At 46.8% G+C, this 72,089-nt stretch overlaps 1 protein-coding gene across 4 annotated transcripts; it reads right to left on the bottom strand.

Annotated features, from left to right (window-relative positions):
* Positions 1-12,724: 12,724 nt before the first annotated feature.
* LOC149367437 (tRNA:m(4)X modification enzyme TRM13 homolog) lies at positions 12,725-68,799 on the bottom strand. 4 transcript variants are annotated; one of them, XM_089555561.1, is made up of 13 exons: positions 68,638-68,799; positions 68,532-68,569; positions 68,007-68,073; positions 65,969-66,043; positions 64,543-64,612; positions 60,130-60,324; positions 52,085-52,170; positions 48,057-48,138; positions 45,745-45,819; positions 42,878-42,938; positions 40,173-40,360; positions 33,681-33,753; positions 12,725-12,970 (listed from the first exon to the last, which is right to left on the bottom strand). In XM_089555561.1, the coding sequence occupies exons 1-13, from the start codon at positions 68,752-68,754 to the stop codon at positions 12,784-12,786; spliced, it is 1,314 nt and encodes a 437-aa protein (XP_089411687.1). In that variant the 5' UTR covers positions 68,755-68,799; the 3' UTR covers positions 12,725-12,783. The 4 variants fall into 4 exon arrangements, with proteins under 4 accessions (XP_089411687.1, XP_089411700.1, XP_089411693.1 ...); XM_089555574.1 differs by having other exon boundaries at positions 40,173-40,330; positions 68,638-68,795; XM_089555567.1 differs by having other exon boundaries at positions 40,179-40,360; positions 68,638-68,794.
* Between the last annotated feature and the right edge of the window lie 3,290 nt (positions 68,800-72,089).

The following is a 72,089-nucleotide window of genomic DNA, read 5'->3' as shown; positions in this document are numbered from 1 at the left end:
CGCTACCAATTGCGAACTGTTTTTCCCTTGCTAGTCTGTTCAACATTACTTTGTTTTTCTGCATGTTAATCTTTAGAGCCACCGTTCTGCTCTGTCTGCCTAACTCATTGCTCATGTTTTGCAGTTCAAGTCCTGAGTGACTGAGTAAGGTAATATCATCAGCCCCGATGTAAAATTTTAACGATGGCTGTTACGTGCAAAAGCAAAATATTTGTACCGGTCTTTGCAGTGTGCTTGTTTTAAGTGACTTGTTTTTAGCTGCTACTGAGAAAAATTTCTTCGCACCTTGACAAGACTGTCGTCGGAGATTTTTAGATTTTATTTTATTTATTTATAGAAGACTGCAGACCCTAAAATGGGGCCAAGCTGGGTGGATGAATATCTAGCTTTGTTGAAAGGAGTGGCGCCTGAGGGAAGAGACGGCATTGTAGAGAGCGTTTTTGTAGAGTGTGAAAAGGCTTTGAAATTTACCCGCATGGTTCTTGTTGAGGGTTGCGTGCAATATCTTGATCTTAGCATGAGTTTTAATAATAGTTCGCTATGCTGAACATATTTTGCTCACTCAAACAAGACAAATTTAAACTACAATTCGGCCTATTGCAAAGTAGTCAAGAGAGGAATAGCTTTGAGTTGCTTAAAAGCCGCACCCCAAAAATCCTGTGTTCACAAGGTCAGGTTGCGTGTTCACCAGCAGGTTCTTCGCCGGAGCGGCGCTGGATTCTCAGACAGCACGCTCACGTCTGTCGTCGAGATCCTGGTCAGGCATGGGCGCAAAACAACATGCCGTGACATAAGGGAAACAGCGCGAAAGAAGAAGCCCGAAGGCGAAACAAAGAAGGGACAAGAAAGAGCGCTGAACTGGCAACTGAATTTTTATTGACCGAAACTCGTACAATATATAGGAAGGCAGTGGCAAAGATAATCAGATGCAGTCAACGTCACATGGTGTAAATAGCCACAAAAGCGAAAACTCGACGAGTGTTTGCTCGCCTAAAAGCAATCTGGGATAGAATAGAATGTGTTCCTTGCAAAATATAGTAAAAAAAAAATTTCTGGAACATCTTGCTGACCGCACTGCGGACATCTTGACTTCGAAGGGCAAGGGCAAACATCCGCCCGGTGTCCAAGTTTCCCGCGCAGTGCGCAGGCTGGCGTTGTTTTCTTGTATAGGTGTATAGGGTGCAGCGATGGCGCAGAGGTAGAGCATCCGCCTCGCGTGCAAGAGGACCGGGGTTCGAATCCCGGTGCCACGCAATTCTCTGCCGGATAAAAAAAAATCTCCACGTGTCGATGGAATTGCATAACCAGGCTTGAAGTGTGGCCTGATTTCGGTGACCAGAACCGACAACGCACTTCCTCACCAGAACAGGATTTGGCCACCCTGGTGTAGTACTTGGCCACAACCTTGAAGAAAGTTAGGCTTTATTGGTCCCAAAAAATATACAAAACAACATAAATGTACAGACGAGGGTCCCAAAGTCAAAGACTGCACCGGGACCCTCGATAAATCATTAGTACAAGAAATCGTTACAGCATAGTTAGCGGATAAATACAAAATATAGAAAATATAAAATCAATACTTCACAAAAACAAGGTCAAAAATCACAATAACGCAGGTAATATAACACATCAGCAAAAAGAGAATAACACATCAGCATTCCAAAAAAATACTTTAAGTTTGTTTTTGAATTCAGGCAAAGAAATTGATGTTTTTACATTGGGTGGCAATGTGTTCCAAATTGAAATGGCTTGAAAAGACGACGTCGATTTACCATAATTGGTATGGACTTTGGGGAGTAGAAAATTGTTTCTGTGAACAAACCAATTAACCCTCGGCCCTCAGTCCCCAGCGGCTGCGGAGCAACTGACCAAGGCGGCGGTCAGACCTGTGACGCAGCGGAGGGTGCCGAGAATCCCTGGCTCCGGGCAGGCCGCCATTGCAGACTGAACCTGGCAACGTTCAACGCAAGAACCTTATAGAGTGAGGCTAGCTTAGCAGTGCTATTGGAGGAATTAGCAGGTATTAAATGGGATGTCATAGGGCTTAGTGAGGTTAGGAGGACAGATGAGGCGTATACAGTACTAAAGGGCGGGCATGTACTGTGCTATCATGGATTAGCAGATAGGCGAGAACTAGGTGTGGGATTCCTCATTAATCAGGATATAGCTGGCAACATCGAGCAGTTTTACAGTATTAACGACAGAGTGGCAGCTATCGTAATTAGGCTTAATAAGAGCTGCAAGCTGAAGGTGGTGCAGGCCTACGTGCCTACATCAAGCCATGATGACCAGATAGTTGAAAGCTTCTATGAGGATGTGGAATCGGCAATGACCAAGGTAAAATCACAGTACACTGTACTGATGTGCGACTTTAATGCAAAGGTAGGTAAAAATCAGGCTGGAGACAAGGCGGTAGGTGACTATGGCATAGGTTCTAGGAACAGTAGGGGAGAGTTATTAGTAGAGTTCGCAGATAGAAATAATTTACGGATTATGAATACCTTCTTCCGCAAACAAGCAAACAGGAAGTGGACGTGGAAGAGCCCCAACGGTGAGACTAAAAATGAAAACTTCATACTGTGTGCACACACTGGCATCGTAGGGGATGTGGAGGTCCTCCGTAAGGTCCTTTGTAGCGACCACGTAATGGTAAGGTCTCGTGTTAGCTGAGATTTGAAGAGGGAACGGAGGAAACTGGTGAAGCGAAGGGCTATTAACGAGTTAGCATTAAGAGGGAAGGTAGAGGAATTCAGAATGTGGCTGCAAAACAGATTTTCCGCTTTAACTGAAGAAGACGACCGTAGTGTTGAAACAATGAATGATAATCTTACAGCTATCGTTACAGAGTGCGCCGCAGAAGTAGGTGGTAGGATGGTTCGACAGGATACCAGCAAGCTATCTCAGGAGACTAAAGATCTGATTAAGAAACGCCAATGCATGAGGACGTCTAACTCCACAGACAGGATAGAACTAGCAGAGCTATCGAAGTTAATAAATAAGCGCAAGGTAGCCGACATAAGAAAGTTTAAAATGGAGAAAATCGAGCATGCTCTAAGGAACGGAGGTAGCCTAAAATCAGTGAGGAGAGAACTGGGCATAGGTAAAAACCAGATGTATGCGCTAAAAGACAAACAGGGCAATGCCATCAGCAATATGGATAAGATAGTTGAATTAGCCGAAGAGTTCTACACAAATCTATACAGTAGCGAATGTAATCATCAAGTTACTGAGGGAGGCAGTCGAGCACAGCAGTGGGACATCCTGCCAGTAACGAAGGAGGAAGTAAAGAAAGCCTTAGGAGCAATGCAAAGAGGGAAAGCAGCTGGTGGGGATCAGGTAACAGCAGATTTGTTGAAGGACGGAGGAGAGATTGTGCTACAAAAACTAGCCACCCTGTATACGCAATGCCTTGAGACCTCGAGAGTACCAGAAGCTTGGAAGAACGCTAACATTATCTTAATTCATAAGAAAGGAGACGTCAAGGACTTGAAGAATTACAGACCAATCAGCTTATTGTCCGTTGCCTACAAGGTATTTACTAAGGTAATCGCTAATAGAGTCAGGACAACCTTCGACTTTAGTCAATCAAATGATCAGGCAGGCTTCCGTAAAGGATACTCGACAATAGACCACATTCACACTATCAATCAGGTGATAGAGAAATGCGCAGAATATAACCAAGCCCTACATATAGCCTTCATTGATTACGAGAAAGCATTTGACTCAGTGGAAAGTGGAAACCTCAGCTGTCAAGCAGGCATTGCGGAATCAGGGTGTAGAAGAGTGTTATGTGTTATGCCGACATGGACCAGACGGGGCGCGACACCGCTCAACGCCCTTCTCACGTTTCAGGCGCTGTCATGCTGGCTACCTGTCAGCACATGCCCTTCCCGGAACCTATCACACCTTGAATCAATTAACTTCTTCTATCCACAACAGCATGGTTTCAGGAAACTATATTCATGTGAAACGCAACTAGCCGAATTTACTCATGATCTATTGCAGTACATGGATGACCATTACCAGATCGATTCCATCTTTTTAGATTTTTCGAAGGCGTTTGATCGTGTCCCTCATAATCACTTGTTGCTAAAATTGTCCGCCCTTGGTTTAACACAAAAACTGTTATCATGGATAGAACACTGCTTGAAAGGACGTGTTCAGTGCACATGCGCTAACAATTACACATCTCCTCTCTCGAGCGTAACATCCGGTGTTCCTCAGGGCGCCGTGTTGTCCCCATTACTGTTCCTAATTTACATCAATGATCTGCCCTCCAACATTAAATCTAAACTGAGATTGTTCGCCGATGATTGCATCGTATACCACGCCATAACTAACCAAGACGACACGTGCACCCTACAACAAGACCTAAACGCTATCTCACTTTGGTGTGAAACATGGCTCATGCCTTTAAACACGACTAAATGTAAAGTCATGACATTTTCCCGCCTTCGCAACCAGATTAAGACTACCTACTACCTCAACTCTACACCCGTTGCCTACACATCATCATACAAATATCTTGGCCTGCACATGACACTATCGCTATCATGGATAACACATATTGAAACCATTTGCTCCGAAGCCTCACGCGTTCTCGGCTACATGCGGCGTAGTCTCTCCGACTCATCCTCAGACATTAAAAAGCTAGCATATCTCACATTCGTCAGACCAAAGCTTGAATACGCATCAGCCATCTGGAACCCGTCACAATCATACCTAGCCACTAACCTCGAAGCCATTCAAAACCGTGCAGCACGATTTATCACCTCGGAACTACTCAAGAAATTCCAGCGTCACCTCAATGAAGAGAGACCTCGACTTGTCCCTCGCATCACGCCGCATCATATCTCGTTTGTGCCTTCTTCACGCATTCTATTATCACCCACGGTCCAGACATGAGCTACTAACAACACCACTACGAAGATCTTCCCGTTTAAGCCACAGCCAGTCTCTAGCACGAATTTCCACCCGCACCCTTGCAATGAGTAGCTCATTTTTCCCTCATGCAATAGTCTTATGGAATTCCTTACCCGAAAACATAGCCGAATGCACAGACAGAAAACAATTCCGTAATAAGCTAAAACTTCAGCCATCCTGAATAGACTGTCCCCTTTGTACTCTTTTGTTACTTAGTTTAGTTGTATTTCTGCGCCTTAGCGTAATTTTGTTTCTCTTCCGCTTGCTTGGTTGCTGTTATTTGACTTAGATGTATGTCTGCATTTTTTACTGTATTTTTTCTTGCTTTTTGTTTTTGCTTGCCTTCATTGTATTTTGTATTTTGCTTTTCACATTTTTCCACGTTCAAGATTTTTTTACATCATGTTAATTCGCCTCCCCTTATGTAATGCCCTCGGGCCCTTAAGGAGAAAATAAATGAAATGAAATGAAAATATTGGAAGATATTTATAACGATTGCACAGCTACTGTAGTTCTCCATAAAGTCAGCAATAAAATTCCAATACGGAAAGGTGTCAGGCAGGGAGACACGATCTCGCCAATGCTCTTCACTGCCCGCTTACGGGAGGTATTCCGGGGACTGGAACGGGAACAGTTGGGGATAAGAGTTAATGGAGAATACCTAAGTAATTTCCGATTCGGTGATGACATTGCCTTGCTAAGCCACTCAGGACAAGAACTGCAAAGCATGATCAATCAGTTAGACAGGCAGAGCAGAATGGTGGGGCTAAGAATTAACATGCAGAAAACCAAAGTAATGTTCAACAGCCTAGCAAGGGAACAGCAGTTCGCATTTGGTAGCGAGGTGCTGGAAGTAGTAAGAGAATATGTCTACTTAGGGCAGGTAGTGACCGCAGATCCAGATCATGAGAAGGAAATAACTAGAAGAATAAGAATGGGGTGCAGCGCATATGGCAGGTTCTCTCAGATCATGAATGGTAGCTTACCAATATCCCTGAAGAGAAAGGTATACAACAGCTGTATCCTACCGGTACTCACCTATGGGGCAGAAACGTGGAGGCTAACAAAGAGGGTTCAGCTTAAGTTAAGAACAACGCAGCGAGCTATGGAAAGGAAAATGATAGGTGTAACGTTAAGAGATCAGGAGAGGGCGGAGTGGGTGAGGGAACAAACGCGGGTTAATGACATCTTAGTTGAAATCAAGAGGAAGAAATGGGCTTGGGCAGGGCATGTAATGCGAAGGCAAGATAACCCGCTGGTCCTTAAAGGGTCAGTCTACTCACCGAGATGAGTTTATAAATAATGGCATATTCTGGTAGTTGGCATCCTATAACATCAATAACGAGGGATCTGCTCCCGGTTTAGGCAGGAATTTATATTCTACTTCGGCGTTAAAAGTCGCGTAAAAATGCATAGCGGCGACCTCGAACGTTCATTTTGTTGGTGCATTTGGTAGTCTTTTTTTTGTAGAAGCATAAGTGAGTATACTACGTACCGTTAGTATGCCTCAATGTCACAGAAACGTAAGTTTTGTTCTAGTAAACTGTAGAAGGCGTACCACTCGCTTTTTCTGTAAATCACATGAACATTTATGAAACATTTATAGTTATACGTACGCTAAACGCAGGCACATTCCCACTTTTAGTTCAGCGTATGCTAGCAGAGACGCAAAAATAAACTCAGCCTATAGTGGCGCCATCTGGTTGTCAGGACGGGAACCATTGCTGTAAACAAACCGACTCTCCACTTAAGCCTAGAAGCGGCAGAATTCACTCTAATTATTAAAATAAAGCAAATTTATCACTTATACGCTTTCTTATAGGCAAGATGAGAAGAAGCGAAAGACCGGCGCCCCATTTATGGCCAGTGAACGCACTGAAAAAGGCAGCAACAACGAGAATTAAGTCCGAAGCGAGAGGTCCGGCTTCAACGAGCGCCGCCATGTTTGTCGCCGCGCGGCGGAAATCCAGATGGTTGCCAGCTGAGACTACCATCTCATACAGATGGGTTCCCACATCAATAAATTCTATTTTAAAATGTTCTACCGCACTTCTTGGCACCACACCTGGCTAAACGGTAATTTGAGTAATGAGCTATCGGTTGCCGCAAAGAAAATATGGCCGATAAAATTCAGTAGACTGACCTTTTAAGGGTAACGGAGTGGATTCCAAGAGGAGGCAAGCGTAGCAGGGGGCGGCAGAAAGTTAGGTGGGCGGATGAGATTAAGAAGTTTGCGGGGATACAGTGGCGGCAATTGACAAAGGACAGGGTTAATTGGAGAGACATGGGAGAGGCCTTTGCCCTGCAGTGGGTGTAGTCAGGCTGATGATGATGATAGGTGTACGGGGACCGCTTCACCGTAGTATAAGACGTGAAACGGGACCTCTTTTCCTCCAACCGTAATGGCCGCCACGTTGGAGGAACCTAATTTCCTCACGCTCACCACTGTTGCGTCAGGGGAGGGAAGCGCTTTCGTGATGTCTTCGTCGGAAACCCTAAGGTCCACCTGTATTACTCCTTTGCACGTGTTGTCGGAGAGGCAGAGGTAGGAGTACACTGCATGTGCCTTGTCCCCAAGCTGAATTTCTTAAATTGCCAGGATCTTTCTAATTATTTGGGCGTCTCGCCCCTCGACCACGATGATGTTTTGTTCCCATATGGGCCAAGCGCTGAGCTCAGCTGAACCATAGTCCACGCCAGCTGCCATGTGCAAGGCTTTTCCGACCGCGTTGCTTCCCCTGAATTTGCTGAGATCCAGCGTTCCTCTAGGTTTGATTATGATGACTGCATCTTGCTTGTCCAGACGCGGCTGCAGAAGAGGCTTCCAACGCTTGGCTCGCGTGCGGGGCGTCTGCTGCAGCGGCGTATCCACTGCCGCGGTGACGCGGCCATCTGGCGTTCGACGTTTCTGCCGTGCCGAGTGGTTGTTGCGCGCTCCCACTCTTCTATCTTGCGTTGGATGATCGCCTCCGTAACCTTGTCAAAAACTGGTGTTGTCGCCTGTGGCATGGTGACAATCTGCACCCCCTCCGAGTCGCATCCTGTTAGGGTCGTCATGGTTTTCGGCAGAGTTTGCCCGCGGAGCCGCGGCGAGCAGCTGAGTCGTGGCCTAACTGTTAGGCTTAGCTGCTCAGGCGATCCGCTTAGTCTTCAAATTCCAGAAAACTTTGAGGAGAATGACACAAGACGGAGGGAGAAACACGTACACACACACGATGTCGCTACACCAACTGGCCCAACGTACTGCTCTACTTAGTCTTCAAATTCTCGTAGGATTTGAGAAAGCGGCCCCACCTGAACAAGAGCGGGTGGTATCCTCGTTGTTCTGGAAGTGTAGCCAGATGGTGTTGTAGCGCTTCGGCAGATGCTTCGGGAAAGGATCATAAATTCGGCGGTGCCGACGTGAGACACGTCCGCTCTTCCTGACTGCTGAGGCGCGTCCGCCGCGCTAGTTAACATGTCTCAGACAGTGTCCCTGCCCTAGCTATCCCAACTTTCTTGTTTAATCGCGATCCCTTATGTGCACGGCGTGGGTCATTCTCTGAAGAAAGCTTCGGGGCAGTCCGACGTAAGTGTGGTTTTTTTCTGCGCCTAACAAACTGGAAAAACTGAAAAATGGTCAATCTAGAACAAAAGCCGCCAAGACACTGTGAAAGGGCTTTCACCGAATGTAAAAAAGAAATGGTCTAAGATGTACAGGGTCCGTCAAAAGTTCCAAGGCCAACGGGTTTGCTTTTGAGCAGCATAGTCGGGCTGTTGAGATACCCTCGAAGCTCAAAATATCTGTAGAGAATAGAAGAAGGATCGTTCTATCATCTGAGAACCTCGATAGCTCTATCGGAATCTTAAGTGCCAGGATATACCGATGAAAAGCGGACCATGTGGCCTGGGAACTTTTGACGGACCCTGTACGTTTGTCCTGTGCACGGGTTACCTTACAAAGAAGAGACTGCCTAATTGATAGGCTCAGAGAACACAGCAGCGGTATTAAAGAGAGCACGAGAAAGGATTTGCCTGAACACGTGGCCACTTGCAAGTGCACCGCAAAGCTTGAAAAAAAGCAACAGCTTGTGCGCGAATTATCTGAAGCTCTTAAAAGAGCAGCAAAGTGCGTCATCATACCTTCTCAAAATAAATAACTTTGATTGATTGCGAAGAATTTTGCTGCTTGGTTTTTAGTTTATGCTTTTATATCTTTATGCTGTAGGCATGGCCCGCGGGTATATATTGCCGTCGCTACAATAAAAACTTTCAGTTGCTAGTCAGTGCTCGTGTCTCTTCCTTACTGTCCCGTCGGGATCGCGCTAAGCAGTGATTTTATACTAAAAATATTGCTCCCGAAGTTCGGTCCTCATTCCAGGAATCCCGAGGCCTTCACTGCCTAGCTAATTCGGATACAACTTAGGTCTGCATTGAAGCTCCGCCCACATTACACCTTCGCGCACAGAATTCCTCCACGACGAAAAAGTAGTCCAATGCTTCAACGCTTCTTGTTACTAAACAAGAAGCTTATGAGAAGAAAAAATTATGAGCTCTAGAATTTTTTATGCCAGGATTGTTTGATATAGTGAAACATTTAAAAAATTGGTTTTGTTTACAGTTGCGATTGGCCAGCGGAGTAATACAGGACGCCGCGGACCGCGGCCCAGTGTTAGCAACTGCTGTTTTTTTAAGTTGCATCCTACAACAAGCCAAAGCCCGTCTTTCAGTTCCCAACTGGACAGCGCAGCTTCCCACAGCTCCGGCGTGTTGCGTTGCGGGTACTGATTCTATTTTCTGACCCGCCCATGTCATGTGCTCCGCACCAGGTACACGCATTGGGTGTTGCATAGAGAGTGACATGAATTTGCAGCTGTCGCCATGACACTGTCTTATGACGCGGTGGATACCCGCATATGGTCCTCCGAAACGTCTCTGTACCCCCAGCCTCTGAGCTAACTCGGCTACGAGATTCCCGGTGATGCCTTCGTGCCCGAAGCCCAAATTTGCTTGCCTTTAAGATGTCTTTCAGGTCAGTCCTAACCCCCGGACATGCTGCCCCCGGTTGAGCAACGGCTGCGTCCTCAGTATTCCTTAGTGATGCGCTCACCTTTTCCTTCAGCTGGCACCATTTTCATACACTGCCGCACCTACATAGACGATGTTCCTGTTTTGGCTACGGCCTCACTTGATAAGGATCCTTAGGCACTACCATAAACGTAGACCTAATCTCATCCAGGGTGGCTGCTGTCCGTCCTGTTTGCTGTCGTGATAGCCCCAGTATCCGAAGGAGAGCTTGTGCCATCTTCTGAGAGGCAAGTTGCTTTTCCCTGCGCTCTTCGTGCATGTTTGTTAAGCTGGGGTCCATCACTTTTGCGGCTGCCGTTCTAACTGGCAACCCCAGCGCAGTCTTATGCGCCTTCCTGAGGATCGCCTCTACTTTCTCCCTCAGCTGCTGAGAGCAAAGATTGCAGGCAGCTCTGCACGCCACTAGCGCCATCGCTAACTTCAACGCGTCTTCCTTCTTCACTCGCCTAATCATTCTTGTTGTCCGGGCCGCAGATCCAGCCTGATCGCGTGATCCGGCCTCTGATTGGACTGAGTCCACAGCACTTTGAGTGGTTCAGACTTTTCGGGCGAACACAACAGCACCCTTGCCCTTCCGTAGCAGTCGACACAGTCTGCGGCTGCTTGGAGCCTCTCCTCCTTGGGACTCAGCAAGCCCTCTGTCATCCGAGTCGTTGTATTGTCAGTATACGTTGTGTGTAGTCTATGGCGCCCAACTTCTTCACCAAGCTGACCATAGCGACATTAAAGGTTCTCCAAACTCGGCTCCTTGCCTGGCTTGGGGATGGTGATGATATCTGCGTACCACCACTTCTCCGGCACAACCTCCGCCTCCCAGTGGTAATTCAAAAATTTCATCATACTTTCAATGTGTTCCACCCCTAAATTTCTTATACTGTAATGGCGTTGCCGATCTTGTCTCCTCCCGCCGCCGTGTATCTGCAGCCTTCCGACTCTCAACTCTGCTTTCGTGGAGGGACAGTCCAATTTCTCATTTCTGATGCCTAGACACACTTCCGAAGAGCCGGCGATGTGCATGGTCCCCCACGACGACCGTTTTCTTTATCTTGTCCAATAACTCCGCATCTTCACCCAGGTAAAGCGTCTTGCTGTTTTGCACTTTATATTTGGTCCAGTCGATGAAATTCATCAGCAACGCCAAAGTCTTGACCGTCCTTAGCATTCTCCTGAGCGAGAATGCATTATGATGTATGCACTGATAGACGGAGAGCAATATGGACAAGATTGTTAAAGTACCCACTGACATGTGGAAAAACTTACATCGGCCAAACAGGGCGATGTATTAATGACCGTTTGAGAGAACACAGTCTGTCATTAAAGAATGGGACTGGGCCAAATCTACCGCTTCACTGTAAGGATTGCTGGAAAGAAGAAGGAAAAAAGAAGGCACGTGGAGCAAAACTTCTGGAAACAAGTGTAATCTATAAAAGTAACGACACGATTGCACGCGAATTGATAGAAGCGCACCGAATATGTAAAACTGGGAGTGCATGTGCTAGCACCCCGTCGATCATGCTATATAATAAAGAATGTCAGTTTTTAGATATGGCACAGTATCTGCGGAATCACCTGTTCTTGTTTTGCCGCATTCGAGTTTCTATGCACGTGCTTTCAACTGTGTTCTCCCCTATCTGTCTTTACACCCCCCCCGTGTTTGATATATACGCGGCAGTTTAGGAAGACAGTAAAGTGTTGCAAGTTAGCGCCTGTCCTGTCGTTTTTCCTCCTTCTTTGTGCCGTCTTGTTGCGCTTTCTTTCTTGCCAGCAAAGTACCCAAACAGTTCTACATAAATCTATACAGATTTGTTTTATTTCGTTATGTCTACATCCTATCTTACTACTGATTGCAGGGTCACATCGATCTATAAAAGCCATGATGTTTTTCTATAAATTTTCAGCTGCAATTACCACCCTGTGTTGTCACCTGCCTCCATCCAGTGTCTGTTGCGGTTTTTAGTCGTCTCACCAACTGGCTTACAATTTACAGTTTCACAGCGGTACTTACTTGCTTCAGCCACGAATGATACAAGTGCGTGATTGTCTGCATCGAGCTCAACGAAATCGCTGAGCTAGTTGGTACAGCATATTGGGAACAACAGACACCACAACCGCAGCCAGCGCCGGGTTGCCACCGAAGGGCGGCAGTGGCGCCATCAAAGGACCACCACACCTTGCAACGCTCACCTTGGCACATTTCGCATAGTGGCGCCTCCCCCAGCAGACAACAGATGGCGTCACCATCTCCCTTCCGCGAAAACTCGGCATCAGCGGCTTTCAGTTTGACGATAACGGGTTGCAAAATGCACGGCTGAACCGGGTAAGTACCGTTACCAAACATGCTACCAGACAAATGTTACCGCAACAGCAAAGCTTTGTAACCAATTTCACCTTAAACGACTCAGTAGTTGAGGCGGCAAAATTTTTAAAAGGCTTCACCATAAAGATGCACAGTACTGTATATATATACCCACACCAGGACATATTGCTCCCAAGGCTTCTGGCTGCACCATGGGTTTTTCGCTGAGTGCGGGATTAAGTGTTAGCACAGTAAAACGCTGCGCCAATCTATTGCACTACGGGAACAACAGTGAATGTTTTCCACCACCCCATCTATCCAGCTCGTGGGAGACTTCCCGCAGAGACCATCTTAGTTTCCGCCACCATGTCTTCACTCAACCTGCCGTTTTCACAGGCTTTCCTTTTTCCAGTCTGGCCAAACTCGACTCTATGGAGCTTAACTGTGGCAATGTTTATTTGGCTCGAATCAGGCGGTGGAATGAAAAACGAAGCATCCTAGCTAGAAGTGGCGAGGATGGCGACGTTCTCGGGCGTCACGTCCCGCGCGACGAAGTGCACCAGCCTGGCGGTGCTGAGCGTGGTCGCAGAGCGCAGGTAGCGCACCCTGGCCTCGTCCAGCAGAAGCTTGCAGCGGCGACCCACCTCTTCACGCCGTCCCACAGAGAGGCCCATGCGCACATACCTGCAAGGACATTGGCTCACTCTCGACACGCACTCACAGAGTGGACGACGCCAAAAAAACATGCGGTTCAACCTGGCTCAACATGGCAAGACAACTGCAAAGCTCAGCTACGCCTGGGTAAGCACAGTTTTGCTTCAGTTTCACCTCAGCTTCACTGTAAGCGAAACGGAGGTCTCCTTACGCTCATCCACTTTTTAATGACTTTTCTCCAGCCGTCTCTGTATCGTATGCCACACGTTTTTGCTGTAACACAGCCTGAGCTACATCAGCCGGATGATTCGACTCTGCTTGCTTTCGATTGCAAATTGTTTGTCTCAAAGGCCCGACACGCTCTTCAGCCATGATGTCTAGCGAGGCTTTGCCAGACAGCCACTGGGCATATTCGATTTTCAGTCCCGGACTGCTAGGGACTAATTGCGGACTCGAGCCTGTCGTACGATTTTCTCGGGCAGCCTGAAAGCTCTGCCCACCAGTCAGAAAGCTACCGACACTGCCATAGCCACTGCCGGTCCGTGGGCTGCGAGGAAGGCAGCGGACGATAGATGCCCAGAAAGAGATGCGCCGCGCTGGCACATCATACTGAGTCAAACTCTGTGTGCATTCTGAGTACTTTTTGTGTTCGTGGAGGACGATATCGTGCATCGAATTTTCACACGAGCTCCGTAGCTACTTTCAGAGCCATAGTAAGACTTCGTTTATTTTATTTATTTATCTATTCACGGTACCTACAGTGCCCTGAGAGGCATTATTGTACAGGGGGTATGTACATTAACAGCAAAATAGAACAAAACAGAAAAAAACAGTAACAGAAAAATTTTAAGAACTACCAATAAAGACAACAGCATTCTGATTACACCTGAGACGCAGAACCAACACTGAGAACAGCATAATCAGATTATTGCATTGTCAATTGCGGCCTGGAAATTCTCCCTCTCAAACACTTCATTAGGCAGCAGGTTCCAGTCACTTATTGTGTTGGGAAAAAAGGAATATTTAAGTGTAATAATCCGGCAGTTACACCCTCTAATTTTCATGGTATTGTCCCTTCTACTCGAAACCTAGTGAGGCTAGCTTAAATAGACGCTTTTATTAATTCCTGTTTTATTATTGTATATGTCGCACAAAAACTTGATTCTGAAAACTTTTCTTCTGTGGGATAATAACTTCCAACCAAGAGCTTCCTGAAGTTCAGAACTTCTAGCCTTAAAATTATAATTCCCAGTTACAAGCCTTGCTGCCCGCTTCTGAACTTGCTCTAGCTTGTCTTTTAAAATATTTGTGAATGGGTCCCAACAAACGCATCCATATTCGAGAGTTGGCCTGACACTCGTAATGTACCAGTGTAGTCATGGAGGTGCATGTTTAAAATTTCTTTGAAGAAGGTTGAGAACGCGGAAAGCTTTGGCAGTTATCGCGTCGACGTGTGCGACTTGTTCTTGCATGTTTGTTAATCCACTACACACGGACGCACGTTCGGAGCTGCGAGAGTGTACTGTTTCCTTGTGTCGTCAAGAGGTTCTTGTTCGCTTGTTTTGCGACATGCTCTCTGTGCGCATAGTTAAAAGCATCGCAGGTGAACCACTCGTACACTGGAGTAGCTATGTAAACCTTTTTGTGAGTGCTTTCCTCTGTCTGCTTATGTGCAACGATTTGGGCTACATTGTGTGAAATTCACCTCGAGCATTGCGAGCATTGTCATTATCATGCATTGCTGGCTTCAGTGATCATTGCACCTTATTGTTCAACTTATCTGTGCCGGTCTCTACTCGCCAACCATCAGTCAAGTATATTCGTGACTATAACAAGGCCAACATTGCAAGTATTATCTCAGAGTTAGGCAACTTCCTCAATCATTTCCGTATGTGCTCCGCAGCAAGAACAGTTAATGATAATTGGTTGCTATTCAAAAGAAAGTTATGATCACTTATCGATATACACGTTCCCCTTGTATGCATTCGAGGTGACGCAAGCAGACCATGGTTTTCTAATGCACTCAGAAAACTTTCAAGGAAAAAGAAACGCCTCGTCCGTGTAGCAAAGCACTCGGGCTGCCCACAACAGTGGAAAAGGTATTTCTCGGGTCTTCGCGAATACACTAAACTTCTTCGACAATCAAAAAAGAAATTTTATCATCAAGATCTGCTAAGCATCATTCACTCCAACCCAAAAAAATTCTTGCACCTTCTAACTCTGGGTGACAGGTCATCACGCAATATCTCATTAGTTGATAATGATGGATCTGAGGTTCCATCAGACCAACGCAGTGTGGTTATGAACTCATACTTTTCTTCTGTTTTTACCAATGAACCTTCCTTAAATATCCCCCCCTTACAAAAGCTTCCATTTTCTCAGATGCCGCCTGTTACTATCACTGCCAACGGTATTGAAAATCTCATAGATAAGCTTAAAGGGGCCCAGAAACACAATCTTAGTTAACTGTTCTGCCTGTTGATTGCATACAGTGAGTTACAATGGTGCTATTAGCGTCGGTAATACCACGCATATTCCGTTTTTTAATATTTTAATGTCCTCCCAAAAACAACTTCATGGCTCTGATGGTGTCGCCACACAGTGGCGGGTTTTTAGCAGCGGATATGACATCACCTGGCGCGAGCTTGATGATCGGACAAACAGTAAATATACTGCAAATTGTGTGAATAAATAAAGAAACATTTTGTCACCTGTCTACGTTTTATATTGGATCAACAAAAACAACTTGTTGGTCTTAGATAAAAGCCCTGCAAAGCAAGTAAAATAAAAATACACCACCAGGGGCGCTCTGGCATGGAAACAACGCTGCCAGTCTCAGCAAGAACGAGTTACAGAGAGCAGGCAACCATGGAGTACAAACTTCTGCGACGTGCTCTGGCTGGCTGTTCTGATTGGTTGTGCCAGGTGCCGTCATTGGGAGAGCGAAATAGGAGTGGGAAGCCCCGCCAAAATCGAGTTGAGGGCAGCGTTTTGTTTGCTTGTATTTTCAAATTTCTTCACTGAATAACTCCTGTTCCTGTGCATCGATTCCTGTAATTCTTTTTAAGTCAGCACCTGTGTGACATAAAGAACCCACCTGAAGTATAGCCGGTATCCCCCCAAGCAGTGTTTCGCAGCCCCTATAAGGTTTCAAGCGCCCCAGGACCTGATAATATACCTTCAGATACTGAAATGCACTAAGGATATCTCAAGCCAGTTTTTGCAATTAATATTCGAGCAATCGATTGCTACAGGTTCCATTCCAGATGACTGGAAGATGAGTCGAGTAGTTCCGGTTTTTAAAGCAGGTAAGCGGTCCGATCCTTCTAACTACCGTCCAATTTCTCTAACATGCACTGCCTGCAAGCTACTAGAGCACATTATATATTCGCATGTGGCCTCTCATCTAGATTACAACTGCTTCTTTTCCCCCTATCAGCATGGTTTCAGATCCGGTTATTCATGCAAAACCCAACTTTTTCATTTCACTACCGATCTCAGCCTAAATTTAGATTCGTCATTTCAGACTGATGTCATATACCTGGACTTCTCGAAAGCTTTTGATCGTGTACCCCATCAGCGCCTTCTAGCCAAACTTTCATGCTTATGCCTCGATCCTCTGGTTTTAACATGGCTGCGTTGTTTTCTAACTGCTCGTTGTCAATATACCATTATCGATGATGATCAGTCGACTGCAACTGAGGTTTTGTCCGGTGTCCCCCAGGGCTCGGTGCTCGGTCCACAGCCATTTTTAACTTTCATAAATGACCTTCCTGCAGGCATCTCATCGACCATTCGTCTTTTCACAGACGACTGCGTCCTGTACCGTCGCTTAACCACTAAAAAAAGACCAGCTAATCCTTCAAAGTGACTTAGGCAGAATTGAAGATTGGTGTTCCACATCGCTAATGCAGCTCAACGTTTCCAAGTGTAAGCACATGCAGGTAACACGTAAGCGCACCACTGACAACTACGCATATTCACTGAACTCAACCACCCTTTCCAAAGTCGTTTCATACCGGTATCTAGGAATTCACATCACCAACAACCTCACGTGGTCCGAGCACATTACGAAACTGGCAGCTGATGCTTCGAAATCACTCGGGTTTATCAGACGGCACCTCGGTTCTTCCCCTCCTTCTATCCGAAAACTAGCCTACAACACTTTCGTCCGCACTAAACTAGAATATGCCTCTCCTATTTGGAACCCACACAAAGCTTACTTAATCGACACCCTAGAAGCTATTCAAAACCGTGCAGCCCGCTTTATTTCATCTGACTATCCCATCCACTCTAGCGTTACAAATATAAAATTGTCTCTCGACATAGAGCCTCTGGTGCACAGGCGGAAAATTGTCCGTTTGTCATTGTTCCACAAACTTTACCATTGTTTTCCATCACTTCGGGACTCCATTTTGCTTCCGCCCCTCAGAACTTCGCGCCGTCTCTTCAACTCCATGAGCATTCTACGCGTGCATGGCTCCACTAACTCATTTAACAAGTCATTTCTACCTGTTGCCATCGAAGAATGGAATTCATTACCCGAGTGCATTGTCATCGAACGAGATCCGTGTAAGTTCCGCCAATTGCTGCTGTCACACTTAAAGGGTCAGTCGACTTACCGAGATGAGTGTATAAATAATGGCATATTCTGGTAGTTGGCACCCTATAGCATCAATAACGAGGGGTCTGCGCCCGGTTTAGGCAGGAATTTATATTTTATTTCGCATGGTGGCGACCCCAAACGTTCATTTTGTTCAAGAAAGTGGTAGTCTTTTTTTGTAGAAGCATAAGTGAATATACTACGTACCATTTGTATGCCCCAATGTCAGAGAAACGCACGTTTTGTTCTAGTAAACTGTAGAAGGCGTACCGCTCGCTTTTTCTGTAAATCACATGAATATTTATAGTTACACGTATGCAAAACGCAGGCACATTCCCACTTTTAGTTCAGCGTATGCTAGCAGAGACACAAAAATAAACTCAGCCTATAGTGGCGCCATCTGGTTGTCAGGACGGGAACCATTGCTGTAAACAAACCGACTCTCCACTTAAGCCTAGGAGCGGCAGAATTCACTCTAATTATTAAAATAAAGCAAATTTATCTCTTATATGTTTTCTTATAGGCGAGATGAGACGGAGCGAAAGACAGGCGCCCCATTTATGGCCAGTGAACGCACTGAAAAAGGCAGCAACAACGAGAATTCAGTCCGAAGCGAGAGGTCCGGCTTCGACGGGCGCCGCCATGTTTGTCGCCGCGCGGCGGAAATCGAGATGGTTGCCAGATGAGACTACCATCTCATACAGATGTGTTCCCACATTAATAAATTCTATTTTAAAATGTTCTACCGCACTTCTTGGCACCACAGCTGGCTAAAGGGTAATTTGAGCAAAGGGCTATCGGTTGCCGCAAAGAAAATATGGTCAATAAAATTCAGTAGACTGACCCTTTAAAAACCTGATGTTGATTATTCTTTTTGTGTTTACATACCATTTCATAAATGTTTGGCCACTCTCTGTGATGGGTTCATGTACATTTTTTTTCTTTATATCCTGCCAGTACATGTGTATGGCACTGATTGTGACCTGGCGTATTTTTGTTATGTAACGCCTCCCCCTTATGTAATACCCCACCACCCAGGGGCCTTTAAGGGTCAATAAATGATGATGATGATGATGAGCAGTAGTGGCAAGCATACCACCGAAGCTCAGTTCAGCAATCACCTACAGCAAGCCAACAGTTCAAATCGACTCTGTGATTGTCATCGAACACACGGCGTTCGTTGTGCCAAATTTTGCGTCAGGGTTTATAGGGAAAGCAGAGAATAAAAACAAAAAAGACAAACAGGAAAAAAAAAACTGTCAAATAAATCATGACTTAAGGTTTGTCCCTTGTGCCAAGGGTGTGGGGTATAGTGTTCCCTTCACGAGTGGCAAGAACTATGTAGGCCAGATGGGAAGGTGCCTGAATACCCACTTACGTGAACACAACACCTCTGTGACCCCAAACATAGCATTGCACTGCAAAGAATGTCGTTGTAACACCTCAATGCCTGCTGCAGAACCATGTACTCACTTTTTAACGATACTAAGGTTTTGTACAATCACAAAGGTAGACTAACTAGAGAAATGAGCGAAGCATTTCATATTCACAAAAACTGAGACACAAGCGTCAGCACCGCATCCGTCCTCGTTGATGACTGTGAACTATTTATTGTGTCTTGACCACCCCGACTGAAGTTGACATCTTACCAGTGTTGTTGGTGTTGCTCCTGGTTGTTAAGAGAGTATATTTTTTGCGTTCCTTTGCAATAAACCTTCAGTCGGTAGTCAGCGCCTGTCCCGTCTTTTCTCTTGTCCCTGTTGCTGCACTGTTTTCCTCATGCAAAAAGCTGACGGCCCATGCAGGAGCTCTTCCCATCCCCAAGAATGCTTCCTGCAATTCTAAAGAAAGTATCTTTCCGTGGTGTATGCGAAGGGAGTGGAGACTGCCATTCGATAGCCGGGTAGTGGGAACTATGATGATGATGATGAGGATGTTTATTTAAAACCACAATAACTTAGATTAAGGGAAGGCTGATCGGGCCCCTAGTCTGTTGGTAGAAGCCGCTGGACAGGGCCGCCTCCCATGTTGGCCAATTTATTATGCCAATACTGTTATTTTTCTGACATACCACATGGCTTGGCAACTACAGATGCCTGAAATGCACTGTTGCTTAGCTTTCCACCTTTTCTGAAAAGAACGGTGCTTGCCATTCTGTTCCAAGAGCTGCTCAACAACTCTGTAAAGCCTCATTACAATGTCTCAGCTAGGCTTGGCATCGTCTATGCGTCCTGTCCTGGTTTTGTCACGGTGCCCAGTCTTTTGAATGGGCGGAGTGTGCTGTGTGAGAGTCAGCCATTCGTTAGTCACAGGTCAAGAGATCGGAAGCGGGCAGAGAGGGAACAAATGCGGATTTATGACATCCCAGTCGAAATCAAGAGGAAGAAATGGAGCAGGGTTGGTTGAGCATATCTTCAAAAACCAGCCCTAAAAACAAGGACTGAAAGAACGAGACACACTGCGCTGAACTGACAACTAAATTTCTTTTTGTACACAAGAGGTGATAAAAAGTCGACAACCTTCTCCCCTCTAGAAATGCCCTTTCCTTCGCTAAAAATGAAAGGGACGCATGCATCTTTGCTATTGGCGATGATCTTATCCTAGATGACTTCCCGTGCCACAGTCTCGGCCTATTCCCTTGATAGCAGGGTTCGCATTCCTGACAATAGATTACCATCGATCCAAGTTCCTTGGATGCTCGAGAAGCCGCTCATTTAAACACCGCTCGGTTGGGCCCACATATGCTTTGCCGCATGTTAAACTACTCCTTCTGTGCATGCGACCATGGGAACTTTGTGTCTTGTCCTATACCCTTTGGCTTTTTTTTTGTCTGGGTATGTTATTATTTTATACAATTTTTCCAACTTGTCCGGCGGCGAAAAACCACCTTTGTTTTTACCCTAGAGGCTTATGGGATATTATTCACATTATGGGATACCTTATGAATGTATTATGGCATCACAGCTGTCTTATGCTTTTGTCTCACCAAATCCTGGCTGGTCACCGCACCCTTACTGCGAAAATTCTTCAGTAGGTCTTCTGCCACCGAGATCAATACCTGACCGGGATATCCTTTAAGCCCTGCTGCTCAAAACTTTCCTTGAACAATTCTGGACAGGATTTATTCAGAGCATCCTGAAATCGCCCTCTTCACTAGTTTTGAATGAGCCGAGCTGTATGGCCTCTGTTTCCTCTCGGCTGCTACAGCTTGATATCCAGGAACCAAAGGACGCCATCAATCATTGTTTCCTATGTTATTGTTGAGGGAATCGCTAAAAACTGCAAGTAGCTGTAGTACAGTACACTTGGAGTTACATTCACGACGGTTAGAAAGCACTGAAAAGTCATCCACCTTTACGTCCTCCACTTTGTTTAGGTTTTGCAAACAGCTTGCCACCAGATGGTCACAATGAGCAAGAAAAATATTACTTAGGAGAGCCACAATGTACAAAGAAGTGGGCTTGGGGGCTTGGGCAGGGCATGTAATGTAGTAAGGCAAGATAACCGCTGGTCTTAATTAAGGGTAACCGAGTGGATTGCAGGAGAAGGCAAGCGTAGCAGGGACAGCAGAAAGTTGGGTGGACGGATGAGATCAACAAGTTTGCGAGGACACGTGGCAAAGGACAGGGTCAGCCTGACAGGGCGTAGTCAGGCTGATGATGATGTACCACAATGCTTCAAGGCTGCAGGGATTTCAAGTTGCCTGCATGTCCCTGTCTCTTCGGCAACTCGCCACTGTGGCTCCCATGCACTTGTACTTTTTTGAAGTGCTCGCTCATGTTCTTGCTTACTGGAGAGCAATCAAACAGCTTGTGGACGGCAAAGCTAAAGGTGAAAAGCTCGACAAGGTGCGGGCAGTAGTCGCTAACCATGAAGACATGAGTAACTTTTCGCAAAGTGTAATTACTTGGCCAATAATCACAGCAGTGAAACCCCTGCAGTCTGAGGAGCTGCTTGTCTACGACGCTTGCTCAAGCCATGGCTCCCTGCTCAATGCGTTCCTGAATTGCAAGCATTTGTGAAGCCCAACCCACGTTTCAGTTTACTTCCCACAACAAGGACAGGGCATGAACAAGGTGTGGCGAGGGTGATGGGATGAAAGCTGCGTCAGGGGCAGCTTGACTGGCCCCGTCTCCCCGGACAAACACGATGAACTGTGACGTCTCAGACAGATGTGTGGGAAGCAGAGACAGATGGCAGTGAGATGGGTAAAGAAGCCACAGCTGCGGCATTCTGGTGGCACAATTCGGCCTGTACTGGTTGAGGAGGTTTTCCGACAGTTGCACCACACACTGGGCTGGGCAAGGGAACTCGGCAATCTCAGCTGCTCCTGCGGTGGGCCCTGACACTCAGTGTCGTCTATCAGCTGACCTGGTAGCCGTTGGGAATGGTAAACAAGTGGCAGCCGCTGAAGCATCTCTGCCAGATTATCCAGCCTTGGCAGGTTTCAAGGGAGGCACACGGGGAAGGTCGAGTTGCAAGGCGACTGCAGGAGGTGGGGTTGTCACACCAGCATCGCATCCGGGAATGGATTAAGATGGTCGCGAGTCAACGTTTATAGATACTTTTTTAGTTCCATAACTCCTCGCAGCGCCCGTAGGGAGCAGGCGGCCTGTCGCCATCCCCGCCACCGCGGCGCTGCAATCGCGGGTTGAGCTGGGAGAGCGAGAGTCGTCTGCTAGCTTGCAGCGTTTTGCACGAGCACTCGCATTCGAATCATCGCTGCGTGACTGCTGTTTTTTGTTTCCGGCTCTTGCCCGGAGGTATTTCATAACATATGTGTGCTTAGCGCGTTTGCGAACTTAAGAGCGGTATTCTGAGCCGTGTCACAAGCGGCCGTTTTGTACGGGCAATGACGAAATGCATGCTTCGATTCTGCTTCTCGTGAGATGAACCTAACCTTGTTACTTCAATAGATTCGTATTATCCGCCGAACCAGTTTTTCGCGACTGGCTGTTGTGTCTCGCATTTCGCGCAAAATTACTTTTACGTTTATTACAGCAATGCTGGTGCAAATAAAACCCGCCGCTGTCTCGGTGGCTACGGCCCGCCGCTTCTTTCCCGAAAGCCGCGAGTTCGATGCCGGTGTAGGCGAAATGCAAGAGTAATTCAAGGCCCTTGACATTTAAATAGAAAAAATTTATTCACAAACCCACTAAACATCGTCGTTGACAGATTTGCTGTCAACTAATTTGTCAGACAAGCTTCGCCTACTTTCGCTCTTTTTGAGCTATAACGGCGCTACTATTTTCCAACCACTTTGCTCGCGCAAAGAAGTGCATGTGCGTCACTAAAAAGTAAATTAATTGAGCTGTGAACACCTCAGCATGCTCTGGTAAACCAACACCATTCGTGCCTTTTTTTACAAGAGAATCCAGCGCGTTCCAAAACAGGTCGCCAAACAACTCGCCCTTTCAAGCCTGTTTTATAGCACCCTCTACCGCGCTTACACAGGCAAAGGGTACGGTACACGAGAAGGGTACGCGAGACTGCCACTAACATACTCGCGCTCAATAATGAGCATATAGCCTCACGCGGCAGAGAATCCTGCCTGCCACGTGCGTCACATTGCGTCACAGAGTACACATTGCGCTTTATTTTTCATTTTGAAAGCCACATAGCCTGCCAAATAGTACAAGGCTGTTTCTTCTGGTGATGGAACACTGTATCTGTGGTCGTTGGAAGCATTGGAGAGGTCCCTGAAAGTTATCGCCATCAGCTCCTGCCAGATCTGTTCTTTCTAGCCTTTTTCTAGACGAGGGCGTCGCGACGCTTTTCTCCGAGGCTCTCGAAGGCACTAAATAAGACACGATCCGTTCCCGTCTCACAGTTCAATTTCACAGCTACTTCAACAGGTGTGTAAAAGAAAGCAGCCTAAATAATGATAAGATGGAAGACTCCATCTGAAGCTGCAAAAAAATATTGTGAAATAGAGCAAATAAACGTTTTCCACCACCACCTAAATAATTGCCTGAACTTTGTCACTGTAGGGTGGTCTTCGTCACCTCCTAATGGGCTCACTAGGCCAAAAAATCTGAATTAAAAAAACACATTATATATGAGCATTTCTAGGCTTTTTCAACGTTCCAGTCTAATTACCTCAAGTGGGTCTTGGTTTAACTTCGCTGTGAGAATATAGCTGACGCCCTTGCTGTGTAGGAAGTCTATAATGGACAGCCCTGACATCAATGTCACCCGCATGGACTCAACGGTTTGATTTCATGCAATGAGTTTGATATTTCCTCTTGCTTCCGTACGGATGGCGTTTCTCCGGGTTGCTCTTGTACCCGCTGGTACAGCCGGGCACGAAGCAAGTTGGCATCGTCGTGCTCGAAAGCTGCTTCATGGCCAGCAGCGTTTGTTGTTCTGAGTGCACGATGGGGACCACGTGTTCGCAGAGCGCACAGGAACACAAATGGACAAAAAAAGGCAACGACAAACCCGCGCACACGGGCTAAGCAGTAGCTGCAGCCTGCAGGAGAGGAGACGCGCGCGCGTCGGCGACCGCGCAAACCTCGACTGCAGCCCCCTCTCACCGCCCGGGTACAAGCAGCGCCCGCTTTCAGGGGAGGAGTTATGGAACTAAAAAAGTATCTATAAACGTTGGTCGCGAGTGTATTGTATCAGTCGCGCATGCGCTCTTTTGTATGGGCCTGGTCCGTGATATCTGATATCTGTAACACGTGGCCGTTATCATGCAGCCGCCTGTAGGCTATACAGTCGACGACCGATTTTTCGGACTCTCTAGGGGCCGCGAAAACGACCGAAAAATCGGGCAGTCCGGAAAATCAAATTTCACCGAAAAAATCACGAACTTATTACCACTATGCCGGAGAAAGCGGCCAATTGTATTGCACACATTCTAAAGCTCCTCATTACTATATTTCGCCGCGCGAAATACCGTATAAACGCGTATAAGGGCCGCACTTTTTTTTTTCCAGATTCGGGGGCCAATTTTCGGGGTGCGGCCCATACACGTGATATGCGAAAAAAAAATTTTTTTAAGTAAAAACACACCAACCAGGGAATGAGCGACATTTATTCTACGTTCAATCGTCACTCGCGAAGTATTTAGACTCCTGAGCTGGTGCTGCGCTCTAGTGCACGCTCATGCCAAAAGAAGCCGCGCAGCATGTCCGCTGTCAACGCGTAGCCGTTGTTCCGAAATTCCACCACATAGAGGAGCAGCTCTTCTTCCAGTTCAGGAAACTCGCACGGCTTGACTCGGAAAGCGCGCTTTTTGCAGCTTGTGTTTCTCTTCTGGTTGCACCATCATCGGACGCACTTCTCGGCCACGTCGAATTTCCCGCCCTTCGCACGCTTACCGACCGCGTTCGAGAGCTAACTCCCAGCCGTGTAGCTTAAGGTGCTTGCCCATCGCGCTAAAACTGTGAAGCTCGGCGGCAGCACGCGAAAGCCACTATCACGGCGAACGCGCTAACACGCATGCTGACACGCCACGAAAGGCTGGAGCTGGCGATACTGATGCCGATGTGAACAGCGGAAAATCGCGACCGAGAAAAATGTTGGTGATAATGATCACGGCGCCATCCGGTGCGCGCGCGTGGTCTCCGGTGCGCGCGCGTGGTCTCCGCGAACGGCGCAGCGCCGGAGCAGATCGCGGCCGCGATAAGATCCGGCGGCGCGATAAGATCGGGCGGCGCGCCGCGCGCTTCGATCGTATTCGCGTTACGTGTTCGGGACTAAAGACTCGGCACAGATGAGTTCCGTGAACTCAGACTACGGTTCAAGTTCGTGCGGCGGAAGACATTCAAGGACAGTACGAATTCGAAAACACGCAAGCGCATGCAATGTGCCGACTCGCGCAGAATTTCAGCGTCGCAAGTTAAGAGGCTCCATTTTAGCTTGAATTTCATTTTGTTTGATCAAGTTTTCGATCTCTCCTGCAGTTTGAATTAATGAGGTTCCACTGTACACATTATATGGCGGCTTGGGTACTGGCGGCGAGTGCGAACGAGGTCCGAAAAATCGAGTGGTCAGTTGCGGTGCGTCCGAAATTTCAAGCGCTCTTACACATTGGCTCTATGGGCCATGTCGCGGTGCCGCGAAAAAGTCCGAATAATCAAGCATGTCCGAAAAATCAGGCGTCCGAATTTTCGGTCGTCGACTGTATATACCAGCAAGCAATATCGAATAAAGGTTCTTCTTCTTGTTGCTTCCACGCTGTGTGTTCGTTGTTGGACGCCGGAACAGCGAGAAGCCAAGCCTGGGTAGGGACTGAAGCCAAAGTTGCCAGCTGCCAAGCGCGGCATTGGGCATCCCAACCTTGGCCATTACCTCAAGATGCCCTGTCACAGCTGCACGCTAACTGTGAGGGCCCATACCAGGCAGTAATCATCATCATCACCCTGACTACACCCACTGTCTCCCATTGACCCTGTCCTTTGCAGGGAGTGCCGAATTAAAAATGCATGTTGCATGTGCCTTCGGTTGGGGCAGAGTACAAGGTCTAAGAACGGTATCCGGGAGACTCTTTGAGGCTAAGAATCCTGTTCCATTGTAGCTACGCTAGACTAGCAGAAGCGCATTTCACAGTGCCTGGCACAGGCCCGTTACCATGGCAATCATGGCACTGCTCGAACTGTCAATCATAAGAAAAAAGAAAAGAAAATTGGGGACTAGGTGGGAATCAAACCCGGGCCACTGGCATGTGAGATGGGAACACTGCCACCCTGCCACGACACTTTTGATGTTTGAAGCTGAATAAAGGCGCATCTAGTGAATGCACAGTTCAGAAAAATATATCTTCGAGATATGTATTAAGGCCTACGTGAGTAACTATGAGCATGTTAATTACAGATGTCGCAATCAAGCGAGTGCCAAATTTCCTCCGTTTCCAATAAATTTCCTCCACGTTTGGCATGTAATATAAGCGCCATTATGTGGCACCCACTGAAAACCCCTCTTGCAATGCCCAGTATTGTGTGTTTTTATCGTGAAGACTTTCAAAATTTTTCCATCCTCAATGGCTAGCTCGTTTGCGGTGAAACTGCGTACAGAGCTTGCATGTTAAGGTAACTTTTGCATCCTTTCAATTTTTTCAATTCAAGTTTATTTGCATCTATACATGTACAGATGACGGGAGTGCAGACAAAAAGCCAAATGGATTTGGCTTGACGGGGTCTGTACCCCCTACAGAAATGGCACTATGCACAATAAAGAGAACGCAAAGATACAATAATGGATAAACGAAAAAAAAAAAAGTATTAGTGAACATTCTATAACATTCTATGCTATAACAGAAATACATACGGCCAAAAAAAAAAAATCAATGATAGAATGCTGAAAGGATTTAAAAAGCAGAAAGCATAAAGCATAAAATTATACAAATAAAATAGCTTTGAAATTCACAAACATAAATAATAAGTTACTAACAAGCAAAGAAAATTGGTTAGACATTCATGGCGTCAGTGTATACTACAGCAAAGCAAACAAAACAAAAAAACGAATCCACAATGAGCCCATAAAAGGAGAGCTACGTTGTTATTAAGTTTCTAATGAGTTTAACAAAGATGGCAGTGTGTGGCGTAACATTTGTTGACCGTAGTTAGTGCGCGTTTTAGGAACGTACCATGTTTCTCTGTGACGTGTGTTGTAAATGTTAGAACTCATTGTCAATAGAGATAAATGCTCGAAGAATTTGGTGTTCTGTTTTTTCGCAGTAGCGAAACGCTTGAGTAAAATACTACGATATATGGAGGTGACCGGCTGTAAGTTAAGGGCACTGAAAAGAGGCTGCGTATGAGCGTCATATGAGGAATTAGCGATAGCGCGCACTGCTTTCTTCTGCAAAAGATAAAGCTTTGTGATGTTAGACATTGTGGTGTTTCCCCATACTAAATGGCAGTAATTCAGATGGGACAGGAAGAGACAGTTGTAAAGCAGCTTTTTCACGCTCAAGGGAAGAAAAAATCGAAGTTTCGTTAGTATCCCCACAACACGAGCGATTTTGTTAGCAACTGAGTCTGTACAAAGATTCCAAAGTAAGTTCTCTTGAAATACGACCCCGAGGCACTTAATGGATGGCACAATGTTGATAACCGAGGAACCCATTTGCAAATGGCCGTCAATGTGGACATTTTTGTTTTTAGGTTGAAAAAGTACAGCCTTTGTCTTGCTTTTATTTATAGACAGTGAATTCAATGAACTCCATCGATTGAGTTCGCTTAAAGCAGCGTTCGCAAGAGCCAACAGGTCCCTTGCACAACCAGATGTAAAAACAGACTAGTGTCGTCAGCGTATATGATGAATTGGGCAGTGGTGTCAATATTTATTATGTCGTTAATGTAAATATTAACTAACAAAGGTCCAAGAATGCTTCCTTGAGGTACACCAGAATGAATGGGTAAGTTATCTGAAAGACAGTTATTTATTGAAACCCTCTGACACCTGAACTGCAGATAGCTTTTGATTAAGCTAAGGAATGGGCCCCTGAAACCATAAATTTCAAGTTTTGTTAGCAATGTGGTGTGATTAATTGTGTCAAAGGCCTTTGAAAAATCGATGAAAATGCCTAGTGTCACAAAATTTTGCTCAAATGCTTGTAATATTAGTTCCTTTTGTGTTAGTAGAGCTAACTCTGTCGAACGACCCTTTCGGAAACCGAACTGACAGTCAGTAAGGATATTGTGTTTTTCGCAGAAAGCGGTCATTCTGAGTGTTATTAATTTTTCTAGGCATTTTGAAAATACAGGTAAAATGGATATTGGTCTGTAGTTAGACATGTTGTTTCTATCACCGGCTTTGAAGAGCACTGCAACCCTTGCGAGTTGCATGCGCTTAGGAAATATACTGTTTACAAAGCACAAATTATACACATGCTCAAGAACTGGACATATAAGATCTAAAACGTGTTTTACGGGGCGTATTTGCAGGTCATCAATATCGCAGCTTTTACTGTTTCGCAGAGCGGAGAACGTGAGACAAATTTCTTCGGCGCTAGTTGGATGCAGAAAAGCACTATCGCAAGTTTTGGAATTGACGTACTCTGCGGAGCGAGGATCGTGCAAACTATTCACTAGGGACACAAAATAATTATTAAAAGCGTTTGCTAAATGCGCGCCTGATGAAAGTTCCCCATTAATGATCAATTCTCGTACGCCCTCTGGATGCTGACGTCCAATGTTAAGCACTGCGCTAAGGTTTCTCCACGTGATGTCCGACGCAAGTTTTACAATGGTACTTACTTAGTTGAGCTGTGCATGATGCGAAAATGTAATTGTCTGTGCAGAGATCAGCAAACCAAAACCTTCAAATGGCATTTTTTCACTGAAGGGCAGCAGTGGCACCATCTGTTTTCTGCAGTGGAAAGCGTCAAGACAATACGCCGAGGCGAGCGTTGCAAGAAGCACGAGCCCTTTGAATATGCCGTCCCAGCATTTGCATCTGTTTCAACTAAAGCGCTTCCAACATTTTCGGCTAACTGAGCAGAAAAAAATATCAGAAATGATTTAATGAGGCTTTGCCTTTCAAAGGATATTGTTTGCAACACTCGCCTCAGTGCCTTGTCGTGATGCTTTCCACTGCAGAAAACAGACGGCGCCAGCCACTGCTCCCCTTAAGCGAAAAAACTGCGTTTGCGGGTTTTGGTTCCCCGATCTCTACGCAGACGATTACGTTTTCGCATCATGCACGGCTCAACTAAGTAAGCACGACTGTGAAACTTGCTGTGGTACAAAAGTTACCGTAATACGCAAGCTCTGTGTGCACTTTCACCGCAAACGAGCTAGCCGTTGAGGAGGGAAAATTTTTTAGTCTTCATGATAAAAACACACAATACTGCACATTGCGATGACCCAGCAGATGACAGTGCACAGCTTCCACGCCACGTGAGAACGAGGCAAGAAAGACTAAACGGGCAGCCGAGACATCCAAAGAACAAGAGGAACGTTTTGCGAAGGGACGCCGCCAAGCTGCTGAACGACAACTACAGCGTGTTGCTACTGATATGTCAGTAGATGAAACTGCTTTCGCTACGTATATCCTGGCTTAACTGAGCCAAGCCACTGCCAATTTTTTAAGGGGGACAAGGGTCTCAAAACTGACCTTTTTATTTATGGTTAGAACCTCATGAAATTTTTCACACAGATGTGTTTTTCTCTTCTGATTCCAGAAAATGTAGTCATAATTGAGCTGGCTGTCTTAGATCAAAAGTTTTAAATTATAGAGTGTAATTAGGCAATTTCTTACGCAGCTTTGAAGGGACACTGAGGAGAAATTTAAGTTGGCTTGTATCGACAGAATACCAGTTCCTGATTACAAAAAACGCCACTCATACTGACAACAAGAACCAAAATGCAGGTATCGCCGCCACAAGCCAAACTCGCAAGTACAAGCGTGATGACGTCATAGGACAAAACAGTGTTGCTAGAACCAATGGTTCTAGGAACACCAGGAGACGATAAGCTACGAATCACTGAGGTGCAGCCAATGCATGCGCAAATCTCCTTGACGTCGTCAGATGGCGCCACGTATCCGGCAGCTACGCGCGCTCCTGCAGCATCGGGACCAATCAGCGCCTGCTCACCGGCGGTAGGCGGGCTCCCGGTGTTCCGCAACAAGGTACACGGTATGCTAAAGGCGTCTTTTTGCGAGAACTTCGTTGACGACTTCGAGAACGGGATCCATCGTAACGCTGGCAAAACGCCGGTGCAAACGTAAACGAAGCGACGGCCGCAATAGCCGATAGATGCCTTCAACGTGCGGCCGGCGGTAGCTTTCTTTTCGGCTGCTGCTGGGCCGCACTGCTGGCCGCCAGAAATCATGGAGTCTGCGTTACGTCATGTGAATGTCATGTTTCACGTCACTTAGTTCTGTGTCGTCATAGCAGAATCCCAAGTTTGAACCAGAGCGGCGGGAAAAACTATTTCAACTTCGAATCCAAATTTCTTAGAAATAAATGCATCTTTCGCTGCCGGCCAAGTGGCAACAAAGCCATGAAATGCCGAACTATCTGATTTTGCTATAAAAAAAATATCAATAGAGCTCTCCTCAGTGTCCCTTTAACGAATTGCAGTGTCAAATACTGTGACCTTTTACTCTTGACATAGTATCTCAGGATGACATGCCTTTAGAGAATAATGAAGAATGTCACCGGGTATGGGAACTCTGTGGCTATCAATTCATGTAATTAAAAGCAACAAAATGCAGTGAGAAAGTTCATTAAAGCTGTGTAAGAAATTACCTAATTACATTCTCGAGTTTGCAAGATCTAAAACCACCAGCTCAGTTATGATTACGTAATTGGAATCAGAAGAGGAAAATGCATGGAATCAGAAGAGGAAAATGCATCAGTGTGGAAAATTTCACGAGATAAATAAAAAAAGTTAGTTTTAAGACCCCGCTTAAAAAGACCGCCCCATGTCCTCACCACTGGCCTCCTCCAGGGTTCCTATTGTCTGAAGACATCTTCAGAACCTCTCAACCCAGAGCACGAGTGGAACTAGCAGAGTGAACGGTGTGGCAGAGGGGGAAGCCCCTGCAGTGCCAGCAACCGTCAAGTGGCCCACAAGCGTGTCATGTGCTCGAGTCGTGCTGGGACCATCTGGAAGTGGCACAGCACCAGGTAGGACACGAGCCGGAGTGTGCACCAGCAGCACCCCTGTATGGTGCGCTACTTTCTGCAAAGGGGTCATGATAACATGGTGGTGTGACGCTGTGTTACACTGGTGAGCCATTGCAGATGGTGGTGCCATCCGATTGAAAGCACAGGAGATGGACCAGCAGTTGGTGACCAGACCTCGATGGCTGAGATGCTTCTGAGGAAAAAAAGCTTTTCTTCCCTTCAGTCCGACAGTTCCGCACTTTCTCAGTCTCTTCTAGGATCCATGAATAGACAACCTCATAGGTACACAGTGAAAACAGGAAAGTCATCACCATCATCATCAGCTGGACTACGCCCACTGCAGGGCCTATCCCGTGTCTCTCCAATTGACCCTGTCCTTTGCCAGTTGCGGCCACCCCATCCCCGCAAACTTCTTAATTTCATCCGCCCACCCACCTAACTTTCTGCCGCCCCCTGCTACGCTTGGCTAAAAAAAAACTCCGCATGTTGATGGAATTGCATAACCAGGCCTAGGGTGTGGCCTGATCTTGGTGACCAGAACCGACATTGCACTTCCTCACCAGAACGGGGTCTGGCCACCCTGGAGTAGTACTTAGCTGCAACCTTTTATAGATAAACCAATCAGGAAAGTAGTTTGAAAATTTTGTTTACATGCACTTCCATATGGGCCCTACCCCCAGCCGTTACCCCGAACAGGCGACAGCAGCGCCAGCGCATTTTGCTTGCATCACAGATCAGTAGTCCGGTCACTCGGCCCACCATTCCGGAGAAGGCAACCAGGCGGTCCACGTGTGTGGTGACCAGAAAGGCATATTCCACTTCATCCTTCCTCGAGGATGACACCGTCCGCACATGCCTAGCGGAGAATTATGCAGCCGAGAGGGCCTGTGCTGCGTGTTCTCAGGGAAAATAGTTTCTATGCATGCGTTGACCTTTGCCCCACAATCAAAACCTGGGACATCTGCTACAGTGTTCTGTACGTCTGCACCGAAATGCTCTTCTTCTTCCTAACGGTGTAGCCCAGCTCCAGGGCTTGTGTGTCGTGGCATCGCAGTTCATTTGTGAAACCCAATGAAGCGCAGGGCCGCCACAGATGTGCAAATACAGACTGCAATAGTTAAGCAGCAGACTACTGTGCATTCTTTATAGTGTTGTCACTAGTGATCGAGATGTTGAAATGTTCCAAGAAGATTTGAACAGAATCTCAGAATGATGCGTTAAATGGAATATGAATTTGAATTTGTCGAAGACTGTCCATATGAAGTTTACAAGAAAGAAAAACCCTGATGTGTATTCATATGTTATTAGGAACACAGTGTTAGAACAGGTATTCGAATTTAAATATCTAGGCGTTTATTTTACTCCTGATTTGAGCTGGCACCATCACATTGATTATATCTCTGCTAAAGCATGCAGAAACTTGGGATTTCTTCGCCGAAATGCAAGCACTTTTCCACTGTCATGTCGTGACATTTTATTCAAGACTTATGTCAGGTCGGTTCTGGACTACGCGTGCACTGTCTGGGACCCGCCTACTGCTAGAGATAAAGATAAGGTGCAGAACATTGCCTCTCGTTTTGTGTCTGGCACAGGCGGGGCTCGTTACAGTGCATCGCGTTCGAAGGATGCACTCAACTGGGAATTGCTTGACACGCGCCGAAAGAAGTTGCGTCTGAAGCTATTTCATGCTGTTCATTATTCAACTGTTCGGGTTGAACGCGAAAGGTATGTGCAGGAGCCTTTTTATAGATCCAACCGTGTTGACCATGTTTTTAAAGTCCGCGAATTCGCGGCAAAAACTGAATTGTTTAAAATGTCTTTTTTTCTGAAAACCATTAGAGAATGGAACAGACTATTGAGCGATGTTGTGAGTGTGACATCAAATGATGCGTTCTTTCGTTCTTTAATGATGTGATGCGATTGTGATGTGTTCTTTTGAAGTGAGATGTACATGGCGAACGCTTCATGCTTGTAACTCTGCCTGTGAGCGGAGGTGTCATGTGTGCTTCTTTTTTGTGCATTGCCCCCCCCCCCCCCACTGTAATGCCACGGCACTGTGGGTTCCTTACTAAATAAATAAATACTAAATAAATAAATTGTGGGGTTCTAACACTCTGAACCGAATTAGACCATGCGGGAAGCCAAAATGGAGGGCTCCAGATTAATTTAGGCCACCTGGGGTTCCCTAACCTGCGCTGACACAGCACAGGGGTGATTGTGTGTTTCACCTCCATCAAGTATGGCTACTGCGGCCTAGACTGAGCCCGCAACCTTGGGATCAGCATCCAAAGCCACTGAGCCATCGTGGAGAGGAGAGGGGGGGGGGGGGGGTATGTGAATTTAGTTAGCCACTTTACTTTATGGTTAACATGACTCCCGCTTTATGACGTTCGCAAATACTGCTACAGCGGCGAGCGGCGTTCATGGGTACAGAGTAAAAAAGGCGAAGTACACGCAGAAAAATGAGGGGACTTGATTATAGCACAAGTGCAAATCAGTTGTGTGCTGTTTTCAAAACACTACAGGTGGCCCTCCGATGCTTCTCAACATACCTGTTGATGGCGGCACTCGGCTCCTGGGAAGGACAGTGGTCACCATTGACGACTGCTGCTGCTCCACCAGCTTCTGCAAAAGAGGAGAGCATACTTGGATCAGCCTTTGCTGATCCACCCGCACAGCGCCCCCCAAGATGGCATAGTCAAGTGAATAAGGCCCTGGTGCGGTTTAACGTCCCAAAGCAACTAAGAAGGAAAGGGGGACTGGGAGAGAGATGCTAAAGCCTGAGAGGCAGATATGTTCGATTCCTCTTCTTTCATTCTGGGTGGAAAAACAGTGCAAAAGGGACGAAAGACAAAGATGAAGGAAACCATACTCGTCCATGTGGTTTCCTTCATTTTTGTCCTCCGTCTCTTCCGTCCCTTTGCCTTCTTTGTCTTCCGTCCCTTTCGCACTGTTTTTCCACCCAGAATGAACGTGTATACTGTGGGGATACACATGAATCCCCTGCCCCATTGTAACAGCCGCGCGTAATTATCACGCGATGCTATGCGCGCGCCATTCGGGAGGTTTTGCGAGGGAGGGCACTCTCGCCACCTCCGCTTCCTTTCTCGCCCCGCCGCGACGCCGCAGCGGAGACTTTCCCTCTTTCCCCTTTCACAACGGAGAGACCTCCTCTCCACAGCCCGGGAGGAAGACGCGTTTCTCCCGAGGCTCGCTTGTCTTCTGGCGGGAGCCGTGCACACGCATGGATCAGAGATCTGCCACGGAGACCGCTGCCCTTATCGCCCGGCCACCGTGTGTGACTTGACCGCCGCGGTCCGTGAGCGAGGAACCACGCGAGGTGAGCGGAACCTTCTTCCCCCACATTTTGCGTGCGTTCTGCCCTTTGTGCTTTTCACCCCCGTACGCGAGCGGAACACTCGCCCTCGTTACGGCGGTTGTATTGTTGCTGCTGCACTGTATTGCTCGGGAGCAATAAACGCTCCTCCGAGTAGCATACTCGTGTTTGTCCCCTCTGGCCCGAACCCGCCGTGGTTGCGACTCACCGCACCGCGGGTTGGGGGTCACAGCTCTGACTGCTAGGGCTGGCACGCTGGTGCTAGAGAGCGACAACTGCTTCTAGCCCTTTGAGCGTTACTACAAGAATAGCCCCCATAATACCTACTCGCCCAAGTTTTCATCCTCTTCTTTCAGCGGGGACCATATTAACCTACATGTAGTAACAAACTGCAATCGTCGCATTGTGATGGCACATTTTATTTATTCATTCAATTTAGGCCCCAAAGAGCACTGGGTGATACACTGATATAAAGCACTTCCGTTCTTTAAAAGGCTGCTTTATTTCAGAAATCCTTGTTGTGCAACAATTGGGTGAAGAACCACTATCACAGTATGTACTGTCATGACCGGGATGTAAACCAGCCGAAGAGATATTAAGGCGCAGATTCCATCGACCGGGATGATCACGGTGGCGGCAACAGTAGTGGCAATTTCGAAAGGTCGTTTGACCCCAAGATGACCCCACCAAAAAAGGATGACTAGCTGGGAAGTAGCCAGTGGAGTTCTTCCCACGCTCGGACCGGTGCGAATGACCTTCCCTTTTTGCATGTGAGAAGCGACCGACGATGGACAGACGACAGGGGAAAAAGGGATTAACCGCGTCTGAGAGGAGCCGCCGTGAAACGGAGAGAGCCAGCTAGTCGCGGTGCCAGCACGCCTACGCTACACCTGTGTTCGATGAACACGTGCAGCCTGCAGTAATGTTGCACCACAGTGCGAAGGAGTTGTGGACTTGCGTTTCCTCCTCGCCAGTTCCCACACGTGACCTCTGCAACAGGTGCCTCCGTTTGCAGTGCTGTGCCGAACTGTGCGTCGTGTTGAATTGGCCACTGCCTGGTGTAGGGGCGGAGCCTTATGGTATTTCACCAGCACCCTAAGTGAGAACGGACGCTCTCGGCCCTGCCGAAAAGGCCCACCCAGACGCTCAACGCTATCAACTCTTAATTTTTGATTCTTTGCTTTTCTCATCTTCAGCATGTAAATAAGTGTCTTAAAAAAGTGCCATTAAATCTGCTTGTTTTCTCCTTTCCCAAACTTTCCTCATCCCGGACGAGCCCCCAGGGTGACGCAACAACAGCGGTGGGATGCTGCTACACGAGCCGTAACAGTACGCACCAAAACCTACTCACTGGGTGCCTCGAGGAATCAGCACAAGTAAAACCAGGGGAATGGCCATTCCCTGCTCTTTTTCTTAATTAGCACCTCTACCCAAGTCATTAGCAGGCATGACACCCCACGAGAGGCCTCTCTCCTTAACCTCAATGGTCTAGTGGCTGACTCACAACCCAAGGGCTCGATTCCCAACTACCCTACAAACGCGTGCACGGGCCGCACTTTTCCTGCCACATTCAAGGGCCAATTTTCGGGGTGCAGCCCATACACTCAATGTGCGAAAATCTTTTCTTTTTAAGTAAGAACACACCAGTCAGAAAATGACCGGCATTTATTCTACAGTCAATCGTCACTCGCATAGTATTCAGACTCGTAACTGCTGCTGTGCTCTGGTACATGCTCATCCCATAAGAAACCACGCAGCATGTCCGCTGCCAACGTGTAGCCACTGTTCCGCACTTCAGCAGAGCAGCTCTTCTTCCAGTTCGGGAAAGTCGCACAGCTTGCCTCGGAAAGTGCGCTTTTTGCAGCCTGTGCTCCTTAATGCATCCTTTTGGTTGCACCATTGTCGGACGCACTTCTCGGCCACGTCAAATTTCCTGCTGCCGTGTTCGACAGCTAACTCCCAGCCCCCGGGAGTTAGGTCTCCAACAACACCCGGATTATACGACGTTCAGGGGACCGCGCGAAACCGTCGTATAATCCGGGTGTCGTATAATCGAAAATCAAGCGTGATATTTTTTAACGTCTGAACTTCATCGTCATCTTTTTTTTTTTCTTTTCTTCGGAACACAGATGCAGCACATTTTTGCCGGCAGAGGGCTAGTCTTCAACAAACAAGCTAAAATGGCCGTTGAGGCTGCCGTGAGCAGCGGGGCAGCGGCTCGCGCGGTTTTCTTGATAGGTGGACAGATTAAGGTGAATTGGTTATCGACTAGCTAAAGTGTGCCTACCATGTTTACTCAATTCTAAGCACCCCCTTTTTTTCACAAACGCGATGCCCTAAGTGAGAGGGGGTGCTTAGATTCGAAAAATCTAAACTGACCCCCCCCCCTTCCGGGCCCCTCTTTTCGCGGCGAAATCTCGATGAAACGGGCGCGAGAAAAAACATTTTATTTAGGAAACATTCAAAAGAAAAATAGCTGCAGACAGTTCTGTGCCACCATCTGTCTTGTAGTGTCCGAACGCAGCAACACAAAAAGCGCCGTGGACGCCGCTGTCCTCGCTTGGGCGAGCGCGGCCTAGCCCGCTTAGTATCTGTTCTTTTCAGCAGTGTCCGCTCCGGCGGACGCATTTGTTGCTGAGACAAGCGTCTTATCTTTTCTCTTTATCTTTCCTCTGATCTTCTAACTCTCCTCTATCTGCACTTGGCAGCGGTGGTGGCTTGGCTCGAGCCAGTAGGCAGGCCCGTGCAATTTCCTTTCATCCTTTTTTCAGTCACAACAATGCGCAGGCCGCGCCTCCTCGGGACTCCGACTGCACAGGCTCGACGAAAAAGAGAGCAAGTGCACTTGGCGGCCTCGGCAACGCTCTCTTCCGCGCAAAAAAGGGGTGCTTAGATTCCCATGCAAAGTTTTTTTTCGGAAATTTTTTTCCGAAAATGGGGGGGGGGGGGGGGGGGGGGTGCTTAGAATCGTGAAAATACGGTACATCCCGGCCTGCGTTTGCTGACGACCTTTTTTGACGGACGGTACGAGCCAGATGTCGTACGAAGCGGGGTCCTTCTAAAATTTGCGTCGTATAACCGAGGTTTTTAATGCATTGTCTCTATGGGGGTTTTGCCGGGACCGCACAAATTCGTCGTGAAATGCGGGTCGTCGCATGACCAGGGGACGTATAATCGAGGTTCCACTGTATAGGCTCCCAAAGCATTGCAGGGTGGCACTGCTCCACCTGATGTGCAGCGCCATCTACGGAAGAAAAGTAAGAACTGGGACGTTGATCGCTGAGCGTGTTGTTTCACCACGCTTCCTTGCACGTGCTCTTTCTTGCACGTGCACGCGCCTGTGCTGTCACGATGTATCGCCTGCATTGTGGCCTGAAGAAGAGCGTTCAGACAGACGCGCAGTCCTGCAATGCAAACTTAATTGAAGGGCAGAAGCTGATTAGTCGCATCTACTGTGAGGAGCAGACGATCAATGATGAGGAGGCCCATTTGAGAGTAAAATGCGTTCCTCAGGTCAGAAATAACGTCGTGCTGTACGACATGCACCTAGAGATGAGTGCACATGTACAATTATATGCTCCAAATATGTGAAGCACTATCAGCTCTGCGAAATAAAGCGAGGCACTTGTTGGTCGTAGTGGTCGGTTGTAGCATCCGATGCACAGGGTGATCATCCACTTACTTGTGAGTTGAAAGGGCATGTGACCAGGCGCAACAACACCATTGTTCACACTTGCAAGCGCGACCTTCGGGTCACCTTCTCGTTTGACGCAAAAACTCTCCAGAATATCGGTGTTCCCGCACTTTTGAGAATTTCGTCCACTTTGACCGCATCTCCTGCACTTGCGCTCAGTGCTATTCGCAATGCACGATAACGACCAGGAGGATGTAGTGACGGTTTTGACGTGCACCGCAGCCGTACAAGTGTCACGATGACAGCGGCACGCTTGTCAGGGCTGGCCTGTATGCCCGCCAGCATCACAAAAATGCGCTATTGTTTGTTCGCGTTCCTACCAAGCCCTGGAGTAGAGGAATGTCAAAAATGAATCATTTTTTAGGATCGTTGACCAATACCAAGTCGCTGGTAGAAGTGATCACTGCAATACAAGCAAATTTATTCCCATACCCACTTTGCTGATGCCCAATGCGGCTTGCCTGTTGTCTGCTGGCTCCGCTGTTGAAGGCGTTGCGGAAATCAATTATGTCTTTATTTTATTATGTGACAAAGAATGCAGCAAAACGGTGACGTGAGTAGCACCTTTACTACAGCGCTGACCAGCTCCTGAAGCACCCTCAGCTGCGGCATCAATGTGAAATGGTTAGGCTTAGGGACGACTATGGCAGCCAGGGAGCAGCGCAGTTCATTGCTCGGCATGTCCTCGGGCGGCATCGTTGCCGGAAGCTCGAATGCCTCACAGCTTGCACAGTCGCAAGGCTGGAAAATCGAGCGGCGAGCAGCTTGCCTGCGCATCGTCTGCCACTACTTTCGTGCGTGGTAGGGACAGACTCACTGGCACTCCAAAGAGTGCGGCTGCATAATTGCGTGTTCACGGCAAGAGTGGATCACCCTGTACATATGCTTTGGTTTTTACATTATGGCCTTCGTACTACCTCCTTTTTGTTCTGCTGAGACCGCGTCTGTCAGCGCAAAGATTGCGCCTCGCGCAACTCTCCCGTTGCATGTGCACAAAAAGCTAGCTGAGCGTCTGCTCCGGCGGCACACTGACTTTCCACGGTTCGCTGCTGCGGCGCTGGCGTCACGCTCCCAAACTTGAGCTTGGGTTCCCTATTAAGGTGCTTGCCCATCGTGCTAAAATAGCAACACTCGGCAGCAGCACGCGAAAGCCACAGCCACCACAACTACTATGGCAAACACGGTGAACGTGCTAACAGCCAAAAAAGGCTGGAGCTGGCGAAACTGATGCCAATGTGGATAGTGGGAGGTCGCGGCGGAGAAAGAAAGTTGATGATGATTGCAGCCTCGGGCCCATCCATGGATGGCACTTGGAGGCTCGTGTGCATGTGCGTGGCGTCTGCGATCATGCACACCGTTGCTCACAGCCAGAGCTGATTGCGGAGGCCACATTTAGTAGGCTATTCACACTACGGTCATGGAAAGTGTGGGTGTGGCCCTTACAAGGATTTATTTTATTGCGAAAGCAATACTACTTGCACTTTCACGCCTTTGCGTGCCGCGGCCGGAGACCACCATCGCGCCGCGGCGACCACCATTGACCTTCACTTGACCTTGATTGCATTACACTGGATTAAATTAGATTGGATTGTATTGGACTGGACTAGATTAGATTACATTAGATTAGAATAGACTACATTGGATTAGATAGGAGTGGATTGGAATGGATTTTATTGGATTGGATGAGATTGGATTGGTTTGCATTGGATTAAATTGGATTGTATAACCGATGCATCACCACAAGTCTAACCACAAGCACCACCACCAGCTACACTACCAGCTGTACCATGGCGTAGGTACGGATATTGCTTTCGCAATTACCGGGCTTAACCTAGCTAAGCCACAGATTTTTTTTTTTAACATTCCCTTTAGGAAAACAGGCTGCGGCCCATACACGTGTTTATACGGTATTGCCCCCCTTTTGTGTCGTTTATTCTTCATTTAAGTCCCCATGCTAGTATTCTGCCCTCTCCTGTGGCAGCCTCTGAGCTGAGATGTAAATGAGTGAATTACCCTCACCCCTGGCCGTGCAGGTGGCCCATCCTGCGAGGCAGGTGAGCAGCCCGAAGTCCGTCCGGTCCAGGCCCAGGGACTCCAGGAAGGGCCGGCCCACAAAGGAGTCCCACCGGCACCGGTGGTGGCAGCATGTGGCCATCAGCACACCCCGCAAGCTGCAGGAGAAGACAGCACTTGGTACCAACCTGGGTGCACACCATGGTGGGACAGGGTTATCTGGAAGATGATTAGAGCAACTATGACACCAGAATGACGCTACGAGAGGGCAGCCTAATCACTGCAGCCATGCCATCTCCTCCAGCCACAGCCAATTAGAGGCACTGCCAGTGCAATGGTGCATAGGGGGATGAACAGTCTGCACTGATGCTAAGACAGGCCGTGGCGCCTTGCACTCATTCCAACCTGTTTCTTGGAACACATCCCAAGTAACCAGCGTGACAGGCAGTCAGACTATATGAGCAGATATTCTCTCGTCTATGCTGGCATACCACTCCACAGCATGGAACTCATGCAGCCAGTGTGGGCGAATGGGAGAGAAAGACGCCCTTGAGCCAACCTCGGTGGGAGACCACACCCCAGCCTCCCTTATTCAGGTGCATCCATTCTCAAACAACTAGTGATAGAGTAAACAAATAAATTGGTGCAATGGCAAAAAAAGAAACACCCAAGAAACTGGCTAATAAATTAGAGAGAAACAAATATAGCAAAATACCACCCCCAGATCAATCAAAAAAGTTCCTGGCGAAAAAGAGCCAGGCCACCGACAGGAGGCCAGGTGGGACATCCTAGGGAAGGGTGGTATGCCGCTGCCCCTTCTACACCTTTGATTGCAGCAACCACCTTAACCAAACTCAGCAGGAAAAACCGCATCCCCACAGATTTCTTAATCCCACCCAACTCTCTGCCACTACGCTTGCCTTCCCTTACAACCACCTGACCATTACGCCCAAGCCCATTCCTTCTCTTCTTCCAAGATGCATGGTGATTAGGCCTGCCTAATGCAATCCATGCCCGTCAAAAAAACACCCTTCAACAGGATGTAGCCAGGAGGCAAGAACCACTCGTTCTGAATTCAGTCAGTCGCGTTTGATATAGGCTACACCTGAGAGGCAAATACCTCACTGAGACTATTGCAGCAGTCATGGTTGCTTACAGGGTTATTTCCCTGACCGTAAAGGAGTACAGTATTAGCTTTGTTACTACCAACCAGATTGCAAAGTTTTTTCGGATCATTTTTAAGGAGGGATCGTAAGGGTCGCTGGTAAAACTCATCTTTAGTTTCACTGATGGCCTCCTTATATGCAGTACTGGCAGTAGAGTACGCTTCCCAACGATCACACGTCTGTGCAACATTACCACAGCTAATAGTGTTTTCTTTTTGTTGAGCAAATGCTTCAACTGTGCATTAAACCACGGAGCGTTAGAATTCAACCGAATAAGTCTTTGAGGAATGTGCTCAGTAATTAGTGCAGCAACTTTTCCTTTGAATAAAGACCAATCCTGTTTGATGGATCGGGTGTTACAACTTGGAATGCAGTCAGCCATGAATTTTTCCACCTCACTGTTTATTGCAATGAATTCAGCATTTCTACAATCGCAAATGAATTTCGATCATTTCTTAGTAGATATATAAAGGCTTCATTGTCGAAGTGACTGGTCACTCAGTGTATGTAAGAATGTTATTGGACGGATTAAACGAGGCGCAGTGGTCAGAATAAGGTGGCTGAATGTTGGGTAGGCACAAGCTGCTTTGGGTTAAAATCCACGCATAGGTTGATGGAAGGTGATGAACCATCACATGTAATTCATTGCACCAGTTAAGGGGGAATGAGGGGATCACAGGCAACTTTTCTATTTTTTGACTTGGTGTGATGAAATTTGGCAGACTGGCTTAGAACAGCATCAAACAATCAGATATCGAGTTTCACAATGACAGCTTCTGTAGGTTCCCTTGTATCATTGTTTATGTGTTGTCCCCATGTTGCTTGCTTGTGGAAAGCCTAGCATGACAAAACAAAAACAGACTACAGGTCTGTAAATGCTTTTAATAGTTACTGAGAAGTGGGATGCAAATCAAGACTCTCTTAGTTCTTTTGTTTTTAAATTTCTCAGCTCTTTTTTTAAACGGACACAATATGCACCTTCTCTTTATGTCTAGAATGTATCATGCTCTAATTACCATGTAATAAATACATGTGAGCCTAAATGGTAAATCTCGATGCAGACCACATATCACTCATCACAACAAAACAAACGTGGTAAAAATCCATGCACCCATTGCTGTGCTACACTTTTCCACAAGCAAGGTATTAGTGAGCTCAAAACAAGCTTTCGAGAAAACAAGCCTGGAAGTTCTAAGCCAGCACACACTGTCTATGTGTAGGTGCCGAACAATATATCTATTTGGAGCGCTTAGAGTTTATTTTTGGGTGAAATGTTTCAGTACAATATAGAAAGAGTGTTGGAGATGCCAAAAAGTGTACTTTTCAAAAATCGACTTTTTTCTTGATTTTTGAGACCAGATCCCTACATCACCCCTTAATTGGCGGAAAATTACAGTCGCCGAGAAGAGGAAAAGGGAGAGACGCTTAGCACATCCTGTCGGTCGGCCCAAGAGAATGCAGTGGGAGAATGTGTGTGGCAGTCGCTAGCTGCGCATACAAGTTCCGCAGGTGGTGTAGGGATGAGTGAAACACGCTCACGCCTGTGCCCTGCTGCTGCTGGCGTCTGCAGCCGTCTCCACCAGGCACCGCAAGGCAAAGTCTGCACAGGGAAGAAGAAAAGGACACTTGCATCCGCAGAGGCAGGCCGAGAGGGCCTCGTACACACTTTCGCTTGGCAGGAAGACAGCGCGGAAAACGACAGCCACAGGGGAGGAGGACAAGACACAAAGGAACGCTACTACCAACTGGTTTATTCTGTCATCAAGTCACACATTCATATAACCAGCCAGTCACATCACACGTCACACTCTGCAGCGCCAGCTATAATTAGACACCACCCGACCTTATACTTTTTGGGAATGTCTCTGTGTGTGGAACCCAAATGTGTCTCTGCAAACACAAGCCCACAGGTGAGTGTGTCTTTTATGCCTCCTGCAGTGCCAGTGTATTATGTGGGCAGTGAAAGAACTAGGCTTTTGTCATCAGGTGCCCTGATTTGGGCCTTCTCTCTCTCTTTTTTTTTGTAAGGAGCCCCGCCACTCAAGGAGTCCACTGCATCCTCAGATACGCTGCATGTCTGTGCACGAGTGTTTCCGAGGCCTGCTGACCTGGAGGTCCTCGCAGCCCACTTTGTGGCCCTGCTCACTGTGTGTGAGCTGGGCTGTGAGGCTGCCCAGTAGCTTGCAATCTGCCTGTTTCCCTCAACAATGTGTTTACCCTTACTTTTGCCACATTTCTTTTCTTCCTTGAGTGGCACAGTTCACGCAGAGGTGTGGTTCAGTCTGACAGTGAGCGGGACGGTCGTGAGATTAAGCACATTTGGCACAGCTCTGTGAACCATCGCATACCTCCGCCATTACTAGCATCAGCGTGGTCTGCACTGCCAGAGTTTGAGCTTCGTACAGCCTACCTCCACAGAATCGGATAGTGCACTGGAGGCAAAGGTGAGGAGGAGAACAATGGGGTGTCTCCGTGTTGTCGCATCTTATTTTGATACGGCAGCCATCAGGAACATTTGGGTCCTTCAGTGCTTCCAGCAGTTCGTTCTCACTCAGGTACTCATCGTGTCAGATGACACTGCAAATGCCGTTGAGTGATTGGTGTGGGCTGATTGTCAGAGGAATTCCTCCGAGCGATGGGAGACAGTTATACACACTGACGCTTGCACAACACTTCGAGAAGCAGACCTCTGTCTGCCAACTTTCTGATCTCGGAACCTTGTTCGTGGTGCTGGTTAGAGTTCTGAAAACTAAGCATGCGTTCCGATACTCCGGAGTAGACTTAGACGTCTTGCCGGACAGCCGCCATTTTGAGACGCATTCCATTTTTCACGAAGCCATCCAAGAAGACTGCTCCGCCAAAGTCAACATCGATGCAGGCTAACTTCCTGTCTAGAGATGGCGGAGCAGTTGGTGCAGCCCGTCGGAGCTGAGCGCACAAGTCACAAATCCAACGCCAGCGAATGACGTATTCAGTCCCAGAGCTGTTTTTTTAAATTTTTTTATGGTGCCCCGCGTGTACGAGTTGAGGGGTAGAGGAGGAGCATGATTTTTAATTGTCTATAACTTGGTTGCTATTGATGCTAGCTCAACAATTCTTGCGCTGGGGTGCCGAGTGATGGAATGCCTGTCTCTTGTGTGGTTTAATTAATCTCAATTAATTTATTGCATAGTCCCTTTAAAGCTTGGCTTCGGCTCAATCACCAGGATGCCCTTTTCCCTGCCACGCACGGCTAAACATGGGTACTTGGGCCCGCGCTGGCACACAGCTCTCCATAATCCGTCTGCAGATGCTTAGGAACTCATGGTGTCACAACTCTCTCTCCTCTGCATGCTCATGTCATACCTTTAAGGCAGAGCTTCTTTAATCTTCATCTACCACTTGCCATCTGGCTTAACTGTCAATCTTCCTGAGGATGAACTCATTACCACATCAGCACTAACAGAGACCACACAATATGATCTTTACCCAAATCCAGAGGAGGTGGCTAGTGCAGCTCAATGTTTCAAAATGCATACTCACGCACTCTCCATTTTCCATACTCCCCGAGATCCATAGCCTTGTCCCTAACCAACTCATACAGGCATCTCAACATCGAGACAAATCTAACTTGGGCAGACCATATAACGAAATGAAAAAAAAAAAAAAAAGTAAACCTAGTGCGTCCAGGTCACATGCATTCATCAGATCCCTTGCCACGTCCCTCCCCCCCCCACAGCCATCAGACAACAAGCATATGAAACATGTATTCCCAGTAAGCCAGAATACGCCTCAACAATACACAGAACCCTCACAAGGCCTGCTGGACCTTTGAAGCCATCCACAGTTCATCACCTCACAGCATAAACCTTGACTCAGTGTTACACACCACGAAATCACCCTCAAATCGTTAGCGTTTCACCTCAAAATTCAAATTCTTCCGTCTCTTCCACAAACTGCACTTTCTGGCACTTTGGGAGAACCTTGTACGCACTCAGTCATCTGGCTGCTTATTTACTTCCTACAGTGCTTGCTCAGTCAGCTCCACCAATGCATTCCTAGTGCAACAGAAGACTGCAGTAACCTGCCCAAATACACTGTCCCTGAGAAGACTAATCCTTCCAGGTCTAGGCAGCCACTCATCGACCACTACTTTTCCCGTAGTACCCTGTACCAGCCACCGTGTACTGCAATCCGATCAACATGTCTGTATGTTGCTCTGTTTTCCTACCACGTTATCTCCCAACCTGACCACTTCAATCTCTTGCTTCACTTAGCAGCCTTGCTTAGCTCTGTCACTAGTTACCGTTGCACATGTATGCATGATCCCCCCTTAAGGCTAATATAAATGATGCCATTCTGATTGGCCTTCAGAGCGCAGCAGACAACTCACGGGAAGAAGGAGGAGTACAGGGAGTAAGACTCACCAGTGGCCTCCCCACAGAGGTGTTTGCAGAGGCCCACCAGCTTCCCCTGGTGGGCCCTGACCAGGTCCACCTTCCCTGGTGGGGAGAAGAGGCATTAGTATTAGCCCAGGCTAGTGCATTCGATGCAGGTGCTGACACCACTGCAAGTCGACCCCCAATGTCAGGACAAAAAAATTTAAACAGGTACGTACTTGCACAAAGAAGAAGACGGGACACAGCAAAGGAACACACACACAGAGCGCAACTTCCATCTATAGGTTTCTTTTCATACAAGGCAGATGACTGGCGCTGGGCAATCACAAAATTAACAAGACGCACTGTTCATGTGAGCACCCAAGTGTGCCACCAGACAGCAGTACGTGTAAAATTGATGTTATTCCGCAGGTGCGCTTTCCCGCATAACAATGTTGCCCAAAACAAGACGGCTGACCACGCGTTTCCAGCTGAAACAAAGCAAAGAAAGACTGGTTTTTTGTCTGATTCTTCCAAAATACGTTTCTCACATTCTATCCACACCTTTAGCGCCTGTCCTGTAGCCCACGTAGTTCCTTTATGGCGAAGTCGGCCACCTTGTTTTTGGCAACATAGTCATGTGGGAAAGCACACTTGCGGAGTTTTGAATATCCTTCAATTACACATTTTACTCTTACACGTTTTGCTATATGGTGGCACACCTGGCAGCGGGATGCTGACATGAACACTCAGTCTTGTTAATCTTGTGATTGCCCAGCGCGGGTATAAATGCATCTGCCTTCTACGAAAACAAACCAGTTGGAAGTTACGCTCTTGTATTGTTTGATTCATTGTGCTTTTGTGTTACTGCTGAAAGATACCTATGCAATCATGTTTGGATGACCATGTAAATTGCCCACATGTACAAACTAGAGGTAAGATCTTTTTTTGGTGTTAATGTGTTTTGCTCTGAATTGTTTTCTTTTGTTTTCTTTGTTATTTTTTCTCATCGCCTGTCACTGCTGCCCGGTATAATGGGGGCTGCGGCTCAGTCAAGCTGTCTATGACAGCTTTTTCTGCAGCTCCTCTGTCACTTTTTGAGGCAGAAATAAAATGATTGATTGATTGATTGATTGATTGATTGATTGATTGATTGATTGATTGATTGATTGATTGATTGATTGATTGATTGATATGTCGTGTGTGTTGCTTTGTTTTGTCCCGTGTTCTTCGCGCAAGTACGTACCCGTTCAAAGATAAACCAACTCACCCAAACAAGAGTTTTACTTGAAAAAATTTCAGTTTGGCCTTGGCAGTAGAACGCAACAGCACCATCCGCTTATCGTCAGCCGCTATCAGCTGCCACGCACAGATGACAATGTACTACATTAAAAACTTGTAACACGTGGCCGGCAGTTGTCAAATACGTCAGAGCAAAGAGAAACAAGAGCAACTTATTCACAACTTCACCAGCGCTGCGACGAGGAACAAGGACAGAGAAGGAAGGACAAGCGCTACTAACAACTGGAAGTTTATTTGAGAAAAACAGACAGGCTATATACTCTCAAATGACAACCCGAAGCAACTGCGCTTCCCGCGAAAAAAGCACACAAAAGAAAGTTAGCAATCCATATAGGAATCTTTCTCTGTCCTTGTTCCTCGTCGCAGCGCTGGTGAAGTTGTGAAGATGTACCACCTAGCTCAGATCACGGTTTTGCTTCAACTACAAAATGCGAGCCACCAAGTGAGGAGCGATGATCGTAACAACAGTTGACATGACACACCACTGCAATCAGAGTGCAGCAGTCTCTTGCAGCTCACCACCCATCACTGCTGCTTGCACGCACTGACAGCAGCTGCACTGCGGGAGGGGGGGGGCTACGGACTCCCCCCTGCCTGCCCCACTAGTCTGGCCATTTCATCTACATTTAGTACGTTCATTTTGGCTTCCGTTCTGCGTGGTCCTCGAGTTTTCACGCAAACAATGGACGTAACAAAAAATTCACATCCAAAAGTATCGCACATGGCTTCAAGCTTTCCGCCCATACTGTCAGCCTGCTCTTTTCCACTAGCACGTCAGCTGCTTATTCAATCCTATGCATCTAAAATGCATGCGGTATTACTACAGTTCTTGTCCATTGCGCCCCCCGTGTAATAAACCTGGGTAAAGCAGACACACTCTGGAATGCCTCAGAATCAATAAAATCCATGCTTCAAACTAGGTGTGGAACAGAGTGGAAAACCCAAGCCTTCCCAAACACAATTACCCGCACAAGTGAGTGGGAACACTGGGCAGCCACCGGATGAAAGGAAAACTGAGAATGCAGGCCACAAGTGACCCTGTCGTCATGAGACCTTACCCAGGCACAGGTGCTGGATGTCCACCTGGAGACGCTGGATTTCAGGGACATCGGCCTGCTCTCTCTTGAGCTTGTTCTCAAACTGAAAGAGTTCACATCATCATTCTTAAGATAGCATTATGCGAATCGGATAAGTTAGGAGCAGGTTATCGAACAAGAACCGAAACCGCAACCAAAACAACCGGTGGGAACCAGTGGGAACAACGTTCTAGATCTTTTCTTGACTAACATTCCTGAGGCTGTGCACCCTCCTGTAATCTTGCCCGGGATCAGTGATCACAGTTCAGTCCTGTGCGAAATGAAGCTGGATTACGTCAGAGTTAGTGATGGCAGGCGGCGTCACATATATAGCTATGGTAAAGCACGTGTCAGTGATATCTGCGCTGCTCTCGAATCCTACTTTCATGTGTTTGAAACACTATCTGAAACGATGTCAGTTCACGAGTTGTGGAAAATTTTCAAAGAAAAAATTTTAGAGTTACGTGAAATGCACGTTCCTAGTTGGATCTTGACATCACGACGAAGCAAAAGCAAGCCTTGGTTTAACAAAAATGTGCGCAGTTTCATGTACAAAAGACAGGCTGCTTACAGGGCGTATAGAAGGAATCCTTCTACACAGAACAATGAAACAATGAAAAATTAAAATATAGAACAAACGCAGCAAAGGTAGCCGTTAAACAAGCAAAAGACTTATTTTTCTCTTCTTTTCATTTGCGCATAAAAGAGCGCCCTAAAGAATTTTGGCAGTTCATGAAAAGAAACGGCAAGGATCAAGTATTGATTCCATCTCTTGTACATGAAGGTTCCATTATCGACGAGAGTATCAATAAAGCGGAGTGCTTCAATGAGTTTTTTTCTTCTGTATTCTCTGCTCCTTCCAACACCTCTCACGTTGAGCTCAATTTTGGTCGAGTTAATTCTGATCACATGCGTTGTGTCGAGTTTAATCAAAGAGGAATTGAGTTGATACTCAAAGGGCTGAATGCTGCCAGTGCTCCTGGTCCTGACGATCTACCAACTGCTCTTTTCCGTGCATGTGCGTGTGAGTTGTCTGCTTATCTGAGAGTCATTTACACAAAATCCTTAGAGGAAGATGCACTGCCCTCTGACTGGAAGTTAGCCAATGTAGTTCCTGTGCACAAATCTGGCCCTCGAAATGTTGTTTCCAACTATCGTCCCATCTCTTTGACGAGTATTGCTTGTAAAGTTTTGGAACATGTGTTTTTCACTAGCATTACCGTATTTACTCGCATAATAGGCGCACTTTTTTTCCAGGAAATCCGGCTCAAAGTTCGGGGTGCGCCTATTACACGGGGTAAAATTTCCGGAAATTTTTCGACTCGCAAAATTGAACACACTGCGTAAACGCACTCGTGTACGGGCCGCACCCCGTTTTCGCGAAGAAAATGTTAAAAAAAAAAAAGGGTCCGTGTAAGGGCCGCACCGAAACTTTCGGAATGCACGCGCCGAGGCCTCCGCGATCGGCTCCAGCTGCGCGCAACAGGCGCTTGATCGCGGAGGCCACACACGCGCACAGGAGCTTTCAGACGCCGCCCACGGAGGGCACCCAAGGCCAAGCTCATCATCACCATCGTTTTCCTCCGCCACGAGCTTTCGCTATCTATATCGCCATCAGCATCTCCAGCTCTTTTTTTTTTTGTTGTTGTTGCTGTCAAGCGCCGGGATTTGCGGTAGCGCGATAGTTATCGTGGTTTATGGCTTTGCCGCGGAGCGTTGATGTTTTAGCTCGACGGGCAAGCACCACACGGCTGGGAGTTTGCTCTCGAACACGGCAAGCGTGCGGCAGGTCGGAAAATACGACGTGGCCGAGAAGTGCAGCAGTTGCGACTGCGGCGTCCCTAAATTTTCGTACGCGACTCCAAGCGTCGAGGTTTTCGCGGGCCTAAGTCGGGAACGTTTCCGGCTGAAGATGAAGCTTTCCAAACCAACGTTTAAAGTGAGCACCCTGAAAACTGTGTGCGGCTGTTCTACGCGATGTCGTTGTACGTGCTGTGGGTCCGCAGCAGCACTAGTGAGGACTAGTAGTCAGTTCAGCAAAAACTGTTAAAATAAAGATTGGGAAGCGGGGGGTGGCGAGGCGTCGGCTTGCAATCGTGTAAATACAGTATTGATCACAGTGCCAAGTTCGGGGTGCACCTATTATGCGAGGAAATAAAAAAATCGATTTTTCGCGCCCTAACTAGGGGTGCGCCTATTATGCGAGTGCGCCTATTGCGCGAGTAAATACGGTATTAATCATATGAATACGCATTCCTTATTAAGCAATCAGCAGCATGGTTTTCGTAAAGGCCTTTCTTGTGTAACACAGTTGACTGAACTAATTCATGATCTGACAAGTGCACTTGATGAAGGGTTGTCTGTAGATTGCGTCTTCTTGGATTTCAAGAAGGCATTTGATGTTGTTCCTCATTCTTTTTTGCTTGAAAAATTGTCTTGGTATAACATTGATGAGAGAATGATCGACTGGATACAAGATTACTTGCACTTAAGGAAACAAAGAGTAGTTATTAATGGAAAATTATCAAGCGAATGCATTGTATCTTCTGGTGTACCTCAAGGGTCAGTGCTCGGACCTTTGTTATTTTTGATCTTTATGAATGACATTTGCTCTAATATCTCTTCTCATGTTCGTCTGTTTGCAGATGACTGCGCATTGTATAGGGTCGCTGATAGTCCGAATGACTGTGTGCAGTTACAGAATGATTTGAACAGGGTGTCTGATTGGTGTAAGAAATGGGGTATGTTTATTAACTTGCAAAAATCTGTGTATATGCGAGTCACAAAAAAGAAAAAAGCCCCATGAATTCTCTTATACAATTACTGGGACACAACTTTCCTCAGTATCAGAATACAAATATCTCGGCGTATTCATAACCTCAAACCTAAGGTGGAGACGACATGTCGACTACGTAACAGGAAAGGCGTGTCGCGTTCTTGGTTTCTTAAGGCGTAACACCAAGCAATTCCCTTTAGAAACAAAAGAGTTACTTTTCATGACAAACGTTCGCTCGGTTCTCGAATATGCCTGCGTAGTATGGGACCCTTGGCATAAAACGGATATAGATAAACTTGAGAGGGTACAAAACTTGGGTATCCGATATGTCTTTAACATCTATACCAGGAGCTTTAGCGTTTCACGTGCAAAAAACTCGCTGGGATAGAAGACGCTTGAAAAACGCAGATATTGTTTGAGGTTAAAATTTTTTCATAGTATTTACTATTCCAATACTGGCATAAACCGTGACCTGTACATCCATTCACCAAACTATATTTCGCTACGCCGTGACCATCGGTTAAAAGTTAAGGAAATTAACTGTAAGTCAGAGATGTACAAATATGCTTTTTTCCGTAGGTCTATAAGAGATTGGAACCAGCTCTCTGAAGAGGTGGTATTAATTACGTCAGGTGATTTATTCTCTTGATCTCTGTGAATGCTGTTTTTAGGCTGTATTAATGTTGCATCATGGTTACATTGTATGTGCTGCACTTTGTTACCTTTTTTTTTTTCGTTTGTATGATGTGTTATTCCCCCCCCCCCCCCCCCCCCACTGTAATGCCACTTGTGGCGCTGTGGGTATTACAATAAACAAATAAATAAACAAATAAACCGAGCCCATATGTTTTTCACCATCTTGGAACTGAACCCGAACCGGAACGATTCAAAGAAACCGTTCCAAACCGGTTTGGGACTCGGTTCAGCCCCAATTTTTTATCAACCCAGCAAACTTTTATTTCTTTTCATAGACAAAATGAAATGTACTTGCGCGTGGATTTATCCACCGAAAACTGTTCGCATTAGGCAGAGTGAAAATGACATCCAGTCTATGCGACAACGAAACTCAAGGAAGTGCGTTGTCCAGGCATAAACTTTTTGGCTCTTCTGCGAAGCGCTTTCGGGAATTGTAAACAACTGCGCTCCAGGTTGATGTGAAATCTCTTGTTTGTCAGAGCCTCCCCCTTTTGCGTGTGGTTTTAATCAAATTGTGGTTTTAACCAAATGAACTCACCTTGTGCCGAGAGGCTGCCCGGTCCACCAGCAGGAAGCGGCAGCCCTCCCTGGCCAGGATCTTGGCCAGCCAGTAGGAGAGGCGGCCTGGATGGAGAGGAGAGACGGGAAGAGGAAGGGCTGGCCACACAGAGTCACAACTGGCCCCCACTCAATGACTGTGGCCATTCCCACAGTGGTGTCACCACACAGGGCACCCATCCATTCTTTCTCCCCTCTCACAGTGCCCCCTAGTTTCAGACGGTCACTGACCCCCCCAAAAAACTGCCCTGCACTGAACAGGGTGAGTGTGCAGTGTGTGGAACATGGAAATCAGTTCGTGGGCAAGCAATCATGCTTTCATTCTGCTAGGCCACCAAGATGAACTTGCAGCCCACACAACACATGGTCCAGGATAGTAGCCGCACTTTGTGTCAGCCCCCCCTGGTGAGCACGTCTCCCCCATAGAATGACATGTGAGCAAAGAAGACCCCCCCCCCCCCCCCCAGTGAATGCTGAACAGCCTTCATGAACTGGCCAAGACAAGGCTGGCTGGTTCCCAAAGGGAAGAAATCCCCTGCAGGCGGAAACATCCCCACACAAGCCACCTGGGAGGGGGGCTGCCACATGACCCTGTAACAACAGGAGAGCAAACTGCAGTCGAATTAATGTCTCTTGACCATGTTTGTTCAATGGCCAGTGTGTTCAGCACATTCATGGTTTTTCCACAAATCCTTTTCACCTACTGCCACAGTGTAGTGAACGCACTTCCCAATCATGTGGTCAACGAAAGGAACCCCATAACATTTAAACACTTTTTGCTTGTTAGACTATTTAGCTCCACATTTCATGTTCTAAGCCCTGTTACCTGCCCGTTGATTGCCTCGTTTCCCCATGGAGACACAAACTCTCTATGGTGTCAACAACTGTTTATACTTGTGCGTGGAATTTACGTACATTACTTTATTCTTGTGACTTATTACCATTCATTCCCCCCCCCCCCCCCCCACACTTATGTAATGCTCCCTTAACAGAACAGGGTAAGCCCTAGTTTTCCCGCGTATTCTAGGGCATGTTTTGCTGCACTTTTCTCAACAACCAATTGAGGTAGCGCCTACCTGTTTACATCATTTTTATCCCGGCTTTATGCTCTTTTCACTGAAACAAAACTATGCAACACAATTAAAAAACTAATTGTTTACAATATTTTTCTCTCTCAAGGACTAGACTTAAGCCCGCTTTCGCCGTTATTTCTGTCTATAAAATAGAAACAGATCATTGCACAGGCCCAATTTTGGTTCAGTATGTCCCCCACATGCTCATGTAAAGCACACACAAAGAATGGACCTTCTGCCTAATATTGTTTTGAAGATAATGGTACCATCGTAACAAAAAAACATGTTCTGAGATAAACGAGTTTAAAGTAAAAAATAACTTTATTACTTTTCTTTGCCAAGTCTTGCTGACCAATTTATTTCATGGGTACGACCTCTGCAGCCGCTATTCAACTTATCTGAGGCTTTTCCTACCGGCCGTTTAGCTTCCCTGGCTTCACTTGCTATGCTGCTCAGCCAGCAGAGGAAACTTCTCTCAGCTGGTGGAGACTGTCACTGCGTCAGCACGCCATTCTGCTGTGTTTGCACCACATATTTTTGATGCATTGATTAGCCCGGACCCTGACGATGATGCTGTATCGTCAGGTATTGTTTCGAAGCTCAAATTGTGCACCGAGAGCCCGGAACGCTGGCCTATGCATTCAGATTCCTGCTCCCGGTCCGTTTGTGCCAACCGAAGCTCCTCATTATGGCCGTTACGGTGGTGGGGCACCATCTAGTTTGTTCTTCAGAGGCTACAGTTTCTGTGTTGACTGCAATTTTCCCATGACGGGCAAATTTCTGAAATGCCCTTGAAGCGGAGGGTACGACGAGGACGCTCCGGGCATGGAGTTCGGCGCGCGGACGGTGCACGCTTGGAAAAACCTTGCTGTGCGCAATTTTACTGCATCAACTGCAAATCGATTTTGGTTCAGATGCTGTAACTGCGCAAACTGATCCCGGAATGTTGGCCTGATAGTTTCGCTTTCTTTTTCCCATCCGCTTGTGCTGGCACATCTGGTTTGTGCTCACACAGTTAGTTCCATTTTCGGCCTAGTTCGAGTCGTGCATTTTTGAAGTGCCCTTGCAGAAGAGGTTTATTGCGACATAACACGCAGTGAGGATGGCGTCGAGCTCAGGCACTTCGCGCACTCGGAAGAGTCCCGCTGCACGTGATTCTCCAGCCTCTGAGTTCATATTCAAGATGCTCCAAGCAGCAGTGATGCGGATGACAATTTCGCAACGTCGAATTTCAATTCCACAGCTGTATCGCAGCTATGCTTATCACTTACTATATATCACTATATTGCAGATATGCTTTGTCGTGTTTATATATTTCTTTTTCGAATTTTTTCGCAAATTAAATAAGTTCCAATTTGTATGTTTTAAAACCATGCCTACCAAGCTTTCGTTTGGCACATAACATTACGCTTCATATTTTTTTTTTGTTGGACTGTAAAAATCATATCAAGGACACTGTTATGCCTTATCAAGAGGCATAAATGAAAAAAATTTCTAGCTCGAAAACTATTCAAGTTATAATTTTAATATTTTAAGAAGAACAGAAAGCTGGGCGAGTTGGTTGTTATCCATTGTTTAACAGCGTGAAAAAGATGACGACGTTTACACACATAACAACACGAGTGCTGACTTTCAACTGAAAATTTATACATAATCCTGCCAAAAGACACACAAAAACCTCCTAATCTTATCTTAATCTTCCGGCAACGACTTCTTAAGGAAGGCAAATTCACGGTTAATCAATGACGACAGTTTAGCGACACACGCAGAACCCCCCTTATCAATGGGATACGCCTCTACTAATTCTCTTACCATCTGATCTTTGCGCCTGAAAATTGCAGACGTTTCTTGAAGCAAAGGGATGCAGGCGTGTTCACGTTGTCTGCAATGCAGAGCTAAATTTGATACACCTGCTTTGTCCAACGAACTGAAATGTTCCCTCAGGTGGTCGTTTAAGCAGCGTCCTGTCTGTACGACATAACGTGTGCCGCAAGACAGGGGAATTCTGTATACAACCCCTTTCACGCAATCGACCCTCCTTTGAGCATGGTTAGTGCTACATTACTTTCGGCCCTCCTACCAAGTAGGCACTCATGCCTTCTTTGTAAAGCCGGGCAAATATCACTCAATTTTCTTTGAGACGAAAATAGAACGTCAACCTCATATTTACGGCCCACTTTCTTTACACGGTAAGAGACCGAGTGGACGTAAGGAATAACTGCAACCTTCTGGCGCTTGGCTGCTTCACGCATGTGGTTGGATTTCATTTTGGACACCATTCTTTCACATAGCCTTCCAATCATAACTTCTGGGAAACCGGCCTCCCTAAGCCTGGCAATTTGGCTTTGCACACTTTCCTCAAACAAGTGGAAGCACGACTTATTTAGAGCGGCGCGAATATATGAAGTGGCAATGCCATCTTTCACCAACATTGGAATGCCCCGACTGGAAGCTTAAAGCCTCTTGACGGAGTGTGGCGAATACAGCCAGCAAACATGCCCCGGTTCAAGCCTCAGTTGTAGATCCAGAAACTGAATCCTGCCTTGTTGAATGGACTATAAAGGTAAGCCCATGGCCATTCCTGACGAAAGTGTCCAGCACAGGCTGCGTAAAGCTGTCGTTCCTTACAAAGCCGAGGTAATCATCCACACATCTAAGTATCTTAAGTACGACGGCCGGTACCTCTCCTTCAATCGCTCTGTCAACCCTCCTGAGGAACAAATCACTTAGCATCGGTGCCACATGAGAACCGATACAAATCCCAGAGCACTGTATGAGCACACCATCATTGCAAGCAACAATGGTTGATCTAAGCACAGTACTTCAAGAAAGGCATCCACCGACACACCACAAACGTTGCGGAACCGCACCTCGTCGTTCTCTTCCGTAACGCAGTCCCTCACGAAGCACAGCAAACAATCGTGAGGAATCAAGTAGTGTAAATCCTCCACGTCCACACTGAACACATGACAGTCACCTGTCCTGGAGGTATTCCTGAACGACTTCAGAGTTACTTGTCCGAAAAGGGTCTTCCAAGGCAAGGGATGCAAGAGAGTCCTGTAAGTAGCTCGAGACGACAAGCTGCCACGCTCTGAAATTACAGAACCAAATGGCAAGCCTACTTTGCGAGACTTAACTGTAGAAAATATCCCAAGCATGCCTGGTTCCGCTTTTTCAACCGAGTCACACCACTTGCCAAGACACATTTTTTTGAGAAGAGCAACAGCACGTATCTTAATCTTGGTAGTGTTCTCCGGCATGCATCGACAATCCTTCGAGATGGCAGCTTTCTCTGCGAACACGCTCTAGTGGTCTCAGATACCAGGTAACTCACTAATGTGCCTTTTGGAGCCTTACACTTGCCAAGGGAGCACGCGATTTCGTGATGTGGCTGTTTGGGATTTCACTGCACGTTCGAACAGTGTGCCGTGGGACCGCAGCAGCGATCCTGACGACAGCGCAAGTGAGGACGAGTAGTCCAGTGACTAATACATTTTCATTTTGGAATGTGCCACACCCATGCGTGCGGCAGCCCATAGTGATAAGTGGAGGCTGCAGGATAGTACTGTCGTGTTCTGTTATTAACGGGGGACGCTGGTCATGAAAAAAAATTTTTATTAATGAAGTCACAGTTATAAAATTTTCAGGCCACATGTATTTTTGTGCACTGATTCTAGATATGTCATTTAATTTCGTGTAAAACAGTTCCTTGAGCAGTTCCTTGAGCACTTGTGCAATTTTTATGCAAGTATTTTGGGAAAAGTTTTGCAGAAAATTTGCTGCAGGAAACTCGCTCAAATGCATGCCATTGGGTTCTCTTGATACCAAGGAATGCAGTAAGGGTAAAATTATCATCCCGACTATCATAGAACTTCAGTTATAGAGTACTGAAGCTGTTGCTTCGGAAATGAGAAGAAAAGTGTGTAGTCCTGTTTCGGAAGCGACAACTTCAAAACCCATGATAGGCAGGAAGACAATTTTACCCTTATTGCATTCCTTGGTGTCAAGAGAACCCTTGGTGTCAAGAGAAGAGAGAGCATGCATTTCAGCGAGTTTCCTGCAGTAAATTTTCTGCAAAACTTTTCCCAAAATACTTGCATAAAAATTGCACAAGTGCTCAAGGAGCTGTTTTACACGAAATTAAATGACATATCTAAAATCACCACACAAAAATATATGTGGCCTGAAAATTTCATTACTATATCTAGATTATTAAATTTTTTTTTTCAAGACCAGGGTCCCCCCCTAAAGGCCAACTGTAAACGACCTGCAAGTTTTTTTTTTTTTCTTTTTCCAGAAATGTGATATGGGGGGGTTGACTTACAATTGAGTCAATACTCAGAAGCTTCACACAGACAGACAAACATGTGGCTACAAGTGTTTTCACCCTAAAGCAGGCAAAGAAGGGAGCCTCCAGCCAAGTGAGTCCCACCTCAGCATGGCAGTGAACAGCAAGCGCCGAGTTGTCGTGCAAACCACACACACGGCGTACAGCAATAGCGGACAATCCGTACACGAACGTTCCCACTCACCTGATGTATGCACGTAACTGTTCCAACCCATTGGTGTAGCCAGGGGAAGAGCCAAGCATTAGGCTATTGTGGTCTAACTGGCTACCCTCTGGGTGTAACCTGGTTCCTTAGCTCTGTTTTAATCATACCGGCACAACTTTCTCGAAGCTCCCTGCACACGCAGGTGCACCCAAGGACCGAGAGTCCCAGTGGGTGGCTTCATCTCTTTTGTGGCACTCTCGCCAAGACTCTCCACCAGTGTGTCTGCAAACATGCTGACAGCATGCGAGGGACGACTGCAGGTGCATAGAAGTGGAGACAGAGGGGGCTCCGTTTCTTAGCAGAGCCCTCAGTTGGAGGCTCAGGAAATGTTTCACTGCTTCACTGAAGCCTGGGGCCACTCCCAGGGAGTGACCGCCCAAACTTCATTCCCAAAGGCTTCAACTATGCTTAGGCCATAACTTTACAGCACCTAGGCATTAGTGAAAGAACAGGGTCCTGCAGAGCAGTCTCTCTCTGTGCGAGATCATTTCACATTACAGTGCAGGTTCCGTTCTGTAGCTAGTATATACTTACTCCTCATGTGAGTCTCCTGTGTCTTCACCACCACAATTGGAGAGGCCGTCGAAAGAACTCGACCTACCATCATAAACTTGCTCAACCTTAATCCACTCACTAATGCCCCTTAAGGGGAGATGTGGGAATCAGATCGCAAAAATCGCAAAAAAAGTCCATTCTTGAAAAGTACACTTTTTGGCATCTCCAACACTGTTTCTATGTTCTACTGAAATATTTCTTCAAAAATAAACTTTAAATGCTCCAAAAAAAATGTATTTGTCAGCAGCTACACTCCAGGCTTGTTTTCTCGAAAGTTTCTTTCGAGCTTAATACCTTACTCTTGGAAAGCGTAGCACAGCAATGGGTGCATGGATTTTTACCCCGTTTGTTTCCGTGTGATGAGTGAAATGTGGTCTGCATCAAGACAGTCTCAGATTTACCATTTAGGACCGCATGTTTTTAATACATGGTAACTAGAGTGTAATACATTCTAGACATAAAGAGAAGGTGCACATTGTGTCCTTTACAAAAAAAAAAAAAAAAGACCAGAGAAACTAAAAAAAAAAAAGAGAGACAGTCTAGATTTACACCACACTTCTTAGTAAACATTAAAAGTATTCACAGACCTGTAGCCATTTTTTTTCCTATGCTAGGCTTTCCACAAGCAGGCAATGTGGGGACAACATATAAACAGTGAGAAAAGGTAACCTACAGAAGCTGTCATTGTGAAACTTTATATCTGATGCTGTTTTAAGCCAGTCTGCCAAATCTCATCACTCTAAGTGGAAAAATAGAAAAGTTTTCTTCGATCCCCTCATCCCCCTTAATCCATTTGCTTGTTGGGTGGGCCAACTTGCAACAATTTGCAGGCCCTCCTGAACTCTTGAAACCTGGGGGATTTGGGCAGGCTGTGAGGACGTCACAAGCTGACCTCTCTTGGCCAGGCAGGGAATTTTGCAACAGGGAAATTTTCTTGCAAGACAACAACCTAAATGCATTGGAAGAATAGTGGTAGAATAAAACATACACTCGCCAAAGATGTTTTTTTTTTTAAAACATGACGTTTCGGGACCCCTATGGCTCCCTTGTTCACAATGAAAGATGGACAGAATGAGCCACTTCTTATATGTGCACTTGAGAGCGCATATAAGGTGCACAAAATCCCCTTTCATTGGCGAATCAGGCGATTTCAAAAGAAGATTAAGAGCACACAAGAACGACGTCAACAAGTGTCGCACCTCATCCAACCCGCTGGCAGAGCATGCTCAAGAAATGAACCACACCACTGACTGGGAGAACGCCACAATCTTAGACACCATGAAACCCACATCGTCCCGACTGCTTTTAGAATCAGGGCCGCCGCGGTGGCTCAGTGGCTATGGTGCTCGGCTGCTGACCCAAAAGACGCGGGTTCGATCCCGGCCGCGGCAGTCGAATTTCTTTGGAAGAGAAATTCTACAGGCCCGTGCACTGTGCGATGTCAGTGCACTTCAGAGTACCCCAGGTGGTCGAAATTTCCGGAGCCCTTCACACTACGGCGTCCCTCATAGCCTTAGTAGGTTTGGGACATTAAACCCCATAAACGAAACCAACCAAGCTTTTAGAATCTTTTTATATACAGACCACAGATCATGTCATAAACAGGACGAAGGGTAATCTCCCGGATAACTGCGCCCACTCACTGTGCTGTCAAGTGTGCATATACGAAGTGGCCCATTCTGTCCATCTTTCATTGTGAACAAGGGACCCTCCCGAAACGTCATGCTTAAAGAACCATCTTTGGTGAGTGTATGTTTTATTCTACCACTATGCTTCACCCTCGCCAGACAGGATTCTGTCGAACCCTTGACTATGCACTGGAAACCCCCTATGAGGGTGCCCACCTCTCCCTGCGCCAAACTCGATGAAGCAGGACTCCCCAGCCAGCAGGCCATGGTGCTCAGCCAGGGCCAACAGGGCTGCCTTCTGGGTCAGGTGCTTCTCGGCCACCGCACAGCCAGACAGTGCGCGCAGCTCAGTGGCCAGGGCCCCATGCATGTGCACCGGCTGCTGCTGCTGCTCCGGACAGGGCACCTGCTCTGCAATGCCATCATCATCATCAGGCTGACTACGCCCACTGCAGGGCCTCTCCCATGTCTCTCCAACTGACCCTGTCCTGCGCCAGCTGCGGCCACCATACCCCTGCAAACTTCTTAATCTCATCCGCCCACCTAACTTTCTGCCGGCCCCCTGCTACGCCTGCCTTCTCTTGGAATCCACTCCGTTAAGGACCAGCGGTTATCTTGCCTTCGCATTACATGCCCTGCACAAGCCCACTTCTTCCTCTTGATTTCGACTAGGATGTCATTAACCTGTGTTTGTTCCCTCACCCACTCCGCCCGTTTCCGATCTCTTAACGTTACACCTGTCATTTTTCCTTTCCATAGCTCGCTGCGTTGTCCTTAACTTAAGCTGAACCCTCTTTGTTGGCCTCCACGTTTCTGCCCCATGGGTGAGTACTAATAAGATGGAGCTGTTGTACGCTTTTCTCTTGAGGGATATTGGTAAGCTACCATTCATGATCTGAGAGAACCGGCCATAGGCGCTCCACCCCATCCTTATCCTTGTAGTCGTGGAAAATAACGAGGTGGCCTTAAAGCATCCCAGACCAGAGATTAAAAGCATAAACACATTGCACGGTAAAATCTGCAGCCACAGCCTCTTGACCCCACATGTCAGTAACAAAAGAGGCCCATCCACATTGTGACGGTGATGTGCATTCATGTCCCAACAACAAGCTTCACTTTAATGCCTGTATGGGTGTCTGCACACTCTTCACCCTTGCTCTGTCTTGCAGCATCATTTTATCACCTTAAAGGCCCAGCAGGGCATTACATGGGCAAGGGGAGGGGGGTGGGGGCATCATCACATCAAAGCGCTGTACTGTGTCATCACACCTTTAGCAATATACAGTAGGCTCGGCATACACAGGCAGCATATACAACGGCAGCATTTGCATACACAAGTAACATATGCATCGTATAATTGAGCAGCACAAAGTGAACAAGGATGTTGAAGAAACCCACAGAGGAGGACGGTGCTGCACTGACCAGTGAAGAATTTATTTGAAAAACCTCATATTCATCCTGAAGAACAGGCACTGCTTCAAAAGATAGTCTATCATCTTCTGCTTACATCACCACTCACGTACTTGACTTCTTTTTTCAATAGGCAAACTGATGGCTTGCTGACGCATTGCTCTCTTTCCGAGTCAGGGTTGGCCCAGGCTTCCAGGATGCCAGCTGGTCTTTGTTCTCTTTGAGCACGTGGTGCAGGTCAGCAGGGCTTGTTTGCTTCTTGCATGATTCCCGATCCCTGCAGTGGACTGCTAGGCTCGAGCCAGACTTCCCGGCTATCGCTGTGGCGTGCTCTCTTGCTCTGTCATTAACGTACCTGCTAGTTTGTTCGATGTAATGTTTTCTGCTTTCCGCAGAAAAGGGGGATGCAATACACAATGGCTTGAATACACTTCGTTCTGTGCCCAATTTTGCGTGCAGAATTGTTTTCTTGTCCATTCACTCGCACATGCATGCTTTTCGCCTTGTTAGGCACCAAGAGATGATCTTGATGCTGTATTTCTTTCCAATCTTTTTGAGAGTGTGAGTCAGCCCATGGATATATGGAACCATGGAATAATTCGATCTTTCTCTGCTTTCTTCAGGAGTGCTATTCTCTTTCTTGCCATGCTTTTTCAGCAGCGCAATGTTTTCTGCTGTGTTGCATAGCAATGTCTCCGGGTATCCCGCTTCTTGCAGCCTAGTAATTTGCTGCTGGGAGCTCTGGCTCATCTGATGTGGACAGGACTTGTTCAGGGCAGACAGCAACGCCACCCTAGCAATTCCTCTTTTGACTGTCCTGGAGTGGTTCGAGTTGAATGGGAGGAACTGTTCCTCAGCTCGAGGCTGGTACGACCAACATAGGTGCCCTGGCAAGAATTCAAGGCGTAGGTGTAGGAAGCCTAGGACACCATGATCAGGAAGCTCCGATGTGGACCTAAGCCCAGGACAGCACTTGTTAAAGGTGGTGAATGTGTTGTCATTGAGGATCTCAGTGTCACCTTCCCTCAATTCGCATAGCACCAAGTAATGGTTGATGTATCGGACGATCCTCACGATGTGTCTGTCCTTGGTAGCTTCGTGAATTCCTTGGCTGCGACAGAGATGACAGAGCAAGAAAGCACACCACAGCGATAGCCGGAAGTCCGGCACAAACCTAGCAGTCCACTGCAGGGATTGCAAATCATGCAAAAAGCTAACAAGAACTGCTGACCTCCACCACATGCTCAAAGAGAACAAAGACCAGCTGGCATCCTGGAAGCCTGGGCCACCCCTGACTCGGAAAGAGAGCAATGCGTCCGCAAGCCATCAGTTTGCCTATCCAAAAAAGAAGTCAAGTACCTTCGAGGCGATGTAGGCAGAAGACGATCTTTCGAAGCAATGCCTGTTCTTCAGGGTAAATGTGCGGTTATAAACTCTTCAGTTAAGTCAGTGCAGCATCGTCCTCCTCTGTGGGTTTCTTCGACGTCCTTGTTTCCTTTGTGCTGCTCAGTTGTACGATCATGAACCAACTAGCTCACCAATCCACCTTATTAACATGTGCACGATTCATTTAGAGGACAAGTGAAAAAAACAGCAATGAAGCAAAGGAGACAAAACAGCTCTCATTCAGGTCGGCAATTCTACCTAATCAGTTAGTTGAGCGACCAAACTGCAATAAATTTGTTCAAGATAATGGTCGACGCATGGAAAGATATGAGTGGCAGGTTTGTCGACAGTACAGTCAGAAGGGTAGTGAAGAACACACTGCAGCATTGTTCCACAAACAAACTGGCAGTCATATTCTGAGCAGCGCGAGCACATCCCAGGGCACGGATGCACCCTCTCCTGGAAGGGCAAGGAAGGGTGCTTGATGTTTACCTCCAACTCTGGTTGTAATAAGGGAGTGATTACTCACTGACATCCACCCGAGCGCAGCCATACGGCTTTTGACCAACTCCGGTTGTCTGGAGAAAGGTGTGATGTGGCACCGTTTCTTCCACATTCTTGTTGGACATGTTAGTCTTAGTTTTCCACTGTCACTTGTCTTGTTTTGCTCATGCACAAAGTTCAGAAATGTAATGCATATGTGTGTGCTGCGATTTCTTTTGACACTGCACTTCTGCTTTGTGAGGTAGCTCTTCACGTTAGGCACTGCATTTTGGCCTCTTAGGTGACGTGTCCATTGTTCGGAGGTGCTTTCGTGCCAGTCACCTCGCTTGCCTGTGATCTGTGTGCTGATTGTGGATGTTAATTCTGGTTCTTCAGTTCTTTCCTGGTGTTTGGCTTCTGTGATGTGGCTGGGTGCTACGTATAAATGCAGGGAGTGATGCGCTAAACCTCAGTTGATAGTTGGCGCCTGTCCTGTTGTTTTGCGTTCCTTCTTGTCCTCATCCCTTCTGTGCCTTTCTGTCTCAAACACACAGCACACACCAGCCAGAGGTTACCACAGGCCAGAAGACAAAGACATAACTGGAAATGGCCAAAGTACAACTGAATCCCAGTGCTGTCTGAGCAAGTTCAGGTGGGTCTCTTTTGACCGGGAGTCCCTGTGAAGCACAAACACAGAAAGGGGATCCTAAGGTAATTAACTAGGTATCCGAAAACACGAGTACATAGAGCCTGTACACCGACCAACCACCCGATCGCATCATAGCAATAAACTTAAAGATTATTCCTGTCACGCTCAAACCTTCGCTAACTCTTTTTTTCCGAAAACGGTCTGCGAGTGGAACCAGCTTCCGGCAAGCATTCTAGAATGCCCTTCTACTAAAGCATTTATGAATGCTGTTACGTTGTAACAGACAAATACGGAGTGCTCTTGCGATTGCTTTTTCTGCTTTTGCACGCAACTTTGCAGCATCTATTTTTGCTTGTGAGTGCATATCATTGGTTGTGAAAGCAGCTTGTTGTGCCTTGATCTGTTTTGGGCATGTCACTTATGTTTTTTTTTCTTATCTCCCACTCCTGCTTAACGCCTCACCTAGAGGCTAGCAGTACTGTGTAAATAAAGTAATGTCGCACCTCCCCTCCCCTACTGAGGCCATCAATAACTGTGGCCAGTGTCAACTGGTACAACCGAGCACTGTAAGCCAAAAATCTGCCTTCCTTTCGTGTCCTCAAGAGCAAAGTTTTTTATAACACACCCCTCCAAAGTTCCTCTGCCTGGAGGCTACCAGAAACAAAGAAATGAAAGCATGCTGGCCAGGCATGCGTACATACCATCGAAGATTCTGTCAATCTTGTGGATGACCTCCCACAGTTTTTCATCTCCAATGTCCTTCAACGTGGGCTAAACATAAGGAAAAAGAAAAAAAGGCCTTTCTTCATCATTTCAACTGAACGGCTGCATGATCACCGTGGAAGGTGGTCACTGCGCGGGCAAATTATTATATAAGCAAAAAGTGTCCTACACACTGCCAACTCTTTTAAATTCATTCCACAAATCAGGTATAGATTTACATACGATTTCTGTACGAACCCTACACAAACATTTCATTGACAAACCTTGCTTACGATAACAACTAAATGTGTTATCTTCCCTTTTGTTATGTTTACCTCTTGTGACTATCAAGTGTGCATGCATTAATTTTGAATGCTGTCCTTTCTGCAATTTTTTTTTTTTGTTCAATCGCTGCTTGCATTGTAGAGAGGCTGCGGGCTTCCGTCAAGTCACTTGGTTGTCAAGCGGATTTTATCCACAGTCTCCCCCATTATTGATGGAAGTAAACAAGTTATTATTATTATTATTATTAAGAAAACATCACAACACGTTGTTCCACATTGTGTGAAGCAACGTCTTCTGTGCATACTCAGCCTGACTACACCCACTGCAGGGCCTCTGCCAGCCACCCTAACTTCCTGCTCCTACCTTCTCTTGGTATCCAATCAGTTTGCATTTGCACTGCACATCTCCCTCTTGATTTCCACTGGCTTGTCCCTTAAAGTCACACCCTCTCCTTCTGCTTAAGCACATGCTTTGGAGCTCATCCCCCGAGTGAAGGCAGTGTCGTCACCAAATTGTGCATCATCACCATCATCAGCCTGAGTACGCCCACTGCAGGGCAAAGGCCTCTCCCATGTCTCTCCCATTAACCCTGTCCTTCGCCAGTTGCGGCCACTGTATCCCCGCAAACTTCTTGATCTCATCCCCCCACCTGACTTTCTGCCGCCCCCTGCTATACGCTTGCCTTCTCTTGGAATCCACTCCATTACCCTTAAGGACCAGCGGTTATCTTGCCCCCGCATTACATGCCCTGCCCAAGCCCACTTCTTCCTCCTGATTTCGAATAGGACATCATTAACGCGCGTTTGTTCCCTCACCCACTCCGCCCTCTTCCGATCTCTTAATGTTACACCCATCACATTTCTTTCCGTAGCTTGCTGCGTTGTCGCCTAGGCATCAGGAGTGGAGTAAATGAGACGAGAAGCAATAATATTTACAGCCAGGATGCCACACAATGTTTAGAAAATTAGACGACACCCCAACAAGGACAGCTTGAGCAAAAAAGAGCGAAACCTGACACTTCTGCCTGAGTTCATCCAAACAATGAGCTCTGAACCAGTCACAAAACCTGGCTGCTGAATTTCACCTCGGTATATAACCAAAATGCTTAGGTTAACCTCAGGGACATGAAAAGACTCGCACCTTGGTCACACATGGGTGGTCCCCCCCACCAGGAAGTGATGCTGCACCTGAATTGATATTCCTCACGAAGAACTCCTGAAATGAGTTGCAAAACATTTCTTTTATGAGCACACTTCTTCTCGGACACAAATGAAGGCAAACAGAGAAGCATGCCAACAACAACAACACACTTGCCGCCAGAGAATGAAAGCACCCACCCTGCCTGGCTGTAAAAAATATTTGCACTCATAGAAGACTGAACATACATGAAGGAGACTTAAACCAAGGAATGCTCCCTCTCTTCAATTGTATATCTGACCACGTAGACCACAGTTTCAAAGTACGAGAGATTGCCTCAAAAACTGATGTATATCGATGGTCTTTTTTTTTCCGAGAACAATACACGATTGGAACAAATTGTCTGCAGACGCTGCTGGTATTGTGTCTAATGTTGTTTTCTTTTCTACCTTATAATAACCATTTCACTTTCGTGGTTCTGTGAAATTTTTATGTTTTTTCTTTGTTTTGATGAAATTCGGACTTGTTTCCATGGGTGACACTGCTCATGTTATGTTTTTCATTTACATATACTCTCCCCCACTGTAATGCCGCTTGGCACTGTGGGTAAATAAATAAATAAATTTGTGGTCTCCATTAATGGGAGATTAACACACATTTTAAAGGTGACTAATTAGAAAGCAGAAGAAAAAGCAACCACACGGTGGGATGCAAACCCATGGCCTCCACATATCGTGATCTGCCAACTGAGATACTGCAATGGCTCTGGTGCTTTTCACTGTCTTCTTAGGCACACTGATGAAAGGCCACTTAGACACATTCAGTGTCATACAGGAGTGTAGACACCTAGCTTTTGGTGCGTGCTTGTGACGATGCACAAGACATTCCTATGCACGAATTACCACCTGGCATTATCCTATGACTGCTATATAATTCTTTCTCGTGCTGTTTCAGTTTCAACAGCCGAATGAGGACTGTGACGTCAAAGAGTGCTTTTATGTCACGTGAGGCATGGAAAAAGTCACAATATAACCGCTGTTCCCACATTCGTTGTCATTCTGGCTCTTGAGGAAGAATGCCTTCAGCACTGTAAAGAAATACAACGACGAAGCAGCGATCACATCGCAGTTTTTCCGCGCCTCAGGCGACATAAAACCACTCTTTGACGTCACAGCCATCGCTTGGCTGTTGAAACCAAAACAGCATGACAGGAAAAACAAATTAATTCCCAGTCGTAGGTGATTACCACATGGTGAATCATACGTAGTAATGTCTTCTGTATCATTGTAGAGAAGAAAACATGTCACCAAAATTAGGTGTCTATACTTCTTTAATGGCCTAAAAACTTACTGCCTAAGTGTTAATGGCATTAATGGCCTAATTTAATGGCATTATAGCCTCACTGCCATTAGTGACCTACCGAGTTGGCCACAAGTGATTTCCCCAATCAATACGCACTATCATTCCTATTCCACACGCAGAAAAGAACTTCCTACCAGTAGCAAATGGGTTAATAAAACACGTTGCGGGGCTAGTTGGAGATGCATTTTCTGTTCTTGAAATTTAAACACTGCTAACTTTTCAGACGAATACACAGATAGACATGACAGGACGGGCGATCCATCCTCTTTCTGTGTATATTCCTCTAAAAATGTAAGCAAATTCATCACATCCAGTGAGACAAGGCATCTCTGCAGATATCAGCTCTCCTGACAGATACTCTTGGCTTGCGTGCTGACACGAGAGTTGATGCCAAGCAAAACTCTAGTTTGGGCGAGTTGGTTCATGTTGAAAGAAAAAACTGGCAATGGCACAAGACACGGGGACACAGGAGGCACACAGTCAGTCCTATCTTTTGTGTGCCTTCTGTGTCCTCGTTTCTTGCGCCAGTACCAGTTTTTTCTGATGTCAAGCGACAGCAGCATTTTCAGCAAAATTATTTTTATATTACAATTGAATGACTTTGCTGAGATATTGAGCCCATTAGAAAAGTCCTTGCAGGCGCTGTAGATACCACCGACTGCGCAAAACAAACTCTCACGTGGTTCTCCTTCCTCTTGGCGTTGCATTTCTTGAGGTGCTGGCTGAGCAGGGCTGCCGAGCAGGTGCTGAAAGGCGTAATACATTTCTGTGAGTGCAGCACGACCGAAGGATGTTTACCTCGTGTTTACCGCTGACACGAGCGCCGTCTTTCGTACAGTTTTAGAATTCACCTCTGCCACATTCTTTTTTCCGGTCCCTTTTCATGCCTTTGTTTTCAATGGGAACCTTGAAAATGCCTGGACAGGCGCGCGTTTTTATCCCACTCCCAGGTCTGGCCCATTGTCCGCTGCGGAACACAGCTCGGAATTTTGTGACAGCACATTTGTCATGTCCGCAAGCGACGGCTACGAGTGCGTTCACGACAGATATGCTAGCTGTTCTGGCCTGTCTTTTGCTCTCAACTCAGCGGAAAGGAGGAGGCTGTGGTGCAGATGGCCTTCAGAGCGAACAAAAAGGGCAGCCTCACTGTATAAGAGCAGCTCTTCTTCCAACCGCGTGGACTCAAAATACAACGAGTGCTCACTGGGTCGAGTCCAGGGGACAGGCGATCCGGCCGTGGCCCTGCGATCGAAGCGATGGAGGGGGGGTCAGTCACCTGGGCGCTAGGGTCCGCTTCGGGGTCTACTCACGTCTTCCGACAGCAGCACGACGTGCTCGCCGCAGTAGCGCGAATCGGACACCGGTCGCAGCCGGCAGCGCCGACCTTTCTTCGGCACGACGAAGGCACACCGGCTGTCGTCGCTCATCGTCCACCGACCACCACAACACAAGACGCAGCTGCCATGCCGCTTCCCTGCAGACGACTCCCAGTGGAAACTAAAAGGCATCGTCTGAGCTACTAAATTGTCTAAAAATGAAATGTTCGACCGCTTTTAGAAAAAAGAAAGAATATGTCACGTTCAAAATTATTTAAATTCGGGTGGTGCAAAACGTGCGAGTTTCGCAGCAGTTGCGGACGGTTGTTAAGAGATGGCGCTAGCTACCTCATTTGTCTAAAGCCCCTCAATGAAACAACAGTTTATTTAGGGGCTTTACATTTGTCACATTTGTCGGAGGGAGGAAATGAACTGTGCCAAGGCGAGCGGGTGGTCAGGGGACAGTTGGTGGAGTTGTTTCGTGCTCCCGCTGGTCCCGTGTAACACCGTCGGATGGTAGCTCAAGTGATGAGACTCCGGGCTCCTTTCTTTCGCTCGCTTGAGGTGCAGCGTGGGACGCAACAATAGCGCATCGCGCTTTACAAAACCCAAATCTTTTTCAATACGCGCCTTGAACAAGTAAAACTGCTGCTGAAGTGCCAAAAGACCGAAACAGTTGCAAGCAGCGAACAGCAGCAGTCAGTCGAGACAGTTTTTTTTTTTTTTTATTCGAGCTGTTTGCCATCAGGCATAATGAAAAAGAAAAGAAACTTATAAAAAGGAGTGCAAACAAGCCTCGCTTAGAAAGCGGCAAAAGTTCGTGATATAGCGATTATCTAGAGTCCACTTGGTATAGTCGTCTGCGCTTGCGCGTTGCAAGCGGCCTCCAAAAGGATCGCTAGCTATCATCTCAAGGGAAAATGAGAAAAAGGAAAAGGTAAGGCAAGGTATAGAGTTAATATAACCAACGTCTATACAGTTCTCCTGCTGATAGGTCTGCCCCGTAGTTTCCACACAGTATTTACACTAATTCATGCGCGACTTTTCCCTTCAGCTCTGTGTGCTTATGTTTTCGTCTGCATAAATAGTCTAAAGGATTGTTGAGATGCAAGCGACAGAGCGGCGAGTCGCAGCGAAAATTTCTAGCGTCTTGGAACTTCGCCGCTCATCGCCGTGAGCACTCAAAGTAGATTTTTTTTTTTTTTTTGCGCTGCGGCGGCGCTAGCGTTTTTGCTTTCATGTAAAACAGGCATAAAACGCGCGGAAGGTGTCGTCTGCTACAGCTGTGGCAGTGTGCGCTTGCGCGTTGCAAGCGGCCGCCAAAAGGATCGCTAGCTATCATCTCAAGGGAAAATGAGAAAAAGGAAAAGGTAAGGCAAGGTATAGAGTTAATATAACCAACTGTGTGGTTAATATAACCAACCAAGGTGGAACAATACTTATCTTTGCCACATACGGCAGTGGCGGTAACGCGAACTAACGGCGCTCATAGTCTGCTACACGCGCAGCGGAGCGCCTCTGCGCATATACGTGCATTATTTGCGATACCGCTGTTCTGTGGCAGGCAAGTGATAACTGCTCGTTATGCTGTTTGACGCGATAATAAAGGGCTGAGATTACCAAAGGCGCCGCGAAAGTGTCCTCCCCTTACGCGCGCATGGTCTCGCGAAGCGATTGCTTTCATGAACAAGCAGAAAAGGCCACTTTAGTCCTTTCATGACAGCCGATGAGAAGCAATGTTTTTCTGCAAGAAAGACAATTACATTCTCCATAAAAAGCGGATTTGAAGATGCAAGGGTGAAAGAGCGAAATAATCTCATGCACTTCGTCTGGCCGTTGGGCTGAGCACAAATTTATTCCAGTAAGTTTAATTGACCACCTTCATTGATTTCAGTTGCGACACTTGTGAGAATTTGCCTGACACATTTTCGTCCTTCTGGACGACGGCAGAAGTGTAGAGCTGGTTGGCACGTATATACTGCCGGCGCAGCGCGAAGTAGGTTTTCGAGAGTTCCTTCTCTACTCTGTTCCGCCGCCGCGGTGGCTCAGTGGCTATGGTGCTCGGCTGCTGAACCAAAAGACGCGGGTTCGATCCCGGCCGCGGCGGCTAGAATTTCTTTGGAGGAGAAATTCTAGAGGCCCGTGTGCTGTGCGATGTCAGTGCACGTTAAAGAACCCCAGGTGGTCGAAATTTCCGGAGCCCTTCACTACGGCGTCTCTCATAGCCTTAGTCGCTTTGGGACGTTAAACCCCATAAACCAAACCAAACCAAACCATCTACTCTGTTCCACGGTCGAGGTGCGAAGAGCGAATGTTGGTGAGCAAGCAGTTCCTTGTTGATCTACCAAAAAGTCAATCCCGAAAGTAACAAATTGGAATCATTTTAATAGCAACTTAGTACAGCTAGACATAACGGAGAACGTGCAATCATGCAGGATTAGGGAAAGGGAGAATCATTTGCCCATCAAAAATGCGCACCAGTCGTCCACTACTTGCACTATAACGACTGCAGTTAGGCAACTCGCGAAGGAGTTTCGACTAGGCAGTCGTGGGCTGCATTTGTCCACACCTGCACCAGGCAGCTGGACGCTTCCCGCGTCGCCGCCTGAATGGGCCGGTGCCAGACGGGGCATGGGAGTGCGCAGTCTGTCTTTGGTTTCTGTGGAGTTTGCTTCGGTGCTGTTAATTTAGGTGGTGTGTGCGTGAAAATGTCCGGTGAAACGAAGTCTAGGTAGGAGTGTTGGCTGCACTAACAGCTGCGCAAACTCGTAGGACGCTTCTAAGTCATTTTTTGGCATCGCACCCTGGCGAAAATCTTTCCCAGCCCAAATGGTTTATGGAACAATTTCCAGCTGGTTCCAGTTGGAACCAGTTGGAACCAAATGGGTTCCTGTTGGTTCCAACTGGTACCAACTGGAAATTGTTCCATGCAAAATGCATATGCATTTTGCATACACACTTAAATACAGTATATCACTTTTGCTTGCGAAGCGCTGTCTAATTAAAATGCAAGCTGTTCTTTGTTGCCTTCAGTGAAAAGCTGCAAGTATGTGCACTCTACGTCCTCAAAGCTTATGTTCTCGAGGAAGCCATATAAATATGAGCAGCGAAAATCTCAAAACTTTGCAACAAAAATCGCGTTCGCATCATTCGGGTGTGAAACTGAGGGAAACCTTTCGGAAGCTAGCAAAGAGCCTCCACGCATTATTAATGCGAAATCATTTCTTGTCTCATGAGCGGCGTGTACAGGACATGTCATCAGAGCGTGTCCGCACGAACGGCCAATCATCCATTCTCGGATTACTTCATAAAATAGTCGATAAAATATTATCATGCAGGAATAGTTAGGCCACTAAGATGATTAATTAAAAGGGTAAATAATTAATTTGGCAAAGTAATTAATTATGGGAATTAACCAATCACTTAAGAAATTAAGCGCATATTTT

Source organism: Amblyomma mixtum, chromosome 1 (genome assembly GCF_055824585.1).
Source record: "Amblyomma mixtum isolate Tamu chromosome 1, ASM5582458v1, whole genome shotgun sequence".
NCBI lineage: Eukaryota > Metazoa > Arthropoda > Arachnida > Ixodida > Ixodidae > Amblyomma > Amblyomma mixtum.
This window is presented reverse-complemented; position numbering and strand designations above follow the sequence as displayed.

What these genes read in the sequence shown, in the direction of transcription:
- LOC149367437 (XM_089555561.1), bottom strand. Translation starts at nt 68,754, where the DNA reads ATGAGCGACGACAGCCGGTGTGCCTTCGTCGTGCCGAAGAAAGGTCGG. An exon ending in AGCAGCAGCAGGGCACAGGC is followed by an intron (nt 40,361 to 42,877) that starts GTGAGCGTGTTT and finishes GTGTGCACCCAG; the next exon opens with GTTGGTACCAAGTGCTGTCT. An exon ending in CCGAGTGCCGCCATCAACAG is followed by an intron (nt 12,971 to 33,680) that starts GTATGTTGAGAA and finishes ATGTCCTTGCAG; the next exon opens with GTATGTGCGCATGGGCCTCT.